Source organism: Zingiber officinale, chromosome 1B (genome assembly GCF_018446385.1).
Source record: "Zingiber officinale cultivar Zhangliang chromosome 1B, Zo_v1.1, whole genome shotgun sequence".
In the NCBI taxonomy this organism is placed as follows: domain Eukaryota; kingdom Viridiplantae; phylum Streptophyta; class Magnoliopsida; order Zingiberales; family Zingiberaceae; genus Zingiber; species Zingiber officinale.
In genome coordinates, this window is record NC_055986.1 from 65,247,853 (window position 1) to 65,319,941 (window position 72,089).

General features: G+C 40.1%; 1 protein-coding gene and 1 long non-coding RNA gene across 4 annotated transcripts; both read right to left on the minus strand.

The window, feature by feature from the left end:
- Positions 1-17,846: 17,846 nt before the first annotated feature.
- LOC121969905 (probable UDP-N-acetylglucosamine--peptide N-acetylglucosaminyltransferase SEC) lies at positions 17,847-19,181 on the minus strand. Its single transcript, XM_042520251.1, has 4 exons — positions 18,908-19,181; positions 18,728-18,830; positions 18,140-18,229; positions 17,847-17,949 (listed from the first exon to the last, which is right to left on the minus strand). Exons 1-4 carry the CDS (start codon positions 18,952-18,954, stop codon positions 17,935-17,937), a joined length of 255 nt encoding a protein of 84 aa, XP_042376185.1. The 5' UTR covers positions 18,955-19,181; the 3' UTR covers positions 17,847-17,934.
- A 338-nt stretch (positions 19,182-19,519) lies between these two features.
- On the minus strand, positions 19,520-21,164 carry LOC121969976. 3 transcript variants are annotated; one of them, XR_006108807.1, is made up of 5 exons: positions 20,963-21,164; positions 20,821-20,891; positions 20,343-20,632; positions 19,916-20,202; positions 19,520-19,604 (listed from the first exon to the last, which is right to left on the minus strand). It is a non-coding gene; the product is annotated as an uncharacterized LOC121969976 (long non-coding RNA). The 3 variants fall into 3 exon arrangements; XR_006108824.1 differs by having other exon boundaries at positions 19,586-19,604; positions 20,069-20,202; positions 20,963-21,132; XR_006108772.1 differs by lacking the exon at positions 19,520-19,604 and having other exon boundaries at positions 19,825-20,202; positions 20,963-21,102.
- Between the last annotated feature and the right edge of the window lie 50,925 nt (positions 21,165-72,089).

The window sequence follows — 72,089 nt, forward strand, 5'->3', positions numbered from 1 at the left end:
GAAACCTTAAAATTTAGACCTCATGTGTTAAAGATGCTTCTTATGAAATTGAGATAACATGTTGATTGTGTTCACATGCTTATATATTTAACTATGATTCAAATGGACACCTTAAAGTCTCGGCCATGAAGGGATACATGCCTTAGAAACCCTAGAACTTACATTGAACATGCTCATGTCACTCTCCATGGAATATGAAATGTAGAAAGCTAAAAATTCACATGCTATATGTTGTTAGTGACCTAAATTGATGCTAAGGGAAGTTTCGGCCATGACCACTTGTATGATGCCATTTATAAATTTATACATGATGTTAGAGTAAGTTCACATGCTTGTATGCTTGCTTGAAAACCTAAATGAGTACTTGTAAGTTTCGGCCATGACATAATTTTAAGGGCTTAAAGGATTTAGGAACTAACTCAATTGTGCTTACCATATTCCTTGAAACAAATGCTATAAATATGGTTAAGGTTTCCATGCTTTATGTCATTTAGAACCTTGTTTCACACTTGTTAAGGTTCGGCCAAATGAGGTTTAAGGACTTGGAGAACTTAGAGTCCAAGTAAATCTTGTTTATAATACTTCCTATGAAAATGATATGTGGATGAATTAGGTTCTACATGCTTGGATGTTGTTTAAAACCTGAATTGACACCTAAGAGGGTTTCGGCCAAGATAAGAACCCAAAGGATTAGGAAGCTTAGTACCCAAATTAATCATGTTACATTGTTCCTCATGATTGGATGAGCACATGATACACTTTTATGCTTAGACATGTATGCTTGTGAGCTATACAAGATGAGAATTTCTACGATATGTTATGAGTTCAAAATATGCATGCTTTATGTTATGATATGTGGGTAAATTTTACATGCTTTGATGATATGATATGAGCTGAAAATATGCATGCTTATGTTATGATATGTGGTTAAATTATGCATGCTTGATGATATGCTTTATGCTTAAGATATGCATGTTTTTATGATCTATGCCTAAGTGATGCATATTGTTATGATATGATGTATGCCTAAGTGATGCATACTTTTATGGTATGATGTATGCCTAAGTGATGTATACCTTTATGACATGATGTATGCCTAAGTGATGCATACCTTTATGACATGATGTATGCCTAAGTGATGCATACTTTTATGATAGGATGTGTGCCTAAGTGATGCATGCTTTTATGATGTATGATATGTATAAGTATGACATGTACTTTACTTTATATGGCTTGTACCAAGGGTGGGCTCCATAAGCGCCCCGGGGTCGATGGAATAAGACTCGGGCCTCGTTAGGGATGGGCTCCTAAGTGCCCCTAGGTCGATGGAGTAAGACTCGGGCCTAGTATGTTGCCTTGTAGGGTTCAAGACTTGCTACCTTGGACCTACATAGGTTGCGCGCAATATGTAAGTGGTACATAGCCGGGATCCCCTTTAAGTTGAGATTATGTTCAAGTATATATGTAAGAAGAAATGGTTTTAAAGATCATGAGACATACACATGTTTTTCGGATACATGTTTTTCAAAATCATATTGCATATACCTTATGATGATTTATGATATGCCATGGTTAGATATGATTATGTTATGTTCCATGATATGTCCATGTGTAGGATATGCCATGACTCCTTATGACGATATGCCATGATTAGATACGATTATGCTATGCTTCATGCTATGCTTTACGCTATGATATGCCATGACTAGTTATGATTTCTTCATGTTGCATGATATGCTTAAAAGAGTATATTACATTATGTCATGACTAGTTGAAATGATGCCATGTTGAGACATTCTTTGATTATACTATGATTTTCGGGTTTAGTGAGTAGGAAAGGAACTTACTGAGCCATGAGTGCTCACAGCTTACTGTCCTTGTACCACAAATAAAGGAAAAAGCTGGATGAGCTAGAGGAGCAGCAGGAGAGGCAAGGAGATGTGTGTGGCAGTGGCTAGGCAACCAAATAAGAACCTGCTTTAAAAAAAAAACTTTTAAAGAACTATGCTTTGGTATCATGAATTGTAGTACCGTATGTGTGACTTGATGTTATGTTTCTACTAATTTTGATATCATGTTATTGAGGCCATGGTAGTGTAGTTCGGATTTGATGAAAGGGAAAACAAAAGAAAAGTTTTTATTAAACTAAGAGAATTATTTTAAGTCTTCCGCTGTTTTAAAAAAAAAAAAAGAGAAAAATTTGTACATAGAGTATCGTAGCCCCGTCCCTTAGGGTTAACAAGGAGGGTGGGCGCTACATCACTCACCAGGTTTTTCACCTAGCTTCACTCACTAGGATTTCCTCACTACCTAGCTTCACTAACTAGGTCTTTTACCTGGCTTCACTCACCAGGATTTTCCTTCTGCCTGGCTTCACTCACCAGGACTTTCCTTCTGCTTGGCTTCACTCACGAGGACTTTCAAACTGCCTAGCTTCACTCACTAGGACTTTCAAATAGCTTCACTCACTAGGATTTCCCCGTCAAGTATCCAGTCAACCTTGACCTACTTGACTCTCCTTCACACATGAACAATTGCACCTGCAATCTTCATCTATTGTCTACATGTATTGTCAAACATGTATTGTCAACATGTATTGCCAACATGTATTGTCAAACCATCAAAACATAAACATTAAGACTCGAGCTTGAACCAATTCAAGCTTAGTCAAACTAGGTCAACCCTGACTTGGGGAATATTGCACCAACAATCTCCCAACACTAGACACTCGCACTATCCGGACATCCAAAACCTACTAGGCATTCTTTTGCCTATGGTACGGGTCTTTCCAGATTTGACTTTTCTAACTTTCATGCCTCTTTGGATTCACTTCATGAGAAGCATAGTGCCCAACAACATATGTTAGAGGGTTGCTTCAAATTGTTAGATGACCAGTTCCAAGAGGTACGTGACCATTTTCAGTTCACGAAGAAATTCCAAGGTTAGGTGGCTGAGTTTTTTCAGGATTGAAGGATCGAAAAAAATTTAGATATCTCCATAATAATATGATATTGTCCACTTTAGGCCTAAGCCCTCATAGTTTTGCTCTTGGGCTCTACCCAAAAGGTCTCATTCCAATGGAGATATTTTTTCTCTTATAAACCTATGATCTTTCCCATGTGTTTTCAATGTGGGACTATGTTTGCAACCTTGCAACCCCAACAATCCCCTCCCAAACAAAGGACCACAGGCTTCCCACATCCGATCCTCGACCCACCAGGTCTTCCTGCCCCTCGGTCCACCCGACCTACTAGGACTTCCTTACCCAGCCACAATTAGGACTTTCTGCCTGGTGTCTGGTCCTCTTGATCCGAACATAGGGGCTCTCACTTTCTTTGTTCGAGGTCAATATTGTACCCACATGGCTCAATTAGACTATAGCTCTGGTGCACAGTCGTCGGTTAAACCTGATGACAGTCCGGGATTTGATACCAATTGTTGGATCATGAAAATCGATAGGGGGTGAATATCGATCGAAAATGTTTAAGCAAGTATGCAGCGGAAAGATGAAAACACAACGCTAACACGCACCGTTTTACTTGGTTCAGAACCTTGGTCGACTCCTACTCCAAGGCCCGTACTCATTGAATGTTTTTGTTGGGCAATTACTAATAATTCACAAAGTTATTACAAAAACTAAGTACATGAATTATTAGAAGGGAATACCGACAACATTGAAAAGAAAAACTTGAGCCTCTTGTTGTCAGAGTAGTTTCGCAGCATCGCAGGAGCACAACATAGCAGAGCAAGGTTGGAAAATCTTGTTGTTAGTTCATTCTTTGCTCCAGGGTGCATCCTCATATAGGAGGCTCCGGGCGCCTGTATCCCTTCCAGGCGCCTGGAGTGTGATGTAGCTCGGCCAATCATGAAGCTCTACGTGGCGACGCGACGAGGGGATAAAGTTTGCATTCCGGGCGCCCGGACTCCTTCCGGGCGCTCGGACCTTCGGGTGCCCGGATCCCTTCTGGGCTCCTGGACCTCTATTTTCCAGCAACCTGCAAGAAAACGTTAGTCCAAGGCAAAAATGCAAAACTACTCTGCAAAACAAAGTGTTAGTATAGTACAGTTATAATAATAATAAAAGTAGTAATTAGATTCCGTCGCACCTAGACAGGAATCTAGTCAAGATCTCAACTTAGAGTTTCGAAATGGTTCTAAGTTGGATCGACGCCTAAGTTCCCTTCCCAGGAACGCGTCCTCATAGCCACTCCCCTCCAGTGACTTACCTTAACTTACCTGCCAGACGTCCGGTCAGCCCTTTGACTAGTCTGGACTTCGTGCCAGCTAGCTATCAGGTCAGCCCGTCAACCTAGCTGGACTTCGTGCCAGATATTCGGTTAGCCCGTCAACCAGTCTGGGCTTCGTGCCATCTATCAGGTCGACCCATTGACCTAGCTAGACTTCGTGCTAGACATCCGGTCAGCCCATCGACTAGTCTAGGCTTCTTGCCAGTTATCAGGTCGAGCCGTTGACCTAACTAGACTTCTCCTGCACACTTCGTCAAAGTATTAGATCACTATGAAACTAACTTAATCTACTTTATCATTCATCAAAACTTAAGTTATTCCATTAGTGCTAACCGCACTAACAATCTCCCCCTTTTTGATACAATGATAACTTGAGTAAAGTTAGTGAAAAAGATACAAGTGAAACAAGCAATTATAAGGTTTTTTAAAGTTGGTTTATATTTTGTATTTCGTTGTATTGTTTTAACTAACTTAAACCACCTAACCCTCCCCCCTTTGACATTCATCAAAAATAACACAGAAAAAATTGAGCGATTAAGGAAGTGAACGAAAATGCAATAAAGAATTTGAATTAAAGTCAGATTGACTCGGGGGAGTCTAAAGTAGAATCTAAAGAACATTTTACTTTAAACTTTAGCTTTTAGCTTTTTCAAAACATAGTTAAGTTTTTTAAAAGTAGTTAATTTAGAAAGATAACTTTAGAAAAATAACTTTGTAAATTAGAGTAATTTTTAAAGATAAACTTTGCAAAATTAACCCAATTTTCAAAATAAGCTTTGTAAATTTAAGAAACTTTTGAAACACAATTTTAAAAAAATAAGTTTTATAAAGGCTAATTTTCAAATATACCATCTTTACAAAAGTGAGATTAAAGCCAAGTCCAATTTTCAAATCCAATTTTCAAAAACTAAGTAAAATATATTTTTCAAGACAAAATTAATTTTGTAACATCCAATTTTCAAAACTAAGTAAAATCTATTTTTCAAAACTAAGTTTGTAAAATCCACTTTTCACATTCAATTTTCAAAAACTAAATACGATTAAAAAAAACTTAGTTGATTTTTTTAAGGATTTAAAATATTTGTAAGGAAATATTTTTTAAAAACTAATTTAAAAATAAATATAAAAAATAATTAATTCTCTCCCTAAACTTGACATAAAAAACTATCTAACCAATTAGTTACTTACTAACTATCAGAGGATAGCAGATTTCACTTGATTAGTTAGGTTAAGTTATTTGTAAACAGTTAGTGTTTGACTAAGCTGAATCACTTAACTTGATTGATGTTCGTTTTGTATTTAACATCCAGACTCATGTCGATGTACTGAAATAAGCATCTTAAGTCCATGCAATCTGCCTATACATCTCACCCCTTTCTATGTTCAACAATCACAAATAAGGTAACCCTAGTGTGTTGGTGAGATGCTCAAATTCTAGCCCTATAGAAACATTCTTTCTAAGGAACTAATCTAGTCTAAGGCTAAAACAGATTTTTTGAAATTCTAAAAATGGGAAATTCAAAAAACATAAAAGCTTTTATCCTAAAAAAAATTTGAAAATAATTTTGAACTTTAGGAATCCTAGTCTATTAAACACATTTCTAATTTTTGACGTAGATTGCTAAACTCACTTTCAAGGAGAGGTTTGGTAAATATGTCAGCTAAATTAGACTTGAACTCAATGTATTTGAGTTCAATATCTCCTTTAGTGACATGATCCCTGATAAAGTGATGCCTAATTTCAATATGTTTGATTCTTGAATGATGCACATGATTTTTTGTTAAGGTAATTGGGCTAATATTGTCAATTAATACTTTTATATTTGTAAGGTTTAAATTAAAATCTTTCAGGGTGTGCATCATCCATAATAGTTGTGCAACACATTCACCTATAGCTATATACTCTGACTCAGTTGTAGATAGGGCAACACGGTGTTATTTTCTACTAAACCAGCTGACAAGTGATGGGTCTAGTAGTTGACATCCACCAGTTGTGCTTTTGCGGTCTAATTTACATCCAGCGTAATCTGAGTCAGAATAGCCTATTAATTCAAAATTGTTAGTTCTAGGATACCAAATTCCTACATTTGAAGTTCCTTTAAGGTATCTAAATATTCTTTTGATTTGACTTAAATGAGATTCTTTAGCACAAGTTTGGTATCTAGCACACATACTAACCGCAAATAAAATATCGGGTCGACTTACAGTTAAGTATAGTAGACTACCTATGACACTCCTATAGTATTTTGAGTCAACTGATTTTCCATTGGGGTTGTTATCTAGAATTATGTTAACTGCCTTAGGTGTTTTTATTTCTTTAGTATTCTCCATCTAAATTTTTTTAAGTAATTCTTTGGTGTATTTTTGTTGATAAATATAATTTCCCTCATTTGTTTGTTTGATTTGTAATCCTAAAAAGTAAGTTAATTTCCCTACTAGACTCATTTCAAACTCTTGTTCCATTCGATTAGTAAATTCTTCTAAAAATTCTGAGTTAGTTGAACCAAAAATTATATCATCTACATAGATTTGGGCTATGAAGATATCCTCTTTTATTAATTTAACAAATAGGGTTGGGTCGATTTGACCTTGGTTGAACCCTTTGGATATTAGGTAAGAGGTTAACCTTTCATATCATACCCTGGGTGCTTGCTTAAGTCTGTATAAGGCCATTTTTTATCTTAAAAACATAGTCTGGGTGTTATAGACTTTCAAATCCAAGTGGTTGTCCTATATAAACTTCTTCTTTTATTAGTCCATTTAGAAAGACGGATTTAACATCCATTTCATACAGTCTGAACCCTTTATGGGATGCATAACTGAGTAACATTCTAATGGGCTCTAATCTAGCTACTAGGGCATAAGTTTCATCATAGTCAAGTCTCTCTACTTGACTATACCCTTTAGCAACTAGCCTAGCTTTATTTCTAGTAATTTCCCCAGTTTCACTTAACTTATTTCTAAACACCCATTTTGTTTTTATTATTTTTTATTTTTGGATGGTGGCACTAAATCCCAAACTTCATTTCTCTCAAATTGAGCTAGTTCCTCTTACATAGCTATGACCCAATCTGGGTCAAGTAAAGATTCAACTATAGTTTTGGGTTCAATTTTTGAAATCAGAGATATTTGACTTAGATTTCTAAAGGATGATCTAGTTTGAACCCTTAAGTCTGGATCACCAATTATTTGGTCAATTGGATGATTTGGGTAGACTCTTATGGCTCTAGGAGATTGATTCTCTTGAGGTTCTTCTTCTTCTTTATGATTTAGATATTCATTGGTTCTTTCTTGATTATAGTTGCCTTGAATAAATTCAATTGGCTGAATTTGGGTTTGTTCTAAGTTTTGTTTGGATTCCTCAAATTTTACATTTGTGGTTTCTTCAATTCTTAGTGTAACCTTATTGTATATTCTGTAATCCCTACTATTTAGTGAATATCCTACAAAGATTCCATTTTCTATTTTAGAAGTGAATTTTCCTAAGTGTTCTCTTGTGTTTAGTATGAAGGCTAGACACCCAAATACTTTAAAGTATTTAATGTTGGGTTGTTTATTATAATATATTTCGAAGAAGGTTTTGTTATGTGTTTTATTTAATCTTGTTCTATTTTGAACATAACAAACTATACTAACAGCTTCTGCCCAAAATTATTTAGGTAGATCATATTCATTTAGCATAGCCCTAGAGGCTTTAAGTAGAGTTTTATTTTTTCTTTCTACAATTCCATTTTGTTGAGGTGTTTTAGGACACAAAAATTCGTGATGATATCCGTTGTCAAGACAAAATTGATTAAAGTTATTATTTTTAAATTCACCCCCATTGCCACTTCTAAGTCTTTTAATTTTAAGGTCTTTTTCATTTTCAACTTGTTTGCAAAAGTTTGTAAAAATTTCAAAAGTTTCATCCTTAGTTTTTAAAAATTTTACCTAGGTGAACCTAGAATAGTCGTCTATTATTACTATACAATACAAACTTCCATTTATTGATTTGACCCCATGGGAGTCAAATAAGTCTAAATGTAGAAGTTCTAGTATTGAGTTGGTTTGAGGTTGATTAGTTGGTTTGTGAGTAGATTTTGTTTGTTTTCCTTGTTGACAAGCATTACATATTGTTGAGTCTAAGTTAGGTAATTTTGATAATCCTCTAACTAGTCCTTTTAATTTTCTTATATTTTGGAAATTAGTGTGTGACATTCTTCTATGCCATAACCAAGTTTCTTCTTTTTGTGTTAAATAACACTTATTTGAAGAAGTGGTTAAGTTAATTGCATAGATGTTGTCTTTTCTAAACCCTTTTAAACTTATCGTAGGGTTATCTAAGTACTTGATTAGGCATTCTGAAGATAAAAACCTAACCTTATATGTAGTGTCACACAATTGACTAATACTATGAAATTTTCAACAAGTAATACATTTGTAATAATAAAGTCAATTTTAAGCTCAATATTACCTATGCCAATTACCTTAAGTTTGCCATTGTTTTCAAAGGCAACTATTCCTGAGCTTTTGTAGGTAAGTTGGGTGAATTTGGTGTGATCTCCAATCATATGTTTGGAGCAACCACTGTCCAAGATCCACTTGTTTCCTACAATAGGTAGGAATTAGGGTTAGTCTGAGTTTTCACTTAAAAATCAGTTAAAAGAATTTAAGATAGATTTTTAAGTTAAAATAAATTTTTTAAATAAATTTTTTAAGTTAAAAAAAATTTTAAGATAAATTTTCTTAAGTTAAAAATATTTTTTAAAATACAAATGATGAAGTCAAAAAAAATTTTAAGATAAATTTTCTTAAGTTAAAAAGTTTTTTTAAAATAAAATTTTTAAGTAAAAAAAAATTTAAGATAAATTTTCTTAAGTTAAAAAGATTTTTTTAAAATAAAAATTTTAAGTTAAAATAAATTTTCTTAAGTTAAAAAGATTTTTTTTTAAAATAAAAAAAATTTTAAGATAAATTTTTTTAAGTTAAAAGGTTTTTTTTTAAATAAAATTTTTTAAAAAAATTTTAAAACAAAACAAATTTTTAAGTTAAAATTTTTTTTTTTAAGATAAATTTTCTTAAGTTAAAAAGAATTTTTAGAATAAAAAATTTTAAGTAAAAAGAAATTTCAAAACAAATTTTTAAGTAAAACAAATTTTTAAGATAAATTTTTAAGTTAAAAAAAATTTTAAGATAAGTTTTTAATTTAATTTAATTTAATTTAATTTACTTTGATTGACTTGGTTCGATTTGATTCGATTTGATTTGACTTGATTCGTTTCGATTTAAGTCGGTTTGAAGTTTTTAGTCATCTCACCCGATCTATGTTTTCAATCAGGGAAACCTATAGTTTTTGTGAGATGAAGTTGAGTTCAATTTCAGGGTTGGTTTAACTTTGTGTTAGATTCAGGATTAGCTTTGGGCTCAACAGATAAACATTCTTTGGATAAACTTCTAGGCTATGGTGAGTCACGTGGACATCATTAGAGTAACCATGCCTTCGAGGTTTTCCAAATAGTCCTATCCACTGAACTTAGTACAAAATCTTGGTCTAACTAGCTAGGATCCGTAAGAAGTAGCTTCAGTTAGTTTCACTTAGCCAAATGCACCAGGTCGAAGCCATATCTTCCTAGATATGCATAGACTAAGCTTCCCTAACCTACTATCATCCAAAACTTCACTAGTATTGTAGGTCAAGTTAAATTTTGTCCCTTTTTACTCTAATCCTAATTACCCTGCCAGGTAGGTTAGTTTTGGTTACCATATCGGGTAGATTATTTTTGGAGGTGTCAGCTATTCTGCAGCCTCCCCCTGAATTATTGGCTTGTATTTTTAAATTTTAGTTCTAGGTTTATGTCTATTACTTTTATAATTATATTTAACTTGATGATAATTTGATTTTTGATGGGTTCTAAACTTTTTCTATTTTGATTTTGTTGGTCTAGGTTTGTGTTTTGATTTTTGTTTGATTTATCATATTTTAAATAGTATATTTTATCTTTAGGTATGTAATATTGGTTAATTCCTACTTGCATGGTTAAGCACGCTTTCGGAACCCAAGTTTTATTTTGTTATTTATGTTAGGTTATTAATGATTTAAACGTTTTATTTGAACTTGACTTGTAGCCAAGCTCGGGTTTATTGTAGATTGCTTTTTGAATATTTAAAATAAGATCTAAATTTTTAGATCTTGTTGTAAATTTTTCTAAAATACTTCTTAATTTATTATTTTTTATTTTTAGTGTTAGATTTTCCTCCTCAAGTGTTAGGTCTTGAGTTCGATTAGTATTTGTGATTTGTTCCTTGAGGTTTTGGTTTTCCTCGAGGAGCAATGTATTATCATTTTCAGTTGCAGTTAATTTCTTATTTAAACAAGCAATAATTTAAAAAATTCTTGTTCAAATTAAAATATACCTCTTCGGGACCTTCGGAAACGAGTACGGACTCGTTGCTCGATTCGGGTTCGGACCCGTCTTCCGATTCTGCTTCGCGGGTCATCAACGCGAGGTGGCTTTGATGCTTCTGATCTTCGACCTCGGATTCTTTTGAGGATGAGTCATCCCATGTCGCTTTGAGAGCCTTCTTCTTGGATGTCTTCAACTTGCCGCTCTTCAATCTCGGGCACTCGTTCTTGTAGTGGCCTTTCTTATTGCACCCGAAGCAAGTCACGTTCCTTGGTTTAGTCGGGGAGTTGATCTTTTGCATGTCCTTCTTGCTGAAGCTTTTCTTCCTCCTAGTGAACATCTTCCTTACCAGGTTCACCAGGTACTCTTCGTCTTCAGAATCTTGATCGGACTCATCTTCAGGTTCATGCTTGGTCTTTGTCCTTTCCTTAGTGGAACCTGCAAACAAGGTAATACCTTTCTCAGTTTCAGCGTTAGTCTGCTCGTGAAATTCAAGTTTGCAGAATAGTTCGTCTAGTTTCAATTTAGATAATTTTTTCAAAATTTTTTAGGCATCCACGATAGATGCCCACAATGAATTTCGCAGAAAAGCATTTAATGCATACCTGATTAAATCACAATTTTCCATTTGGTGGCCTATCGCATGGAGTCCGTTGGGATGTCCTTGATCCTTGCATGAAGTTGACTTGCTGTTTCTCCATCTTACATTTTGATATTAAATAATTTATTTAACAGAAGGTCACGCTTTGTTACCTTGGCGTTGCTTGTTCCTTGGTGTAGTTCGATCAGCTTATCCCATAATTATTTTGCATTTTGGTGCGGTCCCACTCGGTTCAACTCTTCCTTTATCAACCCACATTGCAGCGTGTTGAGAGCTTTGTAGTCCGTCAAGGATTTCTTTCTCATGTCCAGAGTCCACTGTTCCGGGTCTAGTGGAGTTCCGGAGTTGTCGACCGACACCTTGTAGCCTCTGGTGACGCTGAACCACTAGTTGAAGTCGGTCTTTAAGTAAACCTCCATTCGCTTCTTCCAGTAGGGGAAGTCATCCCCGTTAAATAAGGGGGACATACTGTGCCGAAGCCTTCGACTTGAGACATTTTTATCCTCATACAAATAAATAAAGAAACAAGAAATCCCAAGACTTGGTCTTGAATTAGTAGTGCAGTATAAAATTAGAAAGAATCTAAAACTGAATTGGTGTTGCACCAATTTAACTTAATTACTATGAAAAATATTTTCAAAAAGGTAATGATACTAGTTTGGATTTATAATGTAAAACTGAAAACCAAAAAGAAAATTAAAAAATTTCACCCCCTGTTTGACTGGTGGTCGCACCAAATTATAGCGGTACCTGCTCTGATACCACTTGAAGGATCAAAAAGAATTTAGATATCTCCACAATGGTATGATATTGTCCACTTTGGGCCTAAGCCCTTATGGTTTTTCTCTTGGGATCTACCCAAAAGGCCTCATTCCAATGGAGATCTCTTTTCTCTTATAAACCCATGATCTTTCCCATGTATTTTCAATGTGGGACTATGTTTGCAACATTGCAACCCCAACAAGGATTATGATATTGACTAGGGTAGAATGAAAGAGTTTATGGAGGCCATGGACATTACTAAACATCAGGTAGACACTCTTACCACTACCATGAGTACCTTGGCCAGATCCTTAGTTTTCCTAGTTTCCCTTCCAACTGACGAGGACGAGGACCTCACTTTCCAGCATCTCCTCCACCATATTGATTTCATCAGAACAATGAAAAGTTTAAGTATGGGGGGAGGGGGAGTGTTTACACAGCCTGAGTTGTTTGCATTTCTTTTCTTTACATTTTCAGTACTTTCATTTGTTTTGTTTGTTTTTAGTTCTATGCTACATTTTTGCTTATTTTCTTGTTATTATTTGCTAATCTTTATTTAGTTTGTTTTAATTATCACTTTGATTGTCTTTTTAAATTATTTTATGGCATGTTGAGAACATCATTTCTCACTTATTGCTGACTTGTCTAATAGTAAAATGGTTAGCACGTTCATTTCTTGATTCATATTATTGTGGATATAGTGCTAGTATGTTTAGTGTACCACTTTTCTCTATTTCTAGTAGCATGAAATGAGCTAACTATTATACGGAGATAAGTTTAAGTTTTGGCCTAACCTTAAGGACCTTAACTTCACTTTACTTAAGCTTAAATATCAGATATCATTGGAATAGTCATGATTTATCCTATTTGTTTAGTACTTTAGTTACCATGGTGATTTCTTGGATTGCATTTTGGTTACTAGACAATCTCGGTGTTAGAGTGTATACTAAAAGTTTAGCTTTTTGTATAAACATTTATTTTGAAATAAGAATCACATTGGTCAAATGTCTACATTTATGCTAAGTGTAGTTGTCTATTTAATTTATATTGTAAATAACATGATGTGAGAAGACACACAGAAAATCATGTTATCAGATCCTTATAAATTATAAATAGTAGGCCACAACCAAGATGGAATAGGACAAACCATTGAAGTGGTTGTAGTGTAATTTGGTATTAGTTTATCTTGACTATAAAATTATACTAGTACACTATGAGTGTATTGAGCAGGACCATTTGAGGTAGTTTCTTTTTATACTGACTATATAAAAGAACAAAACCTTTGTTATTATGGAAGTACGTACTCTTAATCATGATATAATAACAAGCACGTATACTTAATATTTATTTCTTTAATTTATCAAAGGGTACGATTTAGTTCGTTAAATCAATGGGCAGATAAGTTGGGAAATGATATTATTTATATGGTGTGTTGTTGATTATAGAATGAAGCTGCGTTCAAGTAATCTAGGTTGATGATGTCTCCTTGAGGAGCTCATAAGGATTGTCATGTAAACCCTGCAGGTGGATTTAGTCTGACATGACAATAAGGTTGAGTAGTACTACTCTTGGAGTTAGATATTAATTAAGTGAGTTGTCAGTAACTTATTTAATTAGTGGGCATTGAATATCTTAAACACAGGGAGACAAATACACACATGATAAGAAGGAGCCCATATTGTAATATGAGATTGGTGTGGTAATGCAATAATAACTCTTTAGTGGTATAAGTTATTATTGATGAACTTGAGTTGAGTGTTCGGTGCGAACACAGGAAGCTCAAGATCATCGGGAGACCAAAACCAATTCCTCCTCTCGGTCCCTATTGTAGTCTCCTATTTATAAAGCCTTATATCCACTTAGTGTTGGGTTTTTCGGGCCGCAAAGCGTTACGGAAACCCCGAATCCCATGCCACCAGATCCGTGCGAAGTTATAAAACAAAATTTTCTACGTCTACGAGTTTCTCTAACCTAGATCGACACTAGATCTACAAAAAAAAAGAGATTACCCTTGATGCGAAGCCCTTCGTAAATCCCGCTCGTCCAAGGTTCGCCGGATCTCAAGGTTGTCAAGTGTACAACCCTCTATGTGTATCCACACAAACAAATCGATGGAGAGAACCTCTAAAGATGTGCTAGCAATCTTAGAGGATTAGCAATGGTGGAGGAAAGGGAGAGAAGAAAGGTAGAGAGGAAGAAGAAGGAGGTTACCAAAACCAAATGAAACTCACACTTGTGAATTAAGTGGCCGACCACCTTTTTGAGGCTTATAAACCTCCATGGGATTTTAAGAGTCACAACTCTTGATCTCCCTCATGAGGTGGCACACACATGTGCTAGCCTTGATGATGTGGCACATCATCATTAGTCCACTTAATGCCAACTCACAAATGAGGTGGCAATGGTCAAGTCAAACTTGACCTTTCATCTTCCTCTCAAGTCAAGTCAAACTTGACCACTTCTCTCCCATGGTTGATCAAATCTAACCATTGGTTCAAGTCAATTTTAATTTAATGAATCTCTATTCATTGAATTAAATTGGCTCAATGAGTCTAAGTCCAAATTAGACTCATTTAACACATGAACCAAATTGAGTCCAACTCAATTAGTTTACTTTGGATTACTCTTAATCCAATTTGGTTCATCACATGAACCTAATCCTCTTGGTTCATCATATGAACCTAATCTCCATCGAATTGCCCTTTGTGTGTGACCCTATAGGTTCTTGTAACGTTGGCAATGCTCCTAAACCCATTTAGAAGCATAAGTAATGAGCGGTATCTAGCAACACATCATTACTACCCAAGTTACAAGAATGTTGAGATCCAACATCACCTTGTGACTACTAATTGTGACTCTTCACAATATGTGACAATGTCCTTCTATCCTTGACATCTAGATTGATCAATGTGAGGCATAGACTGTGTCATCCTCTAATCAATCTAAATCTTGAACTCCAAGTAGACTCACTCAATCAAATGAGCTCAATATCTCATATTGACTCATTTGGGCATGGTCATGCACTTAGTGGTCTCACTCTATCAAGAATAACGATGTCACTCCCATCATATAGGAGGGATAGATCCCATCTACATCACTTACATCCCTCCCCATAATTTGTTACATACCTAGTAATCACCTTTATAGTCCACCCAGTTACGGGTGACGTTTGACGAAGCCAAAGTATGTAACTCCTTATGTAGGGAACCATGGTGACTTCAGGTCTAAGGACTAATAGTCATACTAATAGCCACATGAGAAAGTATATGACACTCATATAACGATCCATGATACTTTCTCATGGCGGGTCATTCAGTATACATTCTCCAATGCATACCCATGTGTCAACTTGATATCTCTATATCCATGACTTGTGAGATCAAGTCATCGAGTTGACCTACATGCTAGTCTCGTCGCATTAACATTGTCCCTGAATGTTAATACTTGACTAGGAATGATTAATAGTAGTGTTCCCTATAACATCTCACTATCGATTCAACCAATCAATTAATATAGGTAAGAATGTTCTACTCAAGGACGCTATTATACTTAGTTATTTGGCACCAATACAAGTAAGTATAATAACCATAAACAAATGCCTTTATATACATAAGAATATGATACAATGAGTCCATACAACAATCATCAAATGATTGGCTCTAGGGCTCTAACTAACACTTAGAGCCAAGCTTCTTACCCATCTTTTGGTGGCCGACCAAGCCAAGCTTGGAGCCCAAGCTAGGGCCGGCCAAGCTAAAGGATGGAGCCAAGAAGATTAATGGCCGGCCAAGCTTGGAGCCCAAGCAAGGTGGCCGGCCACACATTAAAATAAAAGGGTGTTTAAATTTTAAAATCTTTCCTTTTGTGTAAGTCATGGTTTTAAAAGGGAGTTTTTTTAATTTTAAAATATTTCCTTTTATAGTTTTCTACAAAAGATTAAGAGAAAAGTTTGATATCTTTCCTTATTTGTAGTTAAAAGGAAGATTTTAATTTTTGATAAAACTTTCCTTTTTTGCAACCATCCACATGTTTTAAAAGAGAGATTTTAATTCATAAAATTTTCTTTTTATAACCAACAAGGGATTTAAAGAGAAATTTTTTAAAATTTCTTACCGGAAACAAATAAGGAAGTTTTAATTTTGTGTTTAAAACTTTCCTTGTTTGGAGCACAAGTTGGTGGCCGACCATGACAAGAATAAAAGGAAGTTTTAATTTTTTGTTTTAAAACTTTCCTTTTTAGTCATTGGCAAGGAATATAAGGAAGTTTTAATTATGTTTAAAATTTTCTTTAGAGAAGGAGGGGGTGCCTCACCCATAACATGTCTTCTATTCATTTCTTCCAATCGCTTGGTGGCCGACCCTTGTCCTTTTCTCTTCTCCTTTTGTTTTCTCTCTTGGAGGCCAACGACATCAAGGTGGGTGATCTCGTGGTGGCCTGTTGCTTGAAGGAGAAGAAGAAGAGAAGGAAGCTCTCTTGTCTAGCATCCCTTGGAGGTTAGTTGGTGGCTGGATCTTGGAAGCAAAGGAAGAAGCTTGAGTCATTTCCTCTTGGAAGATCGTCGCCCACACGACGTCCAAGAGAAGGAGAGGAATATAATAGAAGATCAAGAGGTCTATAAGGTACAAAAGGTATAACTAGTTATTAGTTTTTGCATCATAACTAGTTCATCTTTTGTATAGATCTTGAAAAACCTAACACAAGAGGTTATCGGTTTTAAGTTATCGTTTTGTTATCGATTTTTATTTTTTGATTTCATGTTTCGATAATGTGTTTCTATTGGGGTCTCTATAGTTAAATCTAGTTTACTGTAAGAAGTTAAATATCCGATTTCTTTGTGAGGCTTTGTCTAGGAAGTGGTGGATGATCCCATACCCAAGAAGGCCTAGTGCCTCACCATGTTTAACCTGGAATTCGATCTTTGAAATAGATATTTGATAACTTCTGTAATATGGGTTAACTTAGGAAGATCACATCGGTTGAACTTGGAGTAAGAATGTTAAGTTTTGTTCCCAATCTAAGTTTAACTTCTAAAGGGAAAATTTCGATTAATAATGTTAAGCATCGTTTGCAATCCAAATTTAACTTTAGTAGACACTACAAGAAAAACCTTCATAGACATCGGTTTTCCACAGGTGTCTATTTCATTTTCGACCGATGTCTATGAAGCCGATGTTAAAAGTCTGCCATTTTAGACATCGGGTTAAAACCGGTGTAGTATCACTTAACGACACCGGTCTTCGAATCGGTTATTAACCGGTGTAGTATCGCTTAATGACACCGTTTCATCAACGGTGTAATACCGATGTAATATTGTATGTTAATAACACCAGTTTTGGCAGTGGTAAATGACCGATGTAATATTACTTTATAACACCGGTTTTACATCGGTAGAAAACCGATGTAATATGTATATTTTTTTAACAACACAGATTTGATTTTAAAACCGACAATAACAAAAAAAAATACACAAATATTCAAAAATTATACAAATATTCTTCATTCAATAATATCCATAAAATACACAAATATTCATAAATTATATAAATAATCTTCTTACAACAATATCTATAAAATACCCAAACATTCTTTTTACATCAAAAGCTAGCTAATAGATATCAAAATCAAGGTAGAACATTCTTTTAACACATCAAGGTAGAACCGCACTTCAAATGTAATCTAGCATGCATTCAGCCGACTCGAACTGCACTTCATCAATTTCAACTCTGAAGTACTTGAGATTTGTAAACTGTAAAAACACATAAATCCACCATATGTCAAATAACTAAAACAAATGTGTACATGTATCAAATAAAAAATATAAGATCACAAGTGCTTGTCATAAACATGCTTACCAGCGTGTTGAAACCTATTATGTGAATGGTGGCTTCGAATGAACTTCACGAGCAAGGCCAAAATTTGCTATCTTCACAAAGTCCTTGGTTACCAATAAGTTCTCTGCAAAGGTCATAATCTAGTTTAATAGAATGCTAATTTCACCAGAATAATTATAGGTGCATAAATCATATTTAACAAAATAAATGCTAATCCTAGATAACAACGTTGTAGGAATAGATCTGTTAAGAGCACACAAATGAATCTTTATAGGGATATTTGGTTAAAAGCGGAACTAAAGAGGTACACCTACCTCCCATGTCAATAAGTCACTTCCTCGAGTTGGATATGACTTTTGCAAATCTAGCTCCATATAGAAGGTGTAGAGTTTGATATCTTGAAGCTGCAAATCCAATCAGAAGTAGGATCAGCGTGGTAAGCAAGACATTGAAAATCCCATTAATAGACACATATTGGCCATGAGAACCCTTGTTCTTGTCATTGAAATAAGGTGGGGTAGTTGTCATGCCTCCCAAACTTGAATTAAAAGGATATGGGAGAAGACCCCTAAATCCTTCATTTATCCATTGAACTTCCTTAATGTACGAAGGCATAAAAAATGAAGAAGGATAACGATGTCATTCACTTCCGATGCAAAGCATAGTCTCTGTGCATAAAGGCAAGCATTCCATCAAATTTAAAACTATAATCCAATCAAATTTACAGGCTATCGCTTCTGCATAATTTTCCTATTGTAATACAAGAGAACTATCAATTTCCAACTAGGGGCAAAGACAACAAAGAAGATGATAGACAAATTATATGACTTTCTTCTATTCACATGAGGCAATATGCAGTAACTCTCAAACTAGCAATGAAAAAGGCAGATATAGTACTCTACCTGTTGCTTGTATATAATAGCCAAGTTGTTGAAGGGCACAGATATCCCTGTTGTAATTGCTAAAATTGTCTTATAGAATGATGCAGCAACACTCATCATATTACTGCATGAAGAGAAGTTTCATTAAGGAACAAAAATAAACTATCCGCCCAGTTATCATCAAATATTTCTAAAGCTTACCAATCCATGTATATATATGTTGCCAAGGCTTGACAATGCTTGTGCATTATGCAACTTTGATGACTTTAGGGGACAGAGAGTGAGGTAATATTGTAAGTGGAATGAAAGACTTCACTTTCTAGACAATACATTCATTTGCTATCTGTTTGATTTCTTAATCCTTACAAATTCTCAAAAACACCAAAAAGGTATAGGTAACAAGTGCATGCTCAACATGATAAACAATCTTAGCCTAGTAAAACTCAAAAATGAGGTTAAAGAGTGGATAGACATGTCTAAGAATACATGCGAAGTTTCGAGTATTGACGTGTAAATGAACAAGCTTCCTACAGTTCCTATTCTGGATGTCAATAGCAGGTGAAGTTGCAAGAAAGAACATGATGCATGAATGGATGCAGCATAAGTTGAAGCAGTCATTCTGATGGAGTATCTGGAATATCTTCCAAGATTGCAGAAGAGAGTTCGATATGTGCAATTCGAACAGCGCCAATGAGCCGTTCTGGAAGCTCATCGCTACCAATAGCCTGCAGAAACTCCAAACTGTAAGCTGAAACAATCTTTTCAGGAAGGATCGTATGAGATTTAAAGTTTTTACCTGTATTAGAAATGCCATATCAACCACCAAGGATGTGATTACACCAAAGACGAGCCCTAACACTCCATTAGCCACTGTCGAAGAACCAATATCCACATCTATCTGCACAATCATCATTCTATCTTTCTTCAAAACCAAATATTGATTATCATCATTCTATCTTTCTTCAAAACCAAAGGATAGAGGATAAGGAATAACCATGACAAGAAACCAGGAAAATATATAATAACAGTAGTCCTTCAAAGACAATGAAAATAAAGTAACTAACTTAAATCTGAAGGTGATGCGTAAGTTCAAAAATCTTAATAAAATAAATTAGAAGTCGACATAAAAGGATATAGCTTTATAAGTAATTTAGAAATTATAGACAGTTTTAGCAGCCAACAATAAAATAAATTAACAACAAAACTAACCTAAAGACCTTGTAAATAGATTGCAATTTTAGCAAAGAACACGAACTTGCTCTAGGTGCCGGTGCCATATAGAACGACCTCATAAATAGGTTGCAGCTTCAGCAAAGAACATGAACTTGCTACCGTAGTCATGTAGGATCAGCAAGTACTCACGTATCTTGACTCGAGGAGATTCTTCAAAGTTTCCTGGAGAATCTATCATTAGTGGCAATACAGTTTAATGACAGAATCTGCTCCAGCTGTGAATAGCCATGGCTGCCTCGGATGAAATTTACAATCTAAAACACCTGTTCAATTAATAAGTTAATGTTAGGTCTAAGATAGGCAGGAATTGCAATTTTTATTTGAGTTAGAAAGCCATAGTTTCTTAATCTAGACGCGGTAAATGAAAAACAAGGAAAATAACAAAGTTTGCAACACAACTGACCTCTGTCATTAAACTGAGAGAATTTGGTATGCCTAAACTTTTCAGGGCACTTTAGGTTTCATCCTGATTCCAGCCTCAAAGGCTAGGTAACTAGGTATAATGTCATGATTTTTATATATTTCCAATTTGTCAGTGTGTATTAGAAAAAAGAAAGAAACAAAACTGAGATATAAAATAGGCACTAGGAATGACTAAAAATAAGTACAACTAAAATTCATAATTAGGATATCACTAGGAACGACAGTAGTGAAATAGTCTCCTTTCCGATGCCAATCAATTTTTGTCACAACCTGCAAAGCAAAAGAATGAATAATAGAAAGGTAGTGGCAAATACTCTACCAATTAAAATAAAGTAATCCAAAGGATTAAGTCTATGTCCAGAAACAATTAAGGTAATTTGATGTGCCTATATTGAAATTAATTACTATACAGATACATATGTACTCTGAAGGGGGGATACACAGTGAATATAGCTCACCTTGCAATGCTTTAATCGGATGCAATCATATTTATCATCTCGAACCCATCTCACTGCTGGAGTGGTATTTCCTAAAGCACAGAATCGAGTGCCAACTGATCTGAACAGAAACTAAAATAATATTATGAGTAAAAACACTTACCCTCATCCTCCTCTAGTTTTGATTCCTCCACATGAAGCAACTCCTTGACCCTTGCTTGATTCTCTGCACTTCCCAATCCAGTATCTAAAATAAGCACATCGCATCCTCTGAAACAATGTGTAAATGTATGTCAGAAAGAAGCAGGGTGGAATTAGGCATCGAAAACTGAATTAAAAAAAAAACCCTAGAGGGTGGAAATTAAATTACAAAAACCTGGAGGAAATGAACATACAAAAGAAACACTAACCATAGGTACGGCTCCCTTCTTTTAACATAACCATATTAAATTTATATTCTAACCTAAACCATCCAATATCAAAATTCCCATTAGATCTTCAAGGTTACAATCTTCCATAATCACCTAACATGAAACCTAAATGTCACTGAAACCATTTCAGATTCAAGTTAATCTTTATTTACAACATTCAATTACCCAATATAACAACTCTTATCCTTGTTAACTAGTAACACATCATACCCTTAACCTCCAACACCAGAACAAACAAATTCTTATTGACTCTGCCGTGGATCCAGCTCAAAACACACAGGATTCATTAGGTAACATCTACTGCAACTAATGATCGTACAAGGGTAAGGAACAAGAACTAAACCGTACCTCAATCCCCTACAAACAGAACATTACATAGTGCATCTTCACTAGCTGTGAGATATCGGAAAATTTAATAAATAGGGTTATTTCAGAAATAGCCTTATAAAATTTTTCTGGAATTTTTAGAAATTTTCTGGGAATTTTTCGGAGCTCGTACGACGAGTTTTGAGGGGATTAATTTCGGGTGCGGATAAAGCCTGTTTGGGATACCCGTTTAATGGAGGAAATGTCTTATTTATAAAACATTTTCATTTTCTTTTTAATTCCCTAAACCTATCGCCGAACCCGAGCCCCTCTTCTCCCTCGACTCCGGCCTCTTTCTGTCCTCTCCCTTCTTGCGGACAAGCGACGGCGACGGGACCAGCTCCGGCGATTCCTCTGCCGGCATCGACTCCTGGTAAGCCCAGATCCAGCCGAGACCTTTCTCATCCTAGCTTCGATCTCTTCTCCTCGCCACTGGTTCTTTCACGGGGATGAGCCGACGCCACTGATCGAGCGAGATCCACCCGATCGCCGGCGAGGGTTTGCTTCCGGAGGTTTAAGAGTAGGGCTAGTTTCACCTGAGCCCTTCCTCCTTGTGCAACCGTGCCCTAAATCCCTTCCATCAGCTCCGATCAGTCGTCGCAGCGTCGACAAGCCGTGCCCTAGCTACGATCCTGGAGGCAAGGATCGTTTCCTTGCTGTCAGTTCTTGATCTTCTTCCTATTGACCTCACGTGGTCAGATCTTGATCCTCTTCCTTGAGGTTGATTTAGGTCACGGATTGGGCAATTTCTGTTGGAGACAGCCGATTGGGGTAAGGTAGGTTGTTATTTTGGTTGGTGTTTGGATCAATGATCTGTGCTTGATTCCTTCTTGGTCTGGTTGATCCAGTAGGTTGAACTTCTGTGGTGTTCTTGATTCAGCACCCTTTGCTCCGGCAGCTACCTTCCTGAGAGCAATACTTCTTAGGGTGGATCAACAGAAGGGAGGGCTAAGCGTGAGGTATGGTGTAATTTGATTGTTCTAGATGGATGATCATGTGTAGGGATTTTGATACATGTTCTAGAGGAATTAGTTTTGATTGGAGGTGAAGTAGTGTTCTGTGGTAACCTTGTCCAGCAGATCACCTTGTCTTTCCTGCCAGCTCAGTTGGTTTCCAGCAGCTCATTTCGTTCCAGCAGTGGCTGTAAATTTAGGTAAGGATTAGGTATGTTTCGGTACATGATTAGTTGTAGATCATGGTATGATTTGAATACTAGATGGTTAGTGTATCATTAGTTGATACATGTTGTATTTAGTTGCTAAATTGTAATTAGATTTATTTGCCTAGATTACTCTAATGGAATGATTAGGGTTAAGGTAATTAACCCTAGCCAATCGTGAATTATTAATCTAATTGATAATTAGGGATTAGATAACTAACCCTAATTGACCGTTGGATTTTATTTAGGTAGATCGATGTGATTAGGGTTTTGCCCTAATTTAGTTTAGGGATTTTATTTAGCTATTCATGTGATTTAGCTAAATAAAATGTATATGTTTGTTTGACACAGGATTCTGATTCGAGACAGGCGTCTCGACGTTGACTTCGGATTTGAGATTGTACCTTCTATTTGAGGCGGGTACCCTTTGACTTATCTTTTGATACTGTCTTATGATATGTATAGTTTATATATAATTACTAGTGATAGATGGTAGATTTATTTCTTCCCTGTTCTTAGCTTAGTTGATACCTATCACATGCTTCTACTGATAGATGCTTTACATTAGTCTGACTTACTTTTATCTCTTGCCATGTGTATATGTGTTTGTGGTTATGGTTACTTATAGTGCTTATCTACCCATGATTAGATGCTGGAGATACTTGCTATATATTGTTGGATTCATGTTGTTTATATCTCTGTTATATATCTGCGTTTACCTTTTTGGCACCTACGTATATGGAGGAGGATACGTTCAGGTATGACATTCTGTAGCCGCATGCACCATACCGCATGATTGCATGCTGGGCGATGGACGACTCCATTATTGTTGAGCTCGTCGGCCGGCTACATGAGGGCCTGCACACAACGTGTCTACTGCATGGGTAGTGGCACAACACTCAGGGTGTGTATGGTAGGTTGCTCGGTGGTGCACCGCCGGGGTGCTCATGGGTAGCACGACACAGCGGGGTTGCAGCCGGGATCCCTCCCCGTCATCGCGTACCGAGAGTTGAGAGCATTGCGCTCCCTCACTATGTTTGAGGTAGGAGGATAGGTGTACTCCGACAGCATCCCGTCCACTCGGTCACTCTTCAGGGGTAGTGATGGCAGAGTGCACGGTGTCACAGCCCTACCCACGCGGTCTCACCATTGTGTGTGAGATACAGACTGGCGTCAGGGGTGACCATGTCATATTGCATCATATGCACAGATTGCATTTATTATGATTGTTGCATATTGGATGATGCACTTGGGTGACTGCATATGATTGACATGCATACAGGATACATGCGTATTTGTTCTGACTATCTTTATCTGTGTATGTCCACAGTCATTCGCCCAAGCCTCGCAGGTGAGTACAGTTTATTTCAGTTATGCATTTCTTATTATTCTTGCTGTAAACTGTATTACATGCTTCTGGTTACTCATTACAGTTTATTCAGCTATGCATACCTGTTATATTGTTAGGAGACTGTACTGTAGGTCCTATGGTTTAGGAGACTGTACCTTAGGATATTACTGGTAGTTATATGTTGCTGTACATATCTATTGGATTACCTGCTGAGTTCTTTGAACTCACCCCGTTGTTACTATTTTTCAGGTTGAGGCCGTCAGGAGAGATTCCAGTCGCTAGCCCCATTATCGCGAGGATTTTCTTTATCGGATTATATTTTGCTTTTGCATCTTATATACTTGTATTGTGGGTTTGTATTGTAGACTTTACATTGAACATTCGGATTTGCTACTTTTGTTTTCCGCTGCGGTTGTATTTCCATTACTTCATGGATTTGTTTCTTCGTTGTAGTGGAGTAGGCTGTTTACATATATCTTCGAGGTTCTATATCGTCTTTCCTTATTAAACTGCGTGGATTGATCATATATTATATCTGTGTGGAATGTTGATATAAACTGCGTGGGTTGTTTCTTAATTGTATTGTATTATTCCGGCCGTGTGTGGCCGAGGTATAGAGATATATGTATACTGAGCTTCATATTGTCCGCCGTACAGGGGAGATGCTGCCGAAATTTCTTCGGACAGGGACTACCTGGGGCGTGACACTAGCCGGATCAAGAAGAAAGAATAACAAGAAGTCATCAAAACAACCTGTTAACAACAACAACAGATCGACCTCATTACCTTTGCACCCTTCAATCACCGGAGACGATCATCCAACAGAGCTGTGGTGGCTGGGACCAAAATACCAGTCTCTGCTTCCCAGAAAGAACCACCTGAATCAACACTAGAAAGGATCAAGGTTCGAATTCACAACCAAAACCAAACTCTTACCTCCAAGATCGAAGTTAGGGCAACGACTTGTTCTTGCCGACGAACAGGGACAGAGATCGGGAAGGAACAATGGTTGTTACCTCCTCCAAACAATCGATGCTGGCCTGATCCAACGCCGATGCCCTTGGTTCCCTCCCGACAGCCGGCGAAATCCACCGATCGAGATCCGTTGCCGTTGTTCACCGAGATCAGAGAAGGGAGGAAGGGATCGGGGAGAAAGAAGGTTCGGCTAACCTCTCTTCCTCTCAACCCTCCAAGGTCCTCTCTTCGTCGGCGCCGGCGCCACCGAGAGAAGAAGAAATCGCCGGTCTCGGTCGCGTGAAGTCCGAAGTCGCGAGAAGGAGAAAGTCGGGGGAAAAGAAAAGGCCTTCGGCGCTTTATAGAGAGGTTAACCCCAAACCCCATCCTCAACCTTTAGCAATCAGACGATTAAGAAGAATGAAAAGAGGAAACGAGAGGTTTTGAAGATGACCGTGTACCTAGCGAGCGAAGAGGCCGAGAAGGAGAAAATGAAGCACGGAGAGCCTTTATGCCTGTAATTTTAGGGTTTTAACAAGCAGACATACTTCGTTATTCTTGTACTGCACTTGATCTCTCTGCTTTAGAAGAAGGAGACCCCTTTACACAAGATCAGAGATCTCGGTGTTGTTCTCTCTTCCTTTGGATTCCCTCATGTTGCCGATCAGAGAGATGGTCGAAGGTTTAGGCTGAGAGAAGGGGCGCGATATTGATTTAGATTTGGAGGGAACTTTGTGAAGTGTTATAAATTTTGGCTCGTGGAAAAATTAAATTATTTTTTTTATTCATTAACATCGGGTTTTAAAAATCGCTGTTAAAACCGATGTCTATTAACAAAAAAAAAGGCGCTCATAGACATCGGCTAAAAAACCGATGTCTATGAGCGAAAATCTGCGCTTATAGACACCGGTTTTTGGAAAAACCAGTGTAAAATACTCAAAGACATCAGTTTTTGCTTAAAACTGTTGTTGTTCCACCGATGTCTATGAAGGTTTTTGTTGTAGTGAGAGCACATGGGTAGCTAGGATAGTTCTATGCTTGTACAAATTTTTGTATAGGGGAACTAGGACGGTATTCCGAGTAGCAACTGACAATTGGTATCAGTGCTAGGTTATACCTCTGTGTATTTGGTTTTTAGTTTAATTATGCACATGTCATAGATATTTTAGGCAGGACAATAGTAAGATGTGCAAATAGATTAACTCTGTGGTTGCAGGCTCCAACTATTATGGCCTATTGTGATTGTGTGTGATTGGACCCTCGAACATGTCGTGGGCATTTTATGTGTGTGTATGATTGTATTTATTAAATACAACAGGAGCTTTATTAGTTTTAGGATTTTACATTTTGTTCGATCTAGACTTTATGTATATTCCTTTGTGGAATATATGATCGATATATGTAAAATTTTATTTTTGTCACGGATCGTATCCTTGCAAGGCGTGGTGCTATTTGAGGACCAGAGGCGCAACAGAAAAGGTTGCTCGATGGACGCGATGACATGAGACCTAGGGCTGGCGGCTTGTTTTGACGACTGCTAGGGTTGGCAGCACACGGAGGATAGTAATGGAAGAGGCCATAATAGTTGGAAAATTATTTTTTCATATTTATTGCTTTTATTTGCTGTGATGTGTATGTGTGCATGTTAAAATCCTCATCTTAAATAACTAAGTGGAAGAGGGATTTATAAATAAATTCCATGGTCTCCATTATTGGTTTGTAAGTGATGCAAACAAACTTACGCGTTGGCTCTGAGTGCCTTCCTCCACATCAGATGAGTTTGTTTGTGGATCACTAGATCAAACTTCCTTTATGGATGGTTATAGGAAATTATTTAGGTGCGTGTGATATTTTCCAACTGAAGGGGCATAATCCTATTTAATGGACTAAGTATCAAGTCATGATATACATTTAGGCGCATTTAATAGTATCCTTCCCATCGGAGTCACTGCTATTATTTATGTGACCAAAGGACTACCAACTATTAATTTTATTTGTCATAAAGTTAGTTTGACAAGAATAAAATTAATGGGTAAAACCTCTTCTTACAAATGTTTGAATTTGTATACGTCCACACTATCGTGGCATACAAAATTCACGGTGTTTTGAGGTGTTGGTGAATTTAAATAATATTGTTTGAGGACTCAATATTATTCTAAATTCTAAAGTTTTGACCAAAACTTATTTTGTGATTCTTAGGATGACTTTCAACCCACTGGCTATTATTTTGAAAGAGAACAAACTTAATGATCCAAATTACATAGATTGGGAAAGAAACCTGGACATTGTCCTAACCGCTGAAGGCTATATAAGTTTGTACTATTAGAGGTCTACCTTAATGAGCCTAATAGTGATTCTAATGAAGAGGAGATTGAATATCATAAGAAATGGTTCAAGGCAGATGAGATGGTGTGGTGTTACATTTTAGCTCCTATGTCAAATGTGCTGCAACATCAGCATCAGTCCATGCCTACTACCTATAACATGATGTACAATCTCAAGGAACTCTTCGGACACCAGAATCGTGCTGCTAGGCAAGAGGCTATGAGAAACTTAATGACAACCACCATGTCAGAGGGGACACCCGTGAGGGATCATATCCTCAAGATGATGAATTACTTGATCGAGATACAAATCCTTGGAGCTGAAATCGATGGGGAAACCCAGGTCAATATTATTCTCCAAACACTAGCCAAAAGTTTTGAGCAGTTCCGCCTGAACTACAATATGAATAAAAGGATTTATTCATTGGCGGAATTACTGACAGAACTTTAGGCAGCAGAAGGGCTATTTCGTCATAATTATCAAATCCACTTTGCTGAACATGTTTTTACTTCTAAGTCGAAAGGCAAGAAGAAGAAGAAGAAACAAGCTGGTTCGACAAAGAAAGTGAATCGATCTCTAGGTACTAGACTAAAAGCAGGAGTGAAGAAGCCGAAGGGAAAGTGCTTCATTTGCAAGCTGTCTGAACATTGGAAGGAGGGCTGTCCTCGTAGGAAAGAGAACAATAAAGGTATATCTTATTCTCTAGTAGTTGAAATATGTTTAGCGGTGTTATCTACCAGTACCTGGTATGTAGATACAGAAGCCACTGATCATGTCTGCCATACATTCCAGGGGTTCCAGGAAACCCGACGACTATATGAGTGAGAGTAACTGTTTACATGGGAAATGCTATGAAAGTGGCAGTTGTTGTAGTGGGAGATGTCTACTTATCATTTGATAGGAATAAAACTTTGATTTTGAGGAATTGTCTTTATGTACCAAGTTTTAGAAAGAATTTAATTTCAGTTTCTAAAATATTTTTGGATGGATATACTGTTTCTTTTGATGACAAAGTGATTATCAAGAAAAATAGGGTTATTATCTGTTCTGGTACATTAGTTGGAAATTTGTATACTCTAAATCCAATGACTCCCGTAAAGCAACAAATGGAAATTAATAACATATCCTCTAATTCTAATAAGAGAAAGGAACCTTTAAAAATGAACCAAACATTTCTTTGACATCTAAGACTTGGTCATATTAACTTGAGAAGGATTCAAAGGCTAATAGCCGATGGACTCTTGGGTTCATTAGTGTTGGAAAACTTTACAACCTGTGAATCTTGCTTGGAAGGAAAAATGACCAAGAGACCTTTTAAGGCCAAGGGGTATAGAGCAAAAGATGTGTTGGAATTGGTTCATTCTAATTTATGTGGACCTATGACTATCCAGCCGAGAGGTGGTTTAAAATATTTTATCTCTTTTATAGATGACTATTCAAGATATAAGTACATTTACTTGATGCACCCAAGTCTGAGTGCTTTGAGAAGTTCAAAGAGTACAAGGCTGATGTGGAGAAACGTCAAGGTAAAAGTATCAAGATACTACGGTCTGATCGTGGTGGCGAGTACCTCTCAGGAGAGTTTAGGAGATACTTATCAGAGGTTGGGATTTAATCCCAATTGTCTGCACCTGGTACACCCCAACAGAATGGTGTGCGAGAACGAAGGAATAGGACTCTTATAGAAATGGTTAGATTGATGATGAGTTATTCAGAATTACCAAATTCATTCTGGTGATATGCTTTAGAAACAGTAGTATACATTCTGAACTTGGTACCTTCTAAATTAGTACCCTCTACTCCCACAGAATTATGGAATGGGAGTAAGCCTAGTTTGAGTTATATTCGAATTTGGGGAAGTCCAACACATGTGCTGAAGGGTGATGCTGATTAGTTGGAATCTCGTACAGAAGTTCGGTTGTTTATAGGTTATCCTAAAGGAACAAAAGGTGATTTGTTTTATAATCCGAAAGATCAGAAGGTCATTATTAGCACTAATGCCCAATTTTTAGAAGAGGACTATGTAATGAACCACAAGCTCATGAGTGAAATTATTCTAGGAGAAATGAGAAAGGACACACCTACTTTAGTACTAACAGTACAAGATGAAATATCACAAGAAACTGCAACACGTATCACAAATGATACACAACTACAAACAGTGCCTCGTCGTAGTGGGAGGGTTGTGAGGCAACCTGAAAGATTCATGTTTTTGGGAGAGTCTTCGGACTTGATCCCAGGTAAACATGAACATGATCCCCGAACATATGATGAAGCGCTCCAAGATAAAGATGTAGCATCTTGGCAAAGAGCAATGAATTCAGAAATAGAATCTATGTATTCTAACAAAGTTTGGGAGCTAGTAGAACCATCAAATAGTGTAAAAACTATTGGATGAAAATGGATCTACAAAAGGAAAAGAGGGACAGACGGGGATGTAGAAACCTTCAAAGCAAGGCTTGTTGCGAAGGGGTATACTAGAAAGAGGGAATCAATTATGAGGAAACCTTTTCACCAGTAGCTATGCTTAAGTCTATCCGGATACTCTTATCTATTGCTACTCATATGGATTATAAGGTTTGGCAAATGGATGTCAAGACAGCTTTCCTTAACGGAAGTCTTGAAGAAAACATCCATATGAAGTAACAAGAGGGGTTTATTGCAAAGGGCAAAACGTATCTTGTATGTAAGCTCAATCGATCTATTTAAGGACTGAAGCAAGCTTCAAGATCTTGGAACATCCAGTTTAATGAAGTAATCCAGTCTTATGGATTTATTCAGTGTCCGGATGAGTCTTGTGTATGCAAGAAGTGTGATGGAAACGTAGTGGTATATCTTGTACTATACGTAGATGACATTTTATTAGTTGGCAACAATATCAAAGTGTTGTCAGAAGTAAGGGTATGGTTCCCAAGCAATTCGATATGAAGGACTTGGGAGAATGTGCACATATTCTCGGGATCAAAGTAATAAGGGATCAAAAGAAAAGAATGTTGTGCTTATCCCAAGCTTCATATATCGATACTATCCTAGCTCGTTTTAGCATGCAAGACTCCAAGAAAGGTTTTCTACCTTTTAGGCATGAATATCTTTATCTAAAGAGATGTCTCCTAAGACATCAAAAGAGATAGAGGAAATGAAGGCAGTTCTTTATGCTTCAGCCGTAGGAAGCCTAATGTATGCAATGTTATACACAAGACTGGATATCTGTTTTGCCGTGGGCATGGTTAGCAAATATCAAAGTAATCCAGGACAAGGACATTGAACTGCCGTAAAGAATATATTAAAGTAATTGAGAAAGACTAGAGATTATATGTTAGTTTACCAAGCAGATGATTTGCTCCCTGTGGGTTACACAGATTCTGACTTTCAATCAGATAGGGATAATAGTAAATCTACCATAGGTTATGTGTTTACTTTAGGAGGTGGAGCCATAGCATGGAGGAGTGTTAAGCAGGCTCAAGCATGGAAGCTGAGTATGTGGCAGCCTACGAGGCAGCCAAAGAAGTTGTATGTCTCTAGAACTTTTTAATGGACTTAGATGTGATTCATGGTTTGCCAAAAATCATCACAATTTATTTTGATGATAGTGGTGCAGCAGCAAACTCGAAGGAATCACTAGCCCATAAGGCGAGTAAACACATTAAGCGCAAGGACCACCTGATACGAGACATCGTAAAGCGAGGAGAAGTTATTGTTGCCAAGATTACATCAGCAGATAACCTGACAGATCCTTTCACTAAGGCACTTCTGGCGAAAGCTTTTGATCGACATGTTGAGGGGATGAGAATCATATGTATGACAGCGTTATAGCAGCATAGTCTTTTAATATAAGTGGGAGACTGTTAGAGTGTATACTAAAAGTCTAGATTTTTGTATAAACATTTATTTTAAAATAAGAATCACATTGGTCAAATGTCTACATTTATGCTAAGTGTTGTTGTTCATTTAATTTATATTGTAGATAACATGGTGTGAGGAGGCACACAGAAGATCATGTTATCAGATCCTTATAAATTATAAATAGTAGCTCACAACCAAGATGGAATGGGACAAACCATTGGAGTAGTTGTAGTGTAATTTGGTATTAGTTTATCTTGACTATAAAATTACACTAGTACACTATGAGTGTATTGAGCAGGACCATTTGAGGTAGTTTCTTTTTATACTGACTATATAAAAGAACAAAACTTCTGTTATTATGGATGTGCGTACTCTTAATTATGATATAATAACAAGCACGTATACTTAATATTTATTTATTTAATTTATCAAAGGGTGCGATTTAGTTCGTTAAATCAATAGGGCCGATAAGTTGGGAAATGATATTATTTATATGCTGTATGGCTGATTATAGAATGAAGCTGTGTCCTAGTAATCTAGGTTGATGATGTCCCCTTGAGGAGCTCATAAGGATTGTCGTGTAAACCCTGCAGGTGGACTTAGTTCGACATGACAATAAGGTTGAGTGATACTACTCTTGGAGCTAGATATTAATTAAGTGAGTTGTGAGTAACTCATTTAATTAGTGGGCATTCAATATCTTAAACACAGGGAGACTAACACACTCATGATAAGAAGGAGTCCATATTGTAATATGGGATTGGTGCGGTAATGCAATAACAACTCTTTAGTGGTATGAGTTATTATTGATGAACTTGAGTTGAGTGTTCGGGGCGAACACGGGAAGCTCAAGCTCATCGGGAGACCAAAACCAATTACTCCTATCAGTCCCTATTGTAGCCTCTTATTTATAAAGCCTTATATCCACTTAGAGCCAAGCTTCTTACCCATCTTATGGTTGTCGGCCAAGCCAAACTTGGAGCCCAAGCTAGGGCCGGCCAAGCCAAAGGATGGAGCCAAGATTAATGGCTGGCCAAGCTTAGAGCCCATGCATGGTGGCCGACCCCACATTAAAATAAAAGGGTGTTTAAATTTTAAAATCTTTCCTTTTGTAGAAGCCATGGTTTTAAATGAGAGTTTTTTTAATTTTAAAATCTTTCCTTTTATAGTTTTCTACAAAGGATTAAGAGAAAAGTTTGATATCTTTCCTTATTTGTAGTTAAAAGAAAGATTTTAATTTTTGATAAAACTTTCCTTTTTTGTAACCATCCACATGTTTTAAAAGAGAGATTTTAATTTATAAAATTTTCTTTTTATAACCAACAAGGGATTTAAAAGAGAAATTTTTTAAAATTTCTTACCGGAAACAAATAAGGAAGTTTTAATTTTGTGTTTAAAACTTTCCTTGTTTGGAGCACAAGTCGGTGGCTGACCATGACAAGCATAAAAGGAAGTTTTAATTTTTTGTTTTAAAACTTTCCTTTTTAGTCATTGGTAAGGAATATAAGGAAGTTTTAATTATGTTTAAAACTTTTCTTTTTTTGCCAAGACCAAGGATTATAAAAGAGAAGGAGGGGGTGCCTCACCCATAACACGTCTTCTATTCCTTTCTTCCAATCCCTTGGTGGCCGACCCTTGTCAATTTCTCTTCTCCTTTTGTTTCCTCTCTTGGTGGTTGACGACATCAAGGTGGGTGATCTCTTGGTGGCCGGTTGCTTGAAGGAGAAGAAGAAGAGAAGGAAGCTCTCTTGTCTAGCATCCCTTGGAGGTTAGTTGGTGGCCGGATCTTGGAAGCAAAGGAAGAAGCTTGGGTGATTTCCTCTTGGAAGATTGTCGCCCACACGACGTCCAAGAGAAGGAGAGGAATAAAATAGAAGATCAAGAGGACTATAAGGTACAAAAGGCATAACTAGTTATTAGTTTCTGCATCATAACTAGTTCATCTTTTATATAGATCTTGAAAAACAAAAAACAAGAGGTTATCGGTTTTAAGTTATCGTTTTGTTATCAATTTTTATTTTTCGATTTCATGTTTCTATAATGTGTTTCTATTGAGGTCTCTATAGTTAAATCTAGTTTACTGTAAGAAGTTAAATATCCGATTTCTTTGTGAGGCTTTGTCTAGGAAGTGGTGGATAATCCCATACCCAAGAAGGCCTAGTGCCTCACCATGTTTAACCTGGAAGCCGATCTTTGAAATAGATATTTGACAACTTCTGTAATATGATTTAACTTAGGAAGATCACATCGGTTGAACTTGGAGTAAGAATGTTAAGTTTCGTTCCCAATCCAAGTTTAACTTCTAAAGGAAAATTTTGGATTAATAATGTTAAGCATCGTTTGCAATCCAAATTTAACTTTAGTAGAGCACTTGGATAGATAGGATAGTTCTATGCTTGTACAAATTTTTGTACAGGGATACTAGGATGGTATTCCGAGTAGCAACCAACACTTGGATCATGTCACCTCATTTGGAAAAATCAAAATCTCTACATTTGCATTTATATATATTTGCATTTGTGATTAGTGCTTCATCTTATAAAGCAAAAAAAAAAATTTGAATAAGGGATAAAAAAATAGTTATCGTGAGTGAAAACTAACGATTTACCCCTTTGAGATCAATTTAGGTTATTAGGGAAATAAATATTATGTTTATTTTGATTCCGAGTAGTCCTTTGAGACCATGTGTTGTCTAAGGAATATGAACCAAGTGTGTGGCAAATAAGTGTCTATCATTGGAAACATTAGGAACTCAATTGGGAATGACTTAACTAATGCAAGTATTGAAACTTGGAAAGCTTGAGTCACTTATTGCACTAAGCACAAGAACTTATGCTTAGGCCATACGTAGGTTACTCCATAATCATGCTCACCAATGAAACTAGTTGATAGAGTTAGGCAAGTGCACTAGGGATTATGATCAATTATAGGAGCACATGAATTTAGATTATGACATTTTTCTTGAGGACAAGAAAAGTTTTAAATTAGGAGGTGTGATGTGCATAGATTTATACACTTTTATACATATTTTGACGCACATTCACATACTTTACTTATGCTTGATCTATGCATTTTTACACCTCTTATCATATTTTTAGCATAATTACTCTTCTTTGTCGGAGATCTACTCTTTATGTGTTTTTTGTTGATAGGTGCCACCTTTGGGGTAAAAACAACGCTCGTAAATGATACGGAGAGCAAACGAAGGCAAATGACATTGGCCATGTGATCCCGCACGATCGTGTCAAAGCAACAGAGGAGAAGATGGCCACGGTTGTGTGAAGCTACACGGCCGTGTGGCCTAACCAGAAGAGGGGCAGAACACGACCGTGTGATCCCCTACGACCATGCCACTCATCTGGAGGCAAAGAAGAGCACGACCATGTGAAACCACACGACCATGTCACCTGACCCGTGGACAAGAAGAGGTTGGCTGTGTGGATTCAACATGGTCGTGGCACAGGTTGTAACGCCCCGCCCCTTCCTGCTCAAGCTGACGGGGGTTACTTATCTTTTTTTCTTCTTCTTATCTTATCTTACTTATTTGCTTGTTAATAATCCTCTCTACTTAAAACAGCAAAAGTCTTGTTTATAGTATATGATCCTGTCCAAAAACTGAATCAACGGACGCTGGGCACGTGGCGCTCTCCGAGTCGCTGATGTGGATATCCGACTGGTCGTATGATCCTCCGACGAACCTACACAGAAGTCGGGCCGGGAAGGGGTTCCCGGCGGCGACCCTCCGACGCTCACGTCAGGCAAAGCTCGACAATAAGAAAGTGGCTCAGAGTCTCCAAGAAGGTGTACCTCAGGTGAAGGGTGAGGGCCTTTATATAGGGCTGTGGAGAAGCGAGTGCACACATACCGAGGTGTACACGTGTCCTTTCCCACACCGTAGTGTGGGCTTGTCAGAGGAGCTTACCTGACACTATACTGCTACAGGTTGAGCACGTCTCTGATTGGACAGCGGATCCTTATATCATAGGATTTCGAGTATGGCCTGAACGCAGAACATGCCCGCTGTCAGAAAAAGTTATCCCTTGTCCTTTTCTACTTACTCCCTGCCGGGCGTCCGGCCGACCAGCACGCACCTTGTGTCCGGCCGGTCACATAGCGTGGTCTACTTGGGAGATTTCCGGTAAGGTGCTCTGTGGAGACCGTTAGCAGTATGCCACCTTATGTCTTCGGCCGAACGTGGCATCCGCTCGGCCTTACAATCCTATTCAATGAGCGCCGGAACCCCGACTCCTGCCGGGGTGCCTTTTGCCATCTGTTAGTCACCGGTCGGTCGGCCGGACGGTCGGCCCATCCTTCTCCGGTCGGCCCATCCTTCTCCTATCAACCACCTGTCCCTTTGACTTCCATGTGGCGTTGACTCCCCAGAACGGGGGTCCCCTGTTCTTACCGCCGGATCACTTGCCTCCCCTTCAAGTCTAGTCGAAGGAGGCGTTTAGTCCGACTGACTGAACTGTGAGTTTATCGTCCGCTCGGCCTCATGCAGGCATGGCCGTAAGGTGAGTCAACAGCAAAATTCCTAGGATCTTCTCGTAACCTGTGCCAATCCTCGACATTAAGGCTGAGCATGCGTTCATTAAATGCCTCGAATGGCTGAATGCCACGTGGCGCACTGTCGTCATCGTACGGCGACGGCGTGGTGCTTTGATGGGATTGAGGTGGTTCGAAATGGACGACGCGATGCGCGCTTTGGTTCCCGTGACCTGGATCCAACGGTGGAGGTCGCCCGGCCCCAGCCCTATAAAAACTTCGCTTTCTCCTCCGTCGTTTCACTTCTTCTCTCGCGTGCCTCCGGTTATTCCTCGTGCTCCAAAGTTCAGGCGGTCGTGTTCTCCTGCTTCCGGCGATCCCCGGTGTTCCTCCTTCGCTCCTCCTTTTTCTTGTAAGGTTCTACTATTTTCTTTCTGCTCCTTGTGCTTTCTCCGCATTTCTTTCCCCAGTTTTCGCTCCCAGGGTACTCTTTTCGCTTGCTGTGGTCTTTCTTCTACCTTTTTGCCTTTTCAATTTCTTTCGATCGGATCATGGCTAGTTCTTCTCATCCTGAAGACCAGTCCCTCGGCCCTTGGTACACTACCATGCAGTCACGATTCGATCAGCGTGACTTTGATATTCTAACCGATAATTTTGAAATCCCCGGTGATTTTGAACTTCTTTTAGCCGGTCCTTCCGCTCGGCCACACAGGCCGCCGCGAGGAGCTTTCTGTGTCTTCCGCGACCAGTTTACTGCCGGTCTGTGTTTCCCTGTACATCCCTTCATCATAGATGTTTGTAATTTTTTCGGTGTTCCGCTCGGCAGTCTAGTACCCAACACCTTTCGTCTTCTCTGTGGTGTTGTTGTTTTGTTCAAGATCCACAACATCCCCCTCCGACCGGAGGTCTTTTATTATTTCTATTACCCCAAGCAGTCCGAGCCGGGCACCTTCATGTTCTAAGCTCGGCCCGGCTTAGTCTACTTTAACAAACTACCTTCTTCCAATAAACATTGGAAGGAGTATTTTTTCTATATTCGTATGCCCGATCAGGCCAACTTCCAGACCAAGTGGTAGGTCAACCTACCCCCCACTCCTGAGCTGAAGAAATTCAAGACCCGACCGGATTACCTCCAGGCTGCAAATATGCTAGCCGGTCTGCGGCTTGACATCAATAAGCTTCTTCACGAAGGAGTGATGTACATCTTCGGCCTGAGTCCAATGCGGACTCCTCTTCCGAGCAGCTTCGGTAAGAATTTTACTTGGGCATATGCTTTAATTGCTAACTGATTTCTCTTCTTTCCTTTGCAGCAGACATCGTCATGGAGTCGGTAATAGCCGGCATTTTGAAGAGAAAGGCGGCGCCCCTCGAAGCCGTGGCAGCCAAAGAAATGGAGACGCTCGTCATCCAGCCGGTCGGCTCGCACGAAGGGGAAAGCGGGACTCAGGAAGAGTCGGTTGCTCAGGCCTCTCAACAGAACATTGCAAGTGGAGCCACCCGCAGCGGAGGACTAACCATCCAAGAGGAAGGCTCCGCTCGGGGAGAGGAACAACCTCGACAAAAGAGGCGCCGAGTGGAAACTCCCCTACGATCGGCTACCTTCGCAGTCCAACCATCCGAGCGGGTCACTGCCACTGCTCGAGGCAAGGCGCCAGAGGTTGAAGCCATTTCGTCCGACTGGACGCCTTCTGAATGGGACGAGCCGACAGCCCCAATTGAGGCTATTCCGGTCAGCACCCTTCCGCCCGCTCGTCAATCAGTCCAGCGTTCAACCATTCATTCTCAGTTTTCGGCGCCGACCTCTGATCCTCTTCCATCCGTCGGTCGGACTACCCCCGGTCATGGCCGCACAGTACGAGTCACTCTTCATCTCCCGACTGAAGAGCTACTGCCAGAAGCCGACCGACCAACCGCGCCCGAGCACACCATTACCTTGAAAGGGCCCCTAGCCGAGATGTGGGTAGACGCTCGGGCGCGCATCGCGATGATCCCCCTCTGCAACTTGGCCAATAGCCACATGCAGGAGGCCACGGGGGTAAGTTCATTTTTTCCGAAGTTCTGCATGCATTTTTTCTGATCGGCCATTAACAACTTCTCCTTTCTTTTGCATCAGAGATGGGTGGAGGAGATAGCAGTCTCCAACCGCCTGGCGATGGTGGACGAGGAGTTAAGGCAACTGAAAGCGGCAGGCGGTTCGTCCGGCTCTCACGGCCCGTCGTACTCTGAGTTGCAGAAGGAGCTCAAAAAGATTCAAAATTTGCTGGCGGCCGAACAGAAGAAGACGGCCGATCAGGCCCACGCCTTGGCCGAGTCCAAGCGACAAGTCAAGTCGCTTGACAGAAAGATAACCCTGGCCACCACTCGGAAAAACACGACCATCTCCGATCTGGAGAAAAAGAATGTTGAGGCTCGGGGATTGGAGCAGAAGGTCAAAGAGCTGATGGAGCAGCTCGACCAAGAGAAGGCGGGCCGTGCGGCCGACACAATCAAGCATAAGGACGAGCTGAAAACTCTACAAGAATCCCTCGCTGCATCTCAATTGGCCTTCAAAGAATACCAAGAGGTCGAGCCGAGCCGGGTTGCTGCTCTGAGACAGGCTTACATTCGCTCGCCTGAATTTTCGGAGAAAGTTTGCGAGCGGATGTACACGGCCTTCGACCTTGCTATGATCGCCACCACAGCGTATTTGAAGTCTAAGGGTCTTCTTCCGGACTCCACTACTATCCCGACCGGAGATCAAGTGGCGCTCCTGGACAACATCCCCAAGGACCTTTACGATTATATTGAGTAGACTTTTTATTTGTGATTCGGCCGCTCGACCAAAAATGGTCCCTTTTTGTAATGAAGCCACTCGGCCTAAAGTTCTAATTTTAATGCAATGCTTTCCTTTCATTTGCTCTGTCCTTTTACTAGTCCCTGTGCGTATTTGTCCGCTCGCCCATTATCACACCCCGTGCCCCACAGGGATTTGCACAAAGTAATTGGTGTGACCTTCCCGCTCGGCTAAATATGTAATGTTCCGCTTTGATAATAGAGGTCGTTCGCGAGATGCCGAGGAAGTGCCTTTGGGTACTGGGCCGAGCAAAACGTAGAGGCGATTGAACGATACTGGCGGCAAGTTCCTTGGACACTCGTATTCCTTTTTATTGCCCCCATACGCTCGGAGGGTTTATAGACGCCGGCTCGTCTCTCGATATTTAACGTCGGAGCTCGACGGTCTTCTGCTCGGAGGGTTTATAGACGCCGGCTCGTCTCTCGATATTTAACGTCGGAGCTCGACGGTCTTCCGCTCGGAGGGTTTATAGACGCCGGCTCGTCTCTCGATATTTAACGTCGGAGCTCGACGGTCTTCCGCTCGGCGGGTTTATAGACGCCGGATCGTCTCTCGATTTTTAACGTCGGAGCTCGACGGTCTTCCGCTCGGAGGGTTTATAGACGCCGGCTCGTCTCTCGATATTTAACGTCGGAGCTCGACGGTCTTCCGCTCGGAGGGTTTATAGACGCCGGCTCGTCTCTCGATTTTTAACGTCGGAGCTCGACGGTCTTCCGCTCGGAGGGTTTATAGACGCCGGCTCGTCTCTCGATTTTTAACGTCGGAGATCAACGGTCTTCCACTCGGTGGATTTATAGACGCCAGCTCGTCTCTCGATTTTTAACGTCAGAGCTCGACGGTCTTCCACTCGGCGGGTTTATTGACGCCGGCTCGTCTCTTGATTTTTAACGTCGGAGCTCGACGATCTTCTGCTCGGAGGGTTTATAGACGCCGGCTCGTCTCTCGATATTTAACGTCAGAGCTCGACGCTATTCCGCTCGGAGGGTTTATAGATGCCATTCTCTCGATTTTAACGCCGAGCTCGGACGGTCTTTTCGCGGGTTTATAGACGCGTCGGCTCTCTCGATTTTAACGCCGGAGCTCGGCGGTCTTCCGCCGGAGGGTTTATAGACGCCGACCCGTCTCTTGATTTTTAACGTCGGAGCTCGACGGTCTTCCGCTCGGAGGGTTTATAGACGCCAGCTCGTCTCTCGATATTTAACGTCGGAGCTCGATGGTCTTCTGCTCGGAGGGTTTATAGATGCCGGCTCGTCTCTCGATTTTTAACGTCGGAGCTCGACGGTCTTCCGCTCGGTGGGTTAATAGACGCCGGCTTGTCTCTCGATTTTTAACGTCGGAGCTCGACGGTCTTCCGCTCGGAGGGTTTATTGACGCCGGCTCGTCTCTCGATATTTAACGTCAGAGCTCGACGGTCTTCCGCTCGGAGGGTTTATAGACGCTGGCTCGTCTCTTGATTTTTAACGTCGGAGCTCGACGATCTTCCGCTCGGCGGGTTTATAGACGCCGGCTCGTCTCTCGATTTTTAACGTCAGAGCTCGACGGTCTTCAGCTCGGCGGGTTTATAGACGTTGGCTCGTCTCTTGATTTTTAACGTCGGAGCTCGACGGTCTTCTGCTCGGCGGGTTTATAGATGCCGGCTCGTCTCACGATATTTAACGTCGGAGCTCGACGGTCTTCCGCTCGGAGGGTTTATAGACGCCGGCTCGTCTCTCGATTTTTAACGTCGGAGCTCGACGGTTTTCCGCTCGGCGGGTTTATAGACGCCGGCTCGTCTCTCGATTTTTAACGTCGGAGCTCGACGGCCATTAAGGCTAATTTTGACAGTGCCGTTCGGTGAAGCTATTTTCCATCCTTTAATTATTTCTGCTTCCTGCATTACAAGGACATAGGCGGCCAAAACATATATAAAATTACATCAGCGCACCTCTCACCCAGCTCGGTACGGCTGGAGATGATTCGCGCTCCATGGTCGATCTAGCTGCCGCCCGTCTTCATCCTCCAAATAATAAGAACCTGAACGAAGCTTCTCGATGATTTTGAAGGGGCCTGCCCAAGGAGCTTCTTGCTTGCCGACGTCGCCGACCGATTTTACTTTCTTCCAGACAAGGTCGCCGACCTGGAATGATCTGGGGATTACGCGCCAGTTGTAGTTTTGCTTCATCCGTTGCGGGTACGCCATCAGCCGGATGGACGCCTTGGCTCGCTCCTCATCAACCAAATCTAGCTCCATGTTCCTCCGCTCGGCGTTGCCATCATCATAATTTTGGATCCGGACGGACTCGACGCCGACTTCGACAGGAATCATTGCTTCATCGCCATACACCAAGTGGAATGGCGTGACTCCCGTTCCCTCCTTCGGGGTCATTCGGATGGCCCATAGGACGCCCGACACTTCATCCACCCATCTTCCTCCCAAATGGTCGAGCCGAGCACGCAGTATGCGAAGAATTTCCTGATTGGCTACTTCGGCTTGACCATTACTTTGGGGGTACGCCACGGACGTGAAGTGTTGCTCGATGCCATAGCTTTTGCACCAATCTTCGAGCAACTTTCCCGTGAACTGCAGCCCATTATCGGAAACAAGTCGACGGGGGATGCCGATGTTGGTTGCTACTCGGAAAACCTATAGGTTCCACTGTACAAAAATTTTGTACAAAGATCTGAACCTTTTTCTAGCTACCATGTGTTCTTTTAAATTAAATTTTGGATCGCCTGCGGAACTTAACACGTTTGATCCAAAATTTAATCTATTTGTTCTTTTAGGTTTTGACTTGGATCTCCTGCGGAACTTAACACGTTCGACCCAAGTCTCCTTAAGTTATTAATTCCATTAAATATTAATTTCCATAAAAGGTTTCCAGTATTGACGTGGCGAGGCACATGGCCTTCTTGGATATGGGAGCAACCACCACTGACTAGACAAAACCTTTAATAGAAAGCTAATATTTAATTTCCTAAAATAACTTTAGGTTAACCAAAGAGAACAATCAAATCACAAGGAAAAGAAAGAAACAAAAGAACACAACATCGAAAAATATATTCGAAATACTAGAACGTAAGCCTCTTGTATTTGGTATTATTTCCATAAATAACTAGCATGATGCGGAAAAGGAAAAACTACTAGTTATACCTTCTAGAAAGACCTCTTGATCTTCTACCGTATTCCTCTTCTAACCTCGGACGTTGTGTGGGCAACGATCTACCAAGATGAGATAACACCAACCACCTTCTTCTCCTCCAAGCAAGGTTCGGCCACAAAGGAAAAACTTCACCAAGGAGGAAAATCAAAATACTAACCAAGCTCCAAGAGATGCTAGCTTTCTCTCCTTCTTCTTCTTCTTCTCCGAGTAGTATCCGACCACCAAAAGAGCTCCAATGGAAGAGGGAGATTCGGCCACCACAAGAGGAAGAGAGGGCGAGGTTGGCCGGCCACACCAAGGAACAAAAGAGGGAGAGAAATAATAGATGTTGTGTCTCATGAAGGCACCCTCACCCCTTCTTTTATATTCCTTGGCCTAGGCAAATTAGGAAATTTAATTACAATAAAATTTCCTCAATTTCCTTGAAATGATTTAATTTATAAAAATAAAATAAATTTTCCAAATCAAACTTCAATGGCCGGCCACATCATTGGAGAACAAATTGGACAAGTTTTAATCAACAATTAAAACTTCCTAATTTGTTTCCGGAAATTTTAAAAAATAAAATTTCTCTTTAAAATCTCTTCATGGTTGATAAAAGGAAATTTCTATAATTTTAATTTTATCAACATGTGAATAATTTTTAAAGAGAAAATAAAACATCTCTCCAATCTACAAATAAGGAAAGAGATCTAATCTCTTTCTTTAATCTTTTGTAGATCTTTTACAAGAGAGATATTTTAATTTTAATTCTCTTTAAATTATATCTTCCACATAATAATAAAAATTAAAATTAAAATTCCTTTTTAATTTAATTTGGCCGGCCCCCACTAGCTTGGGTTCAAGCTAGGGCCGGTCACCCAATAATATACCTAGGCCGGCCCTAGCTTGGTTCCCAAGCTAGCTTGGCCCGCCCCTTATTGGTGGGTATAGAAGGTGGGTATAGGTGGGTATAGAACTCTACAAATAAGAGGCTACGATAGGGACCGAGAGGAGGAATTGGTTTTGGTCTCCCGATAAAATTAAGCATCCCGTGTTCGCCCCGAACACACAACTTAATTTTATCAATGATAATTCATTCCACTAGAGAACTATCATTGAACTACCGCACCAATCCCAAATTACATTTTTGTGCTCCTTCTTATTATGAGTGTGTTAGTCTCCCTGTGTTTAAGATATCGAATGTCCACTAATTAAGTGAGTTACTGACAACTCATTTAATTAATATCTAAGTCCAAGAGTAGTACCACTCAACCTTATTGTCATGTCGGACTAAGTCCACCTGCAGGGTTTAACATGACAATCTTTATGAGCTCCTCTTGAGGACATTATCAACCTAGTATCTCTAGGACACAGTTTCCTTCTATAATCAACAACACACACTATAAGTGATACCATTTCCCAACTTATCGGGTTTATTGATTAAACGAACTAAATCTCACTCATTGATAAATTAAAGAAATAAATATCAAACATATGTGCTTGTTATTATATTAGGATTAAGAGCACACACTTCCATAATAACTGAGGTCTTTGTTCCTTTATAAAGTCAGTATAAAAGAAACGACCTCTAATGGTCCTACTCAATACACTCTGAGTGTACTAGTGTAATTATATAGTTAAGATAAACTAATACCTAATTACACTACGACCTTCTAATGGTTTGTTCCTTTCCATTTTAGTCGTGAGCTACTGTTTATAATTTATAAGGTACTGATAACATCATCTTCTGTATGTGACACCACATACTATGTTATCTACAATATAAATTAAATGAACAACTACAAACAAATGTAGACAATTTGACCAAATGTGATTCTTTATTCATAATGAATGTTTACAAAGCTTAGGCTTTCAGTATACACTCCAACAATCTCCCACTTATACTAATGACTAAGCTGCCATATCTTCTACCATACATCTGATTCCAGTTCCCTCCACATGCCGATCGAAAGCTTTCGCCGGAAGGGCCTTAGTGAAAGGATCTGCTATGCAATCCTGGCGATGACAACTTCTTCTCTCTTCACGATATCTCGTATCAGGTGGTACTTGCGCTCTATATGTTTACTTGCCTTATGAGCTTGTGGTTCCTTCGAGTTTGCAACTGCACCACTATTATCAATAAATTGTGATGATTTTGGGTAAACCAGGAATCACATCTAAGTCCATTAGAAAGTTCCTGAGTCATACTGCTTCTTTAGCTGCCTCAGAGGCTGCTACATACTCAGCTTCCATGGTTGAGTCCGAAACGCATTTCTGCTTAACACTCCTCCATGAAATGGCTCCACCTCCTAAAGTAAACACATAGCCTGATGTAGACTTACTATTATCCCTATCTGATTGGAAATCCGTGTAACCCACAGGGAGCAGATCGTCTGCTTGGTAAACTAGCATATAATCTCTAGTCCTTCTCAGGTACTTTAATATATGCTTTACCGCAGTCCAATGTCCTTGTCCAGGGTTACTCTGATATCTGCTGACCATGCCCACGGTAAAACAGATATCAGGTCTCGTACATAGCATTGCATACATTAGGCTTCCTACAGCCGAAGCATAAGGAACTGCTTTCATGTCCTCTATCTCTTTCGATGTCTTTGGAGACATCTCTTTAGATAGAGCTACTCCATGTCTAAAAGGTAAGAAACCTTTCTTGGAATCCTGCATGCTAAAACGAGCAAGGATTGTATCTATATATGAAGCTTGTGATAGACACAACATTCTTTTCTTACGATCCCTTATAACTTTGATCCCAAGAATGTGTGCACAATCTCCTAAGTCTCTCATATCAAATTGTTTGGACAACCATACCCTTACGTCTAATAATACCTTGACATTGTTGCCAATTAACAAAATATCATCTACGTATAGTACAAGAAATACCACCACGTTTCCGTTACACTTCTTATATACACAAGACTCATCCGGACTTTGAATAAATCCATATGACTGGATTACTTCATTAAACCGGATGTTCCAAGATCTTGAAACTTGCTTTAATCCATAAATGGACCTATTGAGCTTGCACACTAGATGCTCTTTGCCTTTTTCAATAAATCCTTCTGGTTGCTTCATATGGATGTTCTCTTCAAGACTTCCATTAAGGAAAGCTGTCTTGACATCCATTTGCCAAATCTCATAATCCATATGAGCAGCAATGGATAAAAGTATCCGGATAGACTTAAGCATGGCTACCGGTGAAAAGGTTTCCTCATAATCGATTCCCTCTTTCTGAGTGTACCCTTTCACTACAAGACTAGCTTTGAAGGTTTCTACCTTCCCGTCTGTCCCTCTTTTCCTTTTGTAGATCCACTTGCATCCAACGACTTTTACACCATCAGGTGGTTCTACAAGCTCCCAGACCTTATTAGAGTACATAGACTCTATTTCAGAATTCATTGCCTTTTGCCAAGATGCTGCATCTATATCTTGGAGTGCTTCGTCATATGTTCGTGGATCAGGTTCATGTTTACCCGGGATCAAGTCCGAAGACTCTCCCAAAAACATGAATCTTTCAGGCTGCCTTACAACCCTCCCACTACGACGAGGCACTGTTTGTGGTTGTGTATCTTGTGTGACACGTGTTGCAGTCTCTTGTGGTACTTCATCTTGTACTGTTGGTACTGAAGTAGACATGTCCTCTCTAAGTTCTTATAAAACAACTTTACTACTGGGCTTGTGATCCATTATATAGTCTTCTTCTAAAAACTGGGCATTGGTGCTAACAATGACCTTCTGGTCTTTAGAACTATAAAATAAACAACCTTTCGTTCCTTTGGGATATCCTATAAACACGCGAACTTCTGTACGAGATTCTAACTTATCAGCATCTAGTTTCAGCACATGTGCTGGACTACCCCAAATCCGAATATGTCTTAGACTAGGTTTTCGCACATTCCACAATTCTATGGGAGTAGAAGAAACTGATTTAGAAGGTAGTAAGTTCAGAACGTATACTGCTGTTTCCAGAGCATATCCCCAAAATGAATTTGGTAATTCTGAATAACTCATCATCGATCTAACCATCTCCATAAGAGTCCTATTCCTTCGTTCTGCTATACCATTCTGTTGGGGTGTTCCAGGTGCAGACAATTGGGATTGAATCCCGACTTCTGATAAGTAATTCCTAAACTCTCCTAAGAGGTATTCGCCACCACGATCAGATCGTAGTGTCTTGATACTTTTACCTAATAGTTTTTCCACATCAGCCTTGTATTCTTTGAACTTATCAAAGCACTCGGACTTGCGGCGCATTAGGTAAATATATCTATATCTTGAATAATCATCTATAAAAGAGACAAAATATTCAAAACCTCCTCTTGCCTGGACAGACATAGGACCACACAAATCAGAGTGAACCAATTCTAACACTTCTTTGGCTCTATACCCCTTGGCCTTGAACGACCTCTTAGTCATTTTTCCTTCTAAGCAAGATTCACAAGTTGGAAAATTTTCCAACTCTAATGAACTCAAAAGTCCATCGGCTATAAGCCTATGAATCCTACTTAAGTTAATATGACCAAGTCTTAGATGCCAAAGATATGCTTGGTTCATTTCTGAAGGTTCTTTTCTCTTATTAGAATTAGAAGATGAGTTATAAATTTCCATGTTTTGCTTTGTGGAAGAAATTGGATTTAAAATATACAAATTGCCAACTAATGCACCAGAATAGATAATCACTTTATTTCTTTTAATAACTACATCGTTACTGAAAGAAACTGAATATCCATCTAAAAACAGTTTAAAAACTGAAATTAAATTCTTTCTAAAACTGGGTACATAAAGACAATTTCTTAAAACCAAATTTCTATTTCTACTAAAAGACAAGTAGACGTCTCCCACTGCAACAGCTGCCACCTTAGTAGCATTGCCCATGTAGACGGTAATCTCCCCTTCAGATAGTCGTCGGGTTTCCTGGAACCCCTGCAAGGAATTGCAGACATGATCAGTGGCTCCCGTATCTACACACCAGGTGCTGGTAGATAACACCGCTAAACATGTTTCAACAACTAGAGCATGAGATATACCTTTGTTTTGGTTCCTACGAGGACAGTCCGCCTTCCAATGTCCTGCCTGCTTGCAGATGAAGCATTTGCCCTTCGGCTTCTTCACTCCAGCTTTAAATCCAGTACTCTGAGATTTATTCACCTTCTTTGCTGAGCCAGCTTGTTTCTTCTTCTTCTTTCCTCTCGGTTTAGAAGTAGAACCATTTTCAGCATAGTGAATTTGAGAATTGTGACGAAATAATCCTTCTGCCGCTTGAAGTTCTGTCAGTAGTTCCCCTAATGAATAAATCCTCTTATTCATATTATAGTTCAGGCGGAACTGCTCAAAACTTCTAGGTAGCGTTTGGAGGATCATATCGATCTGGGTTTCCCCATCAATTTCTCCTCCAAGGATCTGTATCTCGTTCAGATAAGCCATCATCTTTAGGATATGATCCCTTACAGGAGTACCCTCTTGCATGGTGGCTGTCATTATCTTTCTCATAGCTTCTTGTCTAGAAGCCCTATCCTGATGACCAAAGAGTTCCTTGAGATTGTTCATAATATCATAAGCTGTTGGTAAATCTTGATGCTGATGTTGCAATACATTTGACATTGAAGCCAAAATGTAACACCGCGCCATCTCATCTGCTTTTACCCATCTCTTATGATATTCAATCTCCTCTTGGGTAGATTCACCAGTAGGTGCTTCAGGGCAAGGCTCAGTCAGTACAAATTTATAGCTTTCAGCAGTCAGAACAATGTCCAGGTTCCTTTTCCAATCTATGTAATTAGGTCCAGTAAGTCTATTTTGTTGAAGTATGATGGATAGTGGGTTGAAAGTCATCCTAAGAATCACAAATAACTTTTTGTCAGAACTCTAAATTTAGAATAATATTGATTCCTCAAACAATACTATTTTAAATTAACCAACACCTCATATCACCGTGAATTTTGTATGCCACGTTAGTGTGGACGTATACAAATTCAACATTTGTAAAGGAGGGTTTTAACCCATTAATTTTATTATCTTGTCAACCTAACTTTTTGACAAATAAAATTAATAGTTGGTATTATTTGGTCACACAAATAATAGTAGTGACTCCGTTGGGGAGGATACTATTAGATGTGTCTAAGTGTACACCATTACTTGACACTAAGTCCATTAATAAGATTATGCCCCTTCCGTTGGGGAAGATCACACGCTCTTAATTAACTTCCTATAGTCATCCAAAAATGGAAGTCTGTTCTAGTGATCCGCAAACAAGCTCATCCGTTATGGAGGAAGGCACTCAGAGCCAACGCGCAAGCTTGTTTGCATCACTTACAAACCAGTAATGGAGACCATGGGATTTACTTAAAAATCCCTCTCCCACTTAGTTATTTATAAATGAGGAATTTTAACTATGCTAGCCTACTAAACTTGTAAACTAACATGCACACACAGCACAATATAAAAGCAATAAATAGAAAATCTAATTTTCAACTATTATGGCTTTTATCTTTAATTATCCTCCGTGTGTTGTCATCCAAAGCTACTGCCATATTTGGCCACCGCCACCGGAGCTGTCGCATCCATCTTGCTCCTAGTTCCGCTGCGCCTCTGATCCTTAGAAGGTTCCACGCTTTGCAAGATTCGATCCGCGACATAAATAGAATTTTACAATTTTGATCCTATATTCCATAAAAAGAATGTACATGTATCTAGATCAAAAATAAAATCCTAATAAAACTAAATACAGCTCTTGCTGTATTTTAATACAATCATGCACACACATATAAATGCCCTTGACATGTCCAAGGGTCCAATCACACACATAATAACTAAAAGCCATAATAGTTGGATCCTGCATCCACAAAGTTAGCACATCCTACTATTAACCTGCCTAAATTATGTATGACATGTGCATAATTAAACTAAATACCAAATACACAGAGGCAAAACCCTATCTCTGATACCAATTGTTGGTTGCTACTCGGAAAGCCTATAGATTCCACTGTACAAAAATTTTGTACAAAGGTCTGAACCTTTTCCTAGCTACCATGTGTTCTTTTAAATTAAATTTTGGATCGCCTGCGGAACTTAACACGTTTGATCCAAAACTTAATCTATTTGTTCTTTTAGGTTTTGACTTGGATCTCCTGCGGAACTTAACACGTTCGACCCAAGTCTCCTTAAGATATTAATTATTAATTTCCATAAAAGGTTCCCAGTACTGATGTGGCGAGGCACATGACCTTCTTGGATATGGGAGCAACCACCACCGACTAGACAAAACCTATAATAGAAAGCTAATATTTAATTTCCTAAAATAACTTTAGGTTAACCAAAGAGAACAATCAAATCACAAGGAAAAGAAAGAAACAAAAGAACACAACATCGAAAAATATATTCGAAATACTAGAACGTAAGCCTCTTGTATTTGGTATTATTTCCATAAATAACTAGCATGATGCGGAAAAGGAAAAACTACTAGTTATACCTTCTAGAAAGACCTCTTGATCTTCTACCGTATTCCTCTTCTAACCTCGGACGTTGTGTGGGCAACGATCTACCAAGATGAGATAACACCAACCACCTTCTTCTCCTCCAAGCAAGGTTCGGCCACAAAGGAAAAACTTCACCAAGGAGGAAAACTAAAATACTAACCAAGCTCCAAGAGATGCTAGCTTTCTCTCCTTCTTCTTCTTCTTCTCCGAGTAGTATCCGGCCACCACAAGAGCTCTAATGGAAGAGGGAGATTCGGCCACCACAAGAGGAAGAGAGGGAGAGGTTGGCCGGCCACACCAAGGAACAAAAGAGGGAGAGAAATAATAGATGTTGTGTCTCATGAAGGCACCCTCACCCCTTCTTTTATATTCCTTGGCCTAGGCAAATTAGGAAATTTAATTACAATAAAATTTCCTCAATTTCCTTGACATGATTTAATTTAGAAAAATAAAATAAATTTTCCAAATCAAACTTCAATGGCCGGCCACATCATTGGAGAACAAATTGGACAAGTTTTAATCAACAATTAAAACTTCCTAATTTGTTTCCGGAAATTTTAAAAAATAAAATTTCTCTTTAAAATCTCTTCATGGTTGATAAAAGGAAATTTCTATAATTTTAATTTTATCAACATGTGAATAATTTTTAAAGAGAAAATAAAACATCTCTCCAATCTACAAATAAGGAAAGAGATCTAATCTCTTTCTTTAATCTTTTGTAGATCTTTTACAAGAGAGATATTTTAATTTTAATTCTCTTTAAATTATATCTTCCACATAATAATAAAAATTAAAATTAAATTTCTTTTTTAATTTATTTTGGCCGGCCCCCACTAGCTTGGGTTCAAGCTAGGGCCGGCCACCCAATAATATACCTAGGCCGGCCCTAGCTTGGCCGGCCCCTTATTGGTGGGTATAGAAGGTGGGTATAGGTGGGTATAGAACTCTACAAATAAGAGGCTACGATAGGGACCGAGAGGAGGAATTGGTTTTGGTCTCCCGATAAAATTAAGCATCCCGTATTCGCCCCGAACACACAACTTAATTTTATCAATGATAATTCATTCCACTAGAGAACTATCATTGAACTACCGCACCAATCCCAAATTACATTTTTGGGCTCCTTCTTATTATGAGTGTGTTAGTCTCCCTGTGTTTAAGATATCGAATGTCCACTAATTAAGTGAGTTACTGACAACTCATTTAATTAATATCTAAGTCCAAGAGTAGTACCACTCAACCTTATTGTCATGTCGGACTAAGTCCACCTGCAGGGTTTAACATGACAATCTTTATGAGCTCCTCTTGAGGACATTATCAACCTAGTATCTCTAGGACACAGTTTCCTTCTATAATCAACAACACACACTATAAGTGATACCATTTCCCAACTTATCGGGTTTATTGATTCAACGAACTAAATCTCACCCATTGATAAATTAAAGAAATAAACAACACACACCCATTGTTATTATATTAGGATTAAGAGCACACACTTCCATAATAACTGAGGTCTTTGTTCCTTTATAAAGTCAGTATAAAAGAAACGATCTCTAATGGTCCTACTCAATACACTCTGAGTGTACTAGTGTAATTATATAGTTAAGATAAACTAATACCTAATTACACTACGACCTTCTAATGGTTTGTTCCTTTCCATTTTAGTCGTGAGCTACTGTTTATAATTTATAAGGTACTGATAACATCATCTTCTGTATGTGACACCACATACTATGTTATCTACAATATAAATTAAATGAACAACTACAAACAAATGTAGACAATTTGACCAAATGTGATTCTTTATTCATAATGAATGTTTACAAAGCTTAGGCTTTCAGTATACACTCCAACAGCCAAATCGACAGATAATATGTTGCCAGATAAACTTCTTGACCATCTGCTCTGTGATCTTGGCTAGCGGCTCGGCCTCCACCCAAATAGAAAAATAATCGACCGCCACCAGTAGAAATTTCCGCTGCCCGGTCGCCATGGGAAACGGACCCACAATATCCATTCCCCATTGGTTGAACGGATAGGACACAGTAGCTGCTTTCATTTCCTCAGCCGGTCAGTGTGAGAAATTATGATACTTTTGGCAAGAAAGGAACGTCGCCACGGTCCGAGCGGCGTCTACTTGTAGGGTTGGCCAGAAGTATCCGGCCAGCAGGATCTTTTTGGCCAGCGATCGTCCGCCCGGATGACCTCCGCACGATCCTTGATGCACTTCTTGGAGGATGTACGCTGCGTCTTCCGATCTCACGCATTTCAAAAGCGGGCGGGAGAAGGCCTTCTTGTAAAGTTGATCTCCGATGAGCGTGAACCGGCTGGCTCTCCTCCTTAACAGCTGGGCTTCATCCCGATCGGACGATGTAGCGCCTGAGCGGAGAAACTCCATGATGGCTGTCCTCAAGTTGCTCGGATATGTGAGGCCCTCCATCCGGTCGACGTGCGCCACCAAAGATACTTGTTCAATTGGCTGCTGGATGGCGACCGACGTTATTGAACTTACGAGTTTGGCTAATTCATCGGCTGCTTGGTTTTCCGCCCGGGGTATCTTTTGTATAATGACCTCTCTAAAGTCGGCCCTGAGCTTTTCGAAGGCTTCCGCATAGAGTTTGAGCCACGTGTTATTAATTTCAAAGGTGCCAGAGAGCTGCTGAACGGCCAGCTGAGAATCCGAGAGAAGCGTCACCCGACCGGCCCCAACATGCCGAGCTGCTTGCAAGCCGGCTATGAGGGCTTCATACTCCGCTTCATTGTTCGTAGCTCTATAATCCAGCCGGACGGATAAGTGCATCTTTTCTTCTTGGGGAGACAGCAGTAGTACTCCAATCTCGCTCCCGAGCCTAGTGGACGATCAGTCCACAAATATCCTCCATATGACTTCGGGTTCTGGCCTTTGTACTTCGGTGACGAAATCCTCCAAGGACTGCGCCTTTATCGCCGAACGAGGTTGGTACTAGATGTCGAATTTGCTCAACTCCGTTGTCCATTTGATGAGCCGTCTGGACGCTTCTGGGTTCAATAGCACTCTTCCCAATGGACTATTCGTCCGGACGATGATGGTATGAGCCAAGAAATAGGGACGGAGTCGCCGAGCGGCGAGGACCAAAGCGAAAGCCAGCTTCTCGAGCCCGGTGTAGCGAGATTCAGCATCTTTTAGAATGTGGCTCAGAAAATATACAGGCTCTTATCCGCTCGCCCTCACTAGTGCCAAGCCGACTGCTTGCTCAGTTGAAGATAAATAAATACAAAGTGGCTCACCCATAGTTGGCTTGGCTAGCACAGGCAGAGAGTTCAAGTATGCCTTCAGATCTTCAAACGCCTGATCACATTCTTCGTCCCAGTGAAACTTAGTGGTTTTGCGCAAGATTTTGAAAAATGGGAGACTTCGATCGGCGGTCCTTGAGATGAATCTGGACAATGCTATTATCCGACCGGTCAAGCGCTGCACTTCCCTCAGATTTCTCGGGGGCGACATATCTTGTAATGCTTTCACTTTGCTGGGATTTGCTTCGATGCCCCGCTCAGTCACTATGTATCCCAAGAAATGCCCGCCTTTTGCTCCGAACAGGCACTTCTGAGGGTTTAGCTTGACTCCATATTTCCGTAGTGTTCTGAAAGTTTCCTCCATGTCTTCGAAGAGATCGGCCGCTCGGACGGATTTGATGAGAATGTCGTCCACGTATACTTCCAGATTTCGCCCGATCTGCTCCTTGAACACTTTGTGTTAGTTAGAGCCCTAGAGCCAATCATTTTGATGATTGTATGGACTCATGTATATCATATTCTTGTATATTAATAAAGACATTTGTTTGGTTATTATACTTATTTGTATTAGTGCCAAATAGACTAAGTATAATAGCGTCCTTGAGTAGAAGGTTCATACCTATATCAATCGATTAGTTGAATCGATAGTGAGATGATATAGAGAACACTACTCTAAATCATTCCTAGTCGAGTATTAACATTCAGGGACAATGTTAATGCAATAAGACTAGCATGTAGGTCAGTTCGATGACTTGATCTCACAAGTCATGGATATAGAGATATCAAGCTGACACATGGGTATACATTGGAGAATGTATACTGAATGACCCGCCATGAGAAAGTATCATGGATCGTTATATGAGTGTCATATACTTTCTCATGTGGCTATTAGTATGACTATTAGTCCTTAGACCTGAAGTCACCATGGATCCCTACATAAGGAGTTATGTACTTTGATTTCGTCAAACGTCACCCGTAACTGGGTGGACTATAAAGGCGATTACTGGGTATATAACGAAATATGCAGAGGGATGTGAGTGATGTAGATGGGATCTATCCCTCCCATATGACGGGAGCGACATCGCTATTCTTGATAGAGTGAGACCACTAAGTGCATGGTCATGCCCAAATGAGTCAACATTAGATGTTGAGCTCATTTGATCGAGTGAGTCTACTTGGAGTTCAAGATTTAGATTGATTAGAGGATGACACGGTCTATGCCTCACATTGATCAATCTAGATGTCTAGGATAGAAGGACAATGTCATATATTTTGTGAGGAGTCACAATTGGTAGTCACAAGGTGATGTCGGATCTCGACATTCTTGTAATTTGGGTAGTAATGATGTGTTGCTAGATACCACTCATTACTTATGCTCCTAAATGGGTTTAGGGCATTGCCAACGTTACAAGAACCTATAGGGTCACACACTAAGGACAATTAGATGGAGATTTGGTTCATATGATGAACCAAGAGGATTAGATTCATTTGATGAATCATATTGGATTAAGAGTAATCCAAATTGGGCTAATTGAGTTGGACTCAAGTTGATTCATGTATTTAATGAGTCTAATTTAGATTATGACTCATTAAATCAACTTAATTTAATGAATTAGATTCATTATATTAAGTTGGCTTGAATCATATGGTTGGATTAGATCAACCATGAGAGAGATTTGATCAAGTTTGACTTGATTTGAGAGGAAGAGAAAAAAGTCATGTTTGACTTGATTTTTTGCCACATCACTAGTGAGTTGGCAAGATGTGGACCAATAGGATTGCTCCACATCATCAATGTGTGCCACCTCATGGAGGTTACAAGCCTCCATAGCATTTAATGTGGCCGGCCCACATTAAATGAGGAGTTTACACTTGTTTCCATGTCCTTTAGTGAGGTGGCAAGATGTGGACCAATAGTGTTGATCCACATCATCCTAGAGTACCACCTCATGGGGGTTACTACTCTTAATGGTCTCCACATTAATTGGAATTAATGTGGAGAGTTACACCTCCAAGATGTGGCCGGCCACTCTAGTGGGAATGAAAAATATTCATTTTTCATTCAAGTGTGATTAAGTCATCTTCTTCCTCTAGAGCTCTCTCTTCTCCCTCTCCTCCTCTCTTGGCCGAACAAGACAAGGTGCTAGCACACCTTTGTTTGGTCTTCTCCATCAGGGATTGTTCGTGTGGATACTTCTAGAGGACCATACACTTGACGGTCTAGAGATCCGGCACCTTGGACGAGCGGGAACGCGAAGGGCTTCGCTACAAGGGTATGATCTTAACTTTAGTGTAGATCTAAAGTTTTTACAAACTCGTACAAGTAAAAGGTTTTTCGAAAAGTTTTGTTTACGAATCTTTGCACGAGATCCATGGCTTTGGGTGACTCGGGGTTTCCGCGACGCGAAAAAGCTGTTTTCGCGGCCCGATGAACCCAACAGTGGTATTAGAGCCACGTGCAAAGACTTGTACGAGTTCGTTTGTATTTTTATGAAAAATATACCTTCTGTGATTTTCTGTAAAAATTGAGTTTTTAGTGTTTTTATGAGTAATTTTTTCGTAGAAGCGAAGCACAAGTGTCTCGGCACTTGTAGGCTTCGGCTACCGGAAAGTTTTCTTTTAAACGACTTCGTTTTGCCCCAAATTCGTTTGGGACAGCGGGGTCGGGTGCCATTAGATCGCAAAGGAGCAACTCACGATGGTTAGATCATGGGTAGGGGCATTGCCCCTAACCCCGCAAGGGAATTTGCTCCGCGATTGCACCCGAAATCGCTAAAAATGAACCCGGCGGGAAGATTTTTCCGAAACGGCAATGTCTCGACCCAAATCGTTTTGGGACAGCGGGTTTAGGTGCTGTTGGATCGCAAAGGAACCCTCGCGATGGTTAGATCACGGGTAGGGGCGCTGCCCCTGGGCCCCGCAAGGGGATCCGTTCCGCGATTGCGCCCGAAACCGCTAAACGGGACCGCCGGGAAATTTTACTTATAAAAATTGTAAAAAAATATTTTTAAAATTACAGAAAAATTATAAAAATATATAATTTTGAATTATATATTAATTTGTGATAGTCATGGCCCAAAATACCCAATAATATTGGATTTGTGTTGTAATTCATAATACGGCCTGCGTGCCGTCATATGATTGTGTGTGCTGTATTTTTATTTTTTTTTCCACGGCCTGCGCGTCGTGCCTTTCTCTTATTCTAGTTATAAATTAGATTTAGACTCGAATGTGACTCGAGTTTCAAATTGTAATGTACAAATTGGAGCGGTGGAGGGTCCACACGAGACGGAGTTCCGAGGCGGGCACGAGCAACACAAGGTGGTCAAAGGGAGGAGCTTGGAGAAGCTGTTGACCCTAGGTTGACCAATCGATCTTCTCATTGGCTTGAGAAGATCGTAGTAGGGCCATGACTAAATCACAAATATATTAATTAGTTAATTGCTTATGTATATGATGCATGTTTAATAAGTAATTAATTAATTAGTGCCTTACGATTAGATTAGATCTAAGTCGTGCACATGACGCACCCTTGCGATTAGATTAGATCTAAGTCATGCACAAGATGCATCCTTTTCAATTAGATTAGATCTTGATCGAACCAACTCTAAATGCCTAACCGTGCCGTGATACCTATCACTACCTCGATCACATGTATTATTGAATTTGCCAAAGCAGAGCAATACATATTATCTTGGTAGGGTACGGAGGGACAATCTTGGTCCCGCCTATCAACGCATGGGTGAATACAAACTCAATTAGATTGAGTATTCCTAGTTACTCGGTTGGATCGAGTCAACTATAGACATTCTTCCAATAGTTGGAATGATAGGTCAAAATCACATCTATATTAACTCTCGGGCGTATTAGCCAAAGCTAACTCGAGTTTTAATATAAATGCGGATATTGATTTTATAAACAAGAGTTGCATAGAGATGTAATTGGTAATCGTTACCTACCGATCATACTAAGCCTTGGGCGTATTAGCCAAAGCTAACTCAAGGGTTAGTATGATGTGGATCTTGTCCCATAAGAATTATAGAATTCAGTGGGAGCATCATTTAATTAAAGGCCTAATTAAATGATTTTAAAAGAATATGATATTTATTTCTGCAAATTTTCTGTTGTAGATAACCATGACGTCGAATACGAACTCTTTCTCCCTGCGTTCTGTCCTTAAGAAGGACAAGCTCAACGGAGCAAATTTCCTGGACTGGTACAGGAACCTGAGAATAGTTCTCACTCAGGAACGTAAACTGTACGTTCTGGAGCAGCCCATTCCGGAGGCTCCTCCTGCCACTGCCACGCGAGCTGACCGGGATGTTTACAAGAAGCATCAAGATGACGCATTAGATGTGTCCTGTCTTATGCTCGCAACCATGAACTCTGAGCTTCAGAAGCAACATGAGCTGATGAGCGCTTACGATATGGTTGAACATCTTTGTCACCTATATCAAGGACAAGCAAGGCACTGGAAGAGGAACTCCAAAGAATACCTGGAAGATCTTACGAAGAAGAGAAATAAGATTTCTACTTCAGGTATACATGTTATAGAAAGTCAACCTCTCTATTTCTTCATCGTGGGTATTAGATACTGGATGTGCTTCGCACATTTGTACTAATGTACAAGCGCTGAGAAATAGCAGGGCATTGACGAAGGGTGAGATAGACCTACGAGTAGGCAATGGAGCACGAGTTGCTACTATTGCTGTAGGAACTTATCATCTATCTCTTCCCTCTGGGCTTGTACTAGAATTAGATGATTGTTGTTATGTGCCTGCCTTGACTAAGAACATAATTTCAGTTTCTTGTTTGGACAAGAAAGGATTCTCGTTTATAATAAAGAACAAATGTTGTTCTGTTTATTTAAACGATATGTTCTATTGTAGTGCACATCTAATAAACGGACTCTATATTCTAGACCTTGAGAGCCCTATCTATAACATAAATACCAAGAGGTTCAAGTCAAATGACATGAACCAAACCTACCTCTGGCACTGCCGCTTAGGTCATATAAATGACAAGCGCTTATCCCAGCTCCATAAGGATGGTATGCTGGACTCATTTGATTTTGAATCATATGAGATATGCGAGTCATGCCTACGAGGCAAGATGACCAAGACCCCCTTTAGTGGGCATAGCGAGAGAGCAACTGATTTGTTAGGACTCATACATAGTGATGTATGTGACCCTTTCAATGTTGCTGCTAGAGGCGGTTATAGATACTTCATCACATTTACTGATGACTTCAGTAGATATGATTATGTGTACTTGATGACACATAAGTCCGAATCCTTTGAAAAGTTCAAAGAATTCAAGAATGAAGTACAGAACCAGCTTGGCAAGAGTATTAAAATACTTCGATCAGATCGAGGTGGTGAATACTTAAGCCATGAGTTTCGTGACTACCTAGCTGAGTGTGGGATTCTATCCCAACTCACTCCTCCTGGAACACCACAGTGGAATGGTGTATCCGAAAGGAGGAATCGTACCCTATTAGATATGGTACGATCTATGATGAGTCACACAGATCTTCCGACATATCTATGGGGATATGCTCTAGACACGGCAGCTTTCATTCTCAACCGAGTTCCATCCAAGGCCGTGATAAAGACACCATATAGGATATGGACTGGGAGAGATGCCCAGGTGTCTTTCATGAGGATTTGGGGTTGTGAGGCTTACGTACGACGTCAAGTCTCAGACAAATTAGGACCCAAATCCGACAAGTGCTATTTCATCGGATATCCCAAGGAAACTAAGGGATATTACTTCTACATTCCCAGTCAGCACAAGGTAGTTGTGGCAAAGACGGGGGTCTTTCTAGAAAGAGACTTTGTTTCTAGAAAGACTAGTGGGAGCGCTTCGATCCTGAAGAAGTTCAAGATGTGAACAATAGCACTGATGCCTCGATGGAAGTTGAACTGGAACCACAAAGTATTGTGGATGATGTTGTTCCACAAAGAGTTGAGGAACAACAACCAGTTCAAGTAGACATACCTCTTCGCAGGTCTGATAGGGTACGTCGTCAGCCTGAGAGATACTCATTTCTCTTGTCTGACCATGATGACGTTGTGCTCATAGAGGATGAGCCTACCACCTATCAGGAACCTGTGATGAGACCAGATTCCAAGAAATGGCTAGAAGCCATGAGATCCGAAATGGATTCCATGTACACCAACCAAGTATGGACTTTGGTTGATCCACCTGAAGGGGTAAAACCCATTGGGTGTAAGTGGGTCTTTAAGAGAAAGACTGACATGGATGGACTTATCTATAAGGGTCGCTTGGTAGCTAAAGGTTTCAAGCAAATTCATGGTATTGACTATGATGAAACCTTTTCTCCAGTAGCGATGTTTAAGTCTATTCGGATCATGCTTGCTATTGCAGCCTACCATGACTATGAGATATGGCAGATGGATGTCAAAACCACGTTTCTGAATGGAAACCTACTCGAGGATGTGTACATGACACAACTTGAGGGTTTTGTAGATCCATAGCATACTAGCAGAGTATGCAAGCTGCATAGGTCCATTTATGGACTAAAGCAAGCTTCTCAGAGCTGGAATCTTCGATTCGATGATGCAATCAAACAGTTTGGTTTCATCAAGAACGGAGATGGGCCTTGTGTCTACAAGAAGGTTGTAGGGGATATAGTTGTCTTCCTCATATTGTATGTGGATGACATACTACTCATTGGGAAGGACATCCCTATGCTTCAGTCTGTCAAGACCTGGCTACGGAGTTGCTTCTCAATGAAGGACTTAGGTGAGGCATCCCGCATTCTAGGGATTCAGATCTATAGAGATAGATCTAAGAGATTGCTTGGCCTAAGTCAGAGTACATACATTGACAAGGTACTCCTTCGGTTTGCCATGCAGAACTCCAAGAAGGGATTTCTGCCGATGTCACATGGCGTGAGTCTTTCGAAGACTCAAGGTCCCTCTTCTAGAGAGGAGAGAGACCGCATGGATCAGATCCCTTATGCCTCAGCCATAGGATCGATCATGTATGCCATGTTATGTACTCGACCTGATGTCTCGTATGCTTTGAGCATGACGAGCAGATACCAGTCAGATCCAGGTGAAAGTCACTGGATAGCGGTCAAGAATATTCTTAAGTACTTAAGAATGACTAAAGAATATTTCTTGATATATGGAGGCAATGATGAGCTAACTGTAAAGGGTTACAGTGATGCTAGCTTCCAGACCGATCAGGATGATTACCGATCGCAGTCAGGGTTCATGTTTTGCTTAAATGGTGGTGTTGTGAGCTGGAAGAGTTCGAAGCAGGACAAAGTAGCTGATTCTACAACAGAGGCCGAGTATATTGCTGCATCATAGGCAGCAAAGGAGGCAGTTTGGATCCGCAAGTTCATCACTGAACTTGGGGTGGTTCCTAGCATCGCTGACCCAGTTAAGCTCTATTGTGACAACAATGGAGCTATAGCACAGGCAAAGGAACCTCGCTCACACCAGCGGACCAAGCACATAATACGGCGCTTCCATCTCATTCGAGAGATTATCGATAGAGGAGATGTGAAGATTTGCAGAGTACCTACAGAGGCTAACATCGCAGATCCCTTGACCAAGGCTTTGGCACAGAGGAAGCATGATGGTCACACTAGGTCTTTAGGCCTTAGAGCCTATACTGATTGGCACTAGTGCTAGTGGGAGATTGTTAGTTAGAGCCCTAGAGCCAATCATTTTGATGATTATATGGACTCATGTATATCATATTCTTGTATATTAATAAAGACATTTATTTGGTTATTATACTTATTTGTATTAGTGCCAAATAGACTAAGTATAATAGCGTCCTTGAGTAGAAGGTTCATACCTATATCAATCGATTAGTTGAATCGATAGTGAGATGATATAGGTAACACTACTCTAAATCATTCCTAGTCGAGTATTAACATTCAGGGACAATGTTAATGCAATAAGACTAGCATGTAGGTCAGTTCGATGACTTGATCTCACAAGTCATGGATATAGAGATATCAAGCTGACACATGGGTATACATTGGAGAATGTATACTGAATGACCCGCCATGAGAAAGTATCATGGATCGTTATATGAGTGTCATATACTTTCTCATGTGGCTATTAGTATGACTATTAGTCCTTGGACCTGAAGTCACCATGGATCCCTACATAAGGAGTTATGTACTTTGGTTTCGTCAAACGTCACCTGTAACTGGGTGGACTATAAAGGCGATTACTGGGTATGTAACGAATTATGCAGAGGGATGTGAGTGATGTAGATGGGATCTATCCCTCCCATATGACGGGAGCGACATCGCTATTCTTGATAGAGTGAGACCACTAAGTGCATGGCCATGCCCAAATGAGTCAACATTAGATGTTGAGCTCATTTGATCGAGTGAGTCTACTTGGAGTTCAAGATTTAGATTGATTAGAGGATGACACGGTCTATGCCTCACATTGATCAATCTAGATGTCTAGGATAGAAGGACAATGTCATATATTTTGTGAGGAGTCACAATTGGTAGTCACAAGGTGATGTCGGATCTCGACATTCTTGTAACTTGGGTAGTAATGATGTGTTGCTAGATACCGCTCATTAATTATGCTCCTAAATGGGTTAAGGGCATTGCCAACGTTACAAGAACCTATAGGGTCACACACTAAGGACAATTAGATGGAGATTTGGTTCATATGATGAACCAAGAGGATTAGATTCATTTGATGAATCATATTGGATTAAAAGTAATCCAAATTGGGCTAATTGAGTTGGACTCAAGTTGATTCATGTATTTAATGAGTCTAATTTAGATTATGACTCATTAAATCAACTTAATTTAATGAATTAGATTCATTATATTAAGTTGGCTTGAATCATATGGTTGGATTAGATCAACCATGAGAGAGATTTGATCAAGTTTGACTTGATTTGAGAGGAAGAGAAAAAAGTCATGTTTGACTTGACTTTTTGCCACATCACTAGTGAGTTGGCAAGATGTGGACCAATAGGATTGCTCCACATCATCAATGTGTGCCACCTCATGGAGGTTACAAGCCTCCATAGCATTTAATGTGGCCGGCCTACATTAAATGAGGAGGTTACACTTGTTGCCATGTCATTTAGTGAGGTGGCAAGATGTGGACCAATAGTGTTGATCCACATCATCCTAGAGTGCCACCTCATGGGGGTTACAACTCTTAATGGTCTCCACATTAATTGGAATTAATGTGGAGAGTTACACCTCCAAGATGTGGCCGGCCACTCTAGTGGGAATGAAAAATATTCATTTTTTATTCAAGTGTGATTAAGTCATCTTCTTCCTCTAGAGCTCTCTCTTCTCCCTCTCCTCCTCTCTTGGCCGAACAAGACAAGGTGCTAGCACACCTTTGTTTGGTCTTCTCCATCAAGGATTGTTCGTGTGAATACTTCTAGAGGACTGTACACTTGACGGTCTAGAGATCCGGCACCTTGGACGAGCGGGAACGCGAAGGGCTTCGCTACAAGGGTATGATCTTAACTTTAGTGTAGATCTAAAGTTTTTACAAACTAGTACAAGAAAAAGGTTTTTCGAAAAGTTTTGTTTACGAATCTTTGCACGAGATCCATGGCTTTGGGTGACTCGGGGTTTCCGCGACGCGAAAAAGCGGTTTTCGCGGCCCGATGAACCCAACACTTTGTTCATCAGACGCTGATATGTGGCTCTCGCGTTCTTCAATCCGAACGGCATCACATTATAGCAATAGGTGTCGTCGGCTGTAACGAAACTGACTTTTTCTTGATATTCTCGGGCGAGCGGCACTTGATGATAACCTTGGTAAGCGTCGGGCATACATATCAACTCACAGCCAGCTGTGGAGTCCACCAGTTGATCAATCTGAGGCAGGGGATAAAAGTCTTTCGGGCAAGCTTTGTTGAGATCCCGAAAATCTATGCACACTCTCCACTTGTTGCCTGGCTTGGAGACTAATACCACGTTCGCCAGCCAACTCGGGAGCTGAACTTCGCGTATATGGCTGGCCTCCAGAAGCTTCTCAACCTCCGCCCGAATGATGGCATTCTGTTCAGCGCTGAAATCCCTTTTTCTTTGCTTCACCGGCCGAGCGTCCGGTCGGACATGTAGCTCGTGCTGCGCTATGCTCGGTGAAATTCCGGGCAGCTCGTGCGTCGACCAGACGAAGACATCACAGTTTCTCTGGAGGCATTTGATCACTTCCTGTCTTTGGCTTGCCTCCATATCGGCCGCAACGAACGTTGTGGCCTCCGATCGGGTCGGGTGAATCTGCACTTCCTCTTTTTCTTTATAAACTAAAGAGGGAGGTTTTTCAGTTATAGCGTTCAACTCGATCCGTGGCGCCTTCTGAGCGGCATTGGCTTCAGCTTGGACCATCTCGACGTAGCATCGCCGAGCTGCCAGTTGATCTCCTCGTACTTCTCCCACCTTGTCTTCTACTGGGAACTTGATTTTCTGGTGGAAGGTGGAGACGGCCGCTCGAAACTCACTTAGAGCCGGTCGTCCCAATATGACATTGTACGTCGACGGAGAATCCACGATGACGAAGTTTGCAGTCCGCGTCCTTCTGAGCGGCTCCTCTCCTAGCGATATGGCCAGCCGGATCTGTCCGACCGGCTGAACTTCATTGCCCGTAAACCCGTAAAGGGGGGTTATCATAGGCAGCAGATCGGCTCGGTCAATTTGTAGTTGATCGAAGGCCTTTTTGAACATGATGTTTACCGAGCTTCCTGTGTCAATAAAAACGCGGTGTATTGTGTAATTGGCTATTACTGCTTTGATGAGAAGAGAGTCGTCGTGGGGGACTTCAACTCCTTCCAAGTCCATGGGCCCAAAACTGATTTCGGGTCCACTTGCCCGTTCCTGGTTGCAGCCGACCGCATGGATCTGGAGCTGCCGAACGCTCGCCTTCCTTGCTCGGTTAGAGTCGCCTCCGGTCGGCCTGCCAGCAATAATGTTGATCTCGCCTCGGGAAGTATTACTTCTATTTTCTTCTTCCCGAGTGGACGGTCGGGGCCGTTCCCTAGACATCCGGAGATTCTCCCGCCTCGGAGAGCGATGTCGCTCGGGCGTCTACTGTTGTCGCCTGTCAGCTATCTCCCGATCGGCTTCACGAGGCCTCTGTCGCTTGTCGGCTGATGGCGATCGACGACCGCCACTCCTGGGGACGGGGTGGGTGATTAGAGGAAGAATCCGACAATCCCTGGTGTTATGTGTGTCAGTCCGGTGGAAGGAGCAGAACATTGGGGTCCATTTCTTCTTTGGCTTGGGCCGAGCGGCAGCTACCTCTTGCACATGGGACCTAGCATGGGGGGAGCGGATTGCTTCGGCCCTTAGTCCTCTGGGTGGCTGATGAGCAACGTGCGGCTTCCGTTCGGTAGGAGGAGCCCGCTCAGTTGGAGTTTCTTTTTTCCGGGCCGCTTGGGCTTCCTCCACGTTGATGTATTCGTTGGCCCGGTGTAGCATGTGGTCGTAGTCCCGGGGCGGCTTCCGAACGAGTGATCGGAAGAAATCCCCATCCATGAGGCCTTGTGTAAAGGCATTCATCATGGTCTCCGAGGTGGCCGTTGGAATATCCATGGCCACTCTGTTGAACCGCTGGATGTAGGCTCGGAGTGATTCGCGGGCTTCCTGTTTGATGGCAAACAGACTAACACTGGTTTTTTGATAGCGCCGACTGCTTGCGAAGTGGTGGAGGAAGGCCGTTCGGAAGTCTTTGAAACTTGAGATAGATCCGTCCGACAATCTCCGAAACCACCGTTGGGCCGATCCCGAGAGGGTGGTAAGAAAAACTCGACACTTCACTCCATCTGTGTACTGATGAAGAGTGGTCGTGTTGTCGAACTTACCCAAATGATCATCTGGGTCGGTGGTTCCGTTGTACTCACCGATCGCTGGAGGCACATAATGCTTGGGCAGGGGGTCTCATAGAATAGCCTCTGAAAATTGACGGTTGATCTGCTCGGGAGAGGCGTCCGTTCGGGGGGCTTTCCCTTTTTTATCTCGTCTTGGCATTTCATCCGAAGAAGATCCCCGATCACGATTAGTTGCTGCGGCTTCAGGAGTGCGGAATAGAGCCCGATGAAATGCAACTGTGGCCTGCGGTGCTTCCGCTCGGCCTCCTGATGCTGATGTTGCTTGCTGCTCTGTCCGCTCGGCTTGCGACTTTTGCCTCTGTTCTACAAGCTTGGTGGCTCTGGTCTCGATCAAAGCGTCGAGCTCCTCTGTGGAGAGCATCACCGAATGCTATCGTCCAGCCTCATCCATTGCTTCCGATCGGATGCAGGAGCGTTCCCACAGACCAAATTGATCCTGTCCGAAAGCTGAATCAACGGATGCTGGGCACGTGGCGCTCTCCGAGTCGCTGATGTGGATCTCCGACTGGTCGTATGATCCTCTGGAGAACCTGCACAGAAGTCAGGCCGGGAAGGGGTTCCCGGCGGCGACCCTCCGACGCTCACGTCAGGCAAAGCTCGACAATAAGAAAGTGGCTCCGAGTCTCCAAGAACGCGTACCTCAGGTGAAGGGTGAGGGCCTTTATATAGGGCTGTGGAGAAGCGAGTGCACACATACCGAGGTGTACACGTGTCCTTTCCCATACCGTAGTGTGGGTTTGTCAGAGGAGCTTACCTGACACCATACTGCTACAGGTTGAGCACGTCTCTGATGGGACAGCGGATCCTTATATCATAGGATTTCGAGTATGGCCTGAATGCAGATCATGCCCGCTGTCAGAAAAAGATGTCCCTTGTCCTTTTCTACTTATTCCCTGCCGGGCGTCAGGCCGACCAGCACGCGCCTTGCATCCGGCCGGTCACATAGCGTGGTCTACTTGGGAGATTTCCGGTAAGGTGCTCTGTGGAGACCGTTAGCAGTATGCCACCTTATGTCTTCGGCCGAACGTGTCATCCGCTCGGCCTTACAATCCTATTCAATGAGCGCCGGAACCCCGACTCCTGCCGGGGTGCCTTTTGCCATCTGTTAGTCACCGGTCGGCCGGCCGGCCGGTCGACCCATCCTTCTCCGGTCGGCCCATCCTTCTCCTATCGACCACCTGGCCCTTTGACTTCCACATGGCGTTGACTCCCTAGAACGGGGGTCCCTTGTTCTTACCGTCGGATCAGTATATATTTTTTTAAAAACTTTTCTTTTACTTTTCAAATCATCAGCACTAACTACCTATCGCATAAAGTCACATAGCATGCTTAACATAAATTTAAGCCATAATACTAATAAGCATGATGAAATGTCATGAAGTCATGAAAGAACGACATAAGGATAATTCTTATTAGATAAAAGCAGGTCTTTCTCTTTTAGCCGAGCCACTACTACCCACATCCATCTTTCCCCTCCTGCTGCTCCCTTAGTACATCCATTCCTTGCCTTTATCTGTGGTACAAGGAAAGTAAGCTATGAGCACACAAGGCTCAGTAAGATCCTTCCTACTCACAAAAACCGTAAAACATAACATAAAGACGTAAAGCATAGCATATTCATAGACATAAAGCATAAAGATAACTCATCATATCATGCATAGAAGCATCATAGTGTAACATAATCGTAAGGTATCATGGCATATCATAAAGTGCATCCTAGCATAACATAACATAATCATAAGTATCATGGCATATCATAACATAATCATAAAGTGCATCCTAGCATAACATAACATAATCATAAGTATCATGGCATATCATAACATAATTATAAAGTGCATCCTAGCATAACATAACATAATCATAAGTATCATGACATATCATAACATAATCGTAAAGTGCATCCTAGCATAACATAACATAATCATAAGTATCATGACATATCATAACATAATCGTAAAGTGCATCCTAGCATAACATAACATAGTCATAAGTATTATGCGAGATGACTTTCAAAATATGTATCATGAAAAATATATGCAACATGTCTTTTGAAAACTTATTACATACATACTTAAACATAATCTCAACATGATTAGGGCCCCGGCTTGTACCACATACATAAATGCGCGCGTCCTATGTAGGTCCAAGGTAGCAAGTCTCGAACCCTACAAGGCATACATACTAGGCCCGTTTCTTAGTCCATCGACCTAGGGGCACTTAGGAGCCCATCCCTAACGAGGCCCGTTTCTCAGTCCATCGACCCCGGGGCGCTTATGGAGCCCACCCTTGGTACAAGCCATAAAAAGTAAAGTAGCATGTCATACATATCACAATTCTTATCATATCATGCATATTATATTTCCTTTCATATCATGAAGAGTGCTCTTAGTCCCAACTAATAGGGAAGCAACTCTTAGGCATAACATAAAGCATGCATAATTGGACACACAACACATCATGAATTTGGGCACACAGCACATCATGATCGCATCCATAATTGGGCACACAGCACATCATGAAATTGGGCACATAGCACATCATAAAAGCATGCATAATTGGGCACACAGCACATCATGAATTTGGGCACATAACACATCATAAGGGTCATCATCTTGCATAGGTCATAAGCATACATAAATGAGCATAGAAGCATAGCATATTCTTATCATATCTTGAAACATTGCATGTGAGACACATAGAATTTCATAATTGGGTCTCTAACCCAAATATCATGAAGTGGCCGAAACATGTAGTTGCTGACTAGGTTAACAAGCACCATAAAAACATATGAACCCTAAATCATTATCATATCATATATCATAAGGAACATCATGAGTATGTTTAACATGGGTTCTAAGTTAAGCCTTTATTCTTGTCATGGCCGAAACCTAGCAAGCATGTTTCTAGGTTACAAGTAGCATGAAAGCATGGGGACCCTAAATAAATATCATAACATATATCATAAGGAACATCTTGAGCATGTTTAGTTTGGGTTCCAAGCTTCCTAAGTCTTTAAACATGTCATGGCCGAAACTTAACAAGCATCACATTTGGTTACAATCAACATACAAGCATGTGAACCCTAAACTAATATCATATCATATACCATAAGGAACATCATGAGCATGGTTAGTTTAGGTTCTAGGTTTCCTAAGCTTGTAAACTTGTCATGGCCGAAACCCTAGTAAGCACAATTCTAGGTTACAAGTAGCATGAAAGCATGTGAACCCTAAACTAATATCATAACATTTATCACAAGGAACATCTTGAGCAAGTTTAGTTTGGGTTCTAAGCTTCCTAAGTCTTTAAACCTAATGTGGCCGAAACTTGTTAAGTATACAACTAGGTTTTCAAGTGGCATAAAACCATGGGAACCCTAAACCAATTTCATAGCAATTATCACAAGGAACATCATGAGCATAGTTAGGTTAGGTTCTAAGTTTCCTAGGCCCTTAAACTTGTTATGGCCGAAACTTGTAAAGCTTGGAACTAGGTTTCAAGTGTCATAAAAGCATGGGAACCCTAAATCAATTTCATAGCAATTATTACAAGGAACATCATGAGCATAGTTAGGTTAGGTTCTAAGTTTCCTAGGCCCTTAAACTTGTTATGGCTGAAACTTGTAAAGCTTGGAACTAGGTTTCAAGTGTCATAAAAGCATGGGAACCCTAAATCAATTTCATAGCAATTATTACAAGGAACATCATGAGCATAATTAGGTTAGGTTCTAAGTTTCCTAGGCCCTTAAACTTGTTATGGCCGAAACCTCATGAGCATGAAATACAGTTTCAAATCAACATACAAGCATGAGAAATATCATGTTAACTTCATATCTTGTCATAAGGAAAATCATGGCATGCTTGGTTTAGGTTTTAAGTTCTCCTAGGTCCTTAATTTTGTCTTGGCCAAGAGTTTTAAGGAGAGAAATCTTAATTCTAAGAAACATGCAAGTATGAGAATACTAAACAAATCTCTTATAAAATAAAGTACATATCATAAAAAACATGGTGAGCATATTTAGGACTTAATTTTTCCTAAGGGTCTTATTCTTGTTGGCCGAATTTACCATGGATCACACCTTAAGTTTTTAGAAATCTATTTTCATAAAGGAAAGCACCTATGAACTACTTGTACCACAGGTGAGGGGATACTTACCTCCTTTCTCTTGTGGTTTTTCTTAAGGGAAAGGTACCCTAGGTGCAAAGGAAGGAGAGAGCTTCTTCTTCTTGCACCTCCTTTTGTTTCTCTTGCTTGGAAGGGGTAAATCTTGAAGGCTTCTTCTTGTAAATTAGTTTTCTTGGAGAGAAAACTTAGCCTAGCTTTTGGAATAAGGAGAGGGAGGGGCTCTTGGTTTCGGTGGAGAATGAAGAAGGAGAAGGAAGGAGGAAGAAGAAGAATTAAATCTCTTGCTTTTCTTCTCCCAATCCTATTTATTCCTATGTAAATGAAGCATGTCTTCATTCATTCCCTCAACTCCTCTTTTCCCTCATTCCTTTAATCCCACGAAAATAGAGAGAGGGAGGGAAGTAGGCAATTTATCTTTTGCTTACTTCTTCTCTTAACCAAGAGGAAGGGAAGGTAAGCAACTTGGTGTTCTCTTGCTCTTTTACTTAACCATCTTCTCTCCTTTAACTACCATTTTTATTCTCTTTTATTCACTTATCATTCATTACTCTAGTGGTTACAATCCACTAATTTAACTCTATTACTTGTGGGAGGTTCAAGGTTCAATCCTTGACCTCACCTCTTCTTATTCTATTTTGGTTTCTATTTTTTCCTTTTCTCTTATTCTTTTATTTTTTTATGTTCTAAAGAAAATAACACCCATATACTTATCTTATAATTTCATGGGTGTTACACAGGTCATGCCAGGCCCATGCCCTGCACTGTATAAGGGGGTCTCTTCCCCTTTCCAAGGGGAGGAGGGTTTTCCCTTTGGGAAGATCCATCTTGGTTCCAATCTTTGTCCTTCCGGGTCTCCGCTTGATGATCCAAATTTGTTTCCATCACCTCATCAACTCTAAAAGTAAAGGATTGGATCTGAAGATCACTCTACGAGATTGGATAAACTTCTCTTCCCCTCTTCTTCTAGTTGGGTTTTGGATGCTTGTAATTCTTATGTCTTTAGAACTTTTTCTTCTTACCATGGGGTAGATCTTTTGTTCTTGGATTAAGGGAGTAATTATAGTATTGTTTGATGTAAGAACTCATGAATATGCCGATTTCCTATCTAGATGATATTATCATGTCTTATATCTATTTGATCTTATATGAATGCATGTGTTTGAGCTTAATTCTCATGTTTGATTGAATGATTGTGTAGAATTATTGATCCCGTAGGACAATGCCCTAGATTGTATAACCGAGGGGCCTTAGTAATAGAGGTAACCTATTAACGGATGTCTAGGGTATCACCTTGAAAGGAGAAGAAACTCTCCACAAGGAAGTAGGTAGTTGTTTGTAATTGTCATCTTCATCTCTATAGTTATTGAGTATGAGTGTGTTCTTGTGATGGATGATCAAGGGGCCCTATTGACATGGGTAACCTATTAATGGACTTGATAGGAATCATTCCTATTTAGTAGAAAGAGATATTGATCCAAATATCATGCTACGTTGTCCACTATATGAGAGAGCCGGTAATGAATCTAACTTCCTATAAGTGCATGTGAATTGAAGATAGGCAATTGGTGGACCATGATACATTGATAAACATCACAATAAAACCGAACCTCTAGAACATTTTCAAAACCAAGTTCCTCTCTCTTTCTTATTCTCAATCTTGTTCTTCTCTTAGCACATAATTTGCAACTATAAATTGTTTATCTAATTCTACGTGATAGATCACTAGTGCTTATAACCAGTCCCTATGGGTTTGATAATATTTTATATTACTGACAATGTAATCGTGCACTTGCGGTAGCATAACACCCTCTAGTTAAGGGTTGACTAGGTTGATGTGAAGATGATGTGAATCCAAAGAGAAATATAGATCAAGAACCCACAACAAATGGAAGAAGAAAAAAAGAACTAAATCGATAAGATTGTTGAAAAGAACGTCGACCCAATACTTAGGAAAGCATGAACTTTGGTATAGAAGATACTAGACGCCACAACCTTGGGATGGAGGTTGATAAGTCTTTGAATGCCACAAGAAAATGCCTTGATAAGTTCTAATTCAATGAGGAACCAACAAGTGAGAGGCTCACCGTGCTTTAGATTGAAAAATATGTCAAAGATACATGTGTGGCCATCACCCCCTTTATTTATAGCTATAAGGTGACAAAAAAATCCTAAATGGCCAAAAGAAAGCCCATTTAGTAAAGGCCTATGTAGACTACTTAGCTATTTTAAGCTTATGGCTTTATTACAACCCAAATAAAAGTAGAAATTGAGTCTAAATTAAGCCTACATATCCATACTACATAGACATGAGACTTAAGTGCTAATTAAGCTCATCTAAGGCTTGAATTAGGTTGACTATGCCGAATGACTTGCTCTTGGTCAAACCTTCTTCAATGGTAGCTTTAGCCTTCACATCTTCAATTAGTACATTAAGTGCTTCCTTCATCTTTCTAGTCTTAGCCCTTGTAATTGGGCCTCCATTGATGCATAATGGATCATCATTAACATCTAGAGTGGGTTGACCATGATCCATATCGTTAGCTTGTTTCTCTTTTTCTTTGACTCCATCATTCCCCCTTTCCCCAAAAGGATTCGTCCTCGAATCTTGATCACTTACATCAAAGGGAGAAAGATCAGAAACATTGAATGTAGCACTCACATTATACTCACTTGGTAAGTCAAGCTTGTATGCATTATCATTGATTCTAGTAATGACTAGAAATGGACCATCTCCTCATGGATGCAACTTAGTACGACATTTAGTAGGGAATCTTTCCTTACTCATATGAACCCAAACACAATCTCCGGGTTTAAAGATCACTTTCTTTTGTCCCCTGTAAGCTTGCGTAGCATATTGTTCAGTCCTCTTTTTAATTTGAAATCGAACTTTTTCATGCAGTTGCCTCACAAAATCAGCTTTTCTGGTACCATCTAAACTAGCATGCTCAGAGATAGGTAAAGGTGACAAATCTAAAGGAGTTAAAGGGTTGAACCCATATATCACTTCAAAAGGTGAAAAATTAGTAGTAGAATGCACAGATCTATTATAAGTAAATTCAACATGTGGTAAACAATCTTCCCAACCTTTAAATTCTTTTGAATGATAGCTCTAAATAAAGTAGATAAAGTTTGATTTACTACCTCAGTTTGTCCATCTGTTTGTGGATGACAAGTTGTAGAAACAAAAGCTTTGTTCCCAATTTTCCCCATAGTGTCTTCCAAAAGTAGCTTAGGAATTTTGCATTGTTGACCTTCGCAAGTGTATGGAAATATCGCAAGTAATATAAAAGATTATCGTATCCACAGGGACTGGAATAAGAACTAAGAATGTCTCAAAGCGAATTAGCATGACAACAAATCAATGGATTGACAAAGTCTAAGTGTAACTATGAAAAGTAAATAAAAGAATGAAAGAATAGGCAACAAGAATAAAGGCAATGATAAGGGATATTCTAGGAGTTTTGGTTTCTTTGTAAGATTGTTCAATGTAAATGATCTACCGAATCCTTTTTCTCAATTGTCCATCATTTGTAGAAGGTTGTCGGTTCTCTCTTGCAATAGAGAACCGACCTAGCACTGAAATCCATACCTAGATTGATCAATTAGTAATGAATCTATGTTGTCCTTACACGAGCTTGCCTGTCACATGCGTCCCT

Coding starts and splice junctions, on each gene's coding strand:
- LOC121969905 (XM_042520251.1), bottom strand. CDS start 18,954: ATGCACAAGCATTGTCAAGCCTTGGCAACATATATATACATGGATTG. Junction 18,831..18,907: donor ACATATATATACATGGATTG/GTAAGCTTTAGA, acceptor CTCTTCATGCAG/TAATATGATGAGTGTTGCTG. Junction 18,230..18,727: donor CTATTATATACAAGCAACAG/GTAGAGTACTAT, acceptor TTGGATTTGCAG/CTTCAAGATATCAAACTCTA.